This window comes from Marmota flaviventris, chromosome 3 (genome assembly GCF_047511675.1).
Source record: "Marmota flaviventris isolate mMarFla1 chromosome 3, mMarFla1.hap1, whole genome shotgun sequence".
NCBI lineage: Eukaryota > Metazoa > Chordata > Mammalia > Rodentia > Sciuridae > Marmota > Marmota flaviventris.
Genome location: NC_092500.1, coordinates 57,694,129 through 57,766,217, shown reverse-complemented (window position 1 = coordinate 57,766,217; position 72,089 = coordinate 57,694,129). Strand labels below are relative to the sequence as shown.

The window sequence follows — 72,089 nt, the reverse complement described above, 5'->3', positions numbered from 1 at the left end:
CTGTTCCTGGAAGTTTCTCGGGTGTCCTGCACTTCTCTGCCTCCCCCAGTCAGGCTCTCATTACCTCAGCCCAGGTAGTAGCAGTTAGCTGGTCTCCTGGATTTTCCCTTTCCTGTTTCCGTCTGTGTGCACTTTGCTGTATATTAGTATCATACTCTTCTCTGAAAGTCCAGGACTGAGTGAGCTCTCTTCGGTCCCATACCTCTTACTGGCTCCCTCTTTTCAGGTTGACTACCTTCTAAAAACCTCTGTTCTGGCCTTCTCTATACCTCACTAGATTTTTCAGTGATCACTCCCACTTAACAGATGCATATTCCTTCAGTTGAACTGAACTTACACCTATTTCTATAAGGAGGCTGTGAGATTTCCTTTGTCCCCAACTTCTGCTTACATAGTTTTCTTTGAAGGGAAGTCCTTCCCTTCAAACCCACCTGCTGTTCCAGACCCATCTCAGATGTTAGCTTCTCCATGAAATCTTCCCTGACCCCTGAACCGGAGAGGACCCCTGCCTTGAGCTCTGGAGGTGCTTATCCTGTGCCTTTCTATGGTGTTTGTCTGCTAGTCCCAAGGTATAGTTACTTGTGCTCACAGCACAGTGTCCCTTCTAGTTACAACTCCTATAGATCCAGAATTAAAGTTCATCCCCTTAGACTGGCCTCCTTCAAGGGTCCAGCCACTACCTAGCACTTTCCTTTTTTTCACCAGGATAAACTATATCCACACAAGAAGTAAAGGAATTAATAATAAGTAACAGATAAATAAGATGAATAGGAGAGAAAAAAAAAGATCAGGCACTTTTGATTGGGGTGGTCAGTAGAGGTGTTTTCATGGGTTCCGTGAAACAGAGGTGATTCTTGGAAAAAAATGTTGCTGGCCTATGTGGGCCTAGTTCGAATCAATGTGGGGAATGTGAGCACAGTTTTTATTGTATTGAACAGAGGTAAAGCCTGAGCTCTGTTATTTAGTAGTTTGATCTTATTAACTTATTAATTGGGAGATTATTAAGGGGATTAGGGAACATAGCATATGTAAATTAGCCAATGTCAGTTAACTTTGATTGAAGATTATGGTGAGCTCCTCAAATCCTCATAATGACTCAGTGAGATAATCGCCCTCCTTCTCAAATGTCAGTGTGACAAAAGACAATGCAGGTGTGGCTTTTGGCATTGTGAGAATTGTGGTCAGCTAAGGATGGCACTTATTTTCTGGTCCCTATTTAGTAAAAGGCAACCAGTAATTAACATACAAATGTTACCTTAAGGGGATTTACAGACATGACATTTCCCCTTCATTGCTACAATGAAGCTACAGAATAAATGTGGGATATTAACTTGTATGCATGTATGTAGGAATAAGTGGGGCAGGGTTAAGTTTAAATATCTGTTTTCTTAAATATTTTGGCCTTAGAATGTACAAGACAATCCAGTACATTCACTTTTCCTGTGTTGACCCATCTCATTCTGTCTTTACAACTCAAAGATCACATGGTTGGGAAAGTTGGTATATATAATACTTTTGTGTTACCAAAAAAAGTCTGGCTTTTAGAGAATTGGTTGAATAAAAATAAAGTAGACACTCTTTTTGGGAGAACATATGCAAATTTTATGGGTCCCAAGGGTTAGTGCAGACTTTTCAGAGCTGAAGGCTCCAGATCAGCCTCGGCAAACCCCATAGCTAGTCTTTGAAAAATGAGTTTTGTCACCTTATGAACAGGTGATTTTAAACTTCTAATTATTCAACATAAAATAAAACCCAGTGGCTCCTGCATATCAGTGTGGCTTCTTGTCACAATTGCACTGGATCAAATGTTTTGTTTATGCCTTGAGAAAAATGAAAAGGTAGCAACTTATTTTTTTCTAGATATAAGTAATTTGACATATTAAAGTTTCTTAAAATATGGAAATAGACACAACTATGTTATGGGCTAGAAAGTAAGATTCATATATATGTTTAAGGTTAAAAAAAGAAAACAAAATCTTCAATTAAACTTGGAACTTCATTCCATTTTATGCTGTTCTCCCAGGCCCTTGGGGGTTGAGTTTGCTCTTTTCTTTCCTCTTAAGTGAACTATTTTTAGAAATAATATATTTAGGTGTTAAGATATTATTAACCATTAATATCTCAGCTTACATTAGTTTATCAGTTTAATAGTTGATAGGAATAGAGAGGCACAGAGCTGGTGGGCTAGGATGGAGGGATGATGGAGAGTGGGAGGATCAGTTGGAAGTTTGGAGAAAAGAAGCATCAATAAGCAAATGTCCAGGACTCAAGACTTACTTTGCAGTGTGGCTACATACTCCTCATACTGTCTGCAGCTTCGAGGCGGGTGGGACTCATGTTTACCTCCCTCACTCTTCTTTTTTCCTCCTCATGTTACTCTCTTTCCACCACCATAATCTCAGGAGGTGGGTCGCTCCATGATCAGGTATTGGATTTAGGTCCTTGGTTAGACAGATTCTTATGGGATCTTAGGGACCATCTTATTTTCTACGTGTGATCAAACTAAGCCAAAGAGTGTGTGACCTAAGCAGGTTTGCAGGATCCCATATTTAGAAGGGCCCCATGTTTGGTGTTAATGTTCTGCTGTTGCCATCTTAAAATCATGTTTGAACAAGGGGCTCCACATTTTTACTTTTGCATTGGGTCCCACTAATTATGTCACTGCTCCTACAAACTGTGCTGATATGCTCAAGATTTAACTAATCATGAGAATTTAATTTTAAGACAGTCTTACGGAGTATGGAAGGACATGTGATTGAGAGCTCTCCAAAGACCAACCTGAGAGCTCATTTGGGAAGGCGGGAAGCAGGAGCTTTCCTGAGAATTTTCAAAATACCACAGGTGCCATGGTTTTGGGGTGCCTGTAAGTTACACCAGCTCTGTCTTTAGATAGTAATTCATTCCTTATCTCTACTGTGAATCTCCATGACCTAATTAAAATACACACCCTCTAATCCCGCCTTTAAAAAAAATTTCCCTGTAGTTGCCAACAAGTAGCCATTATCTCCTATGTACTTAGAGGCCATCGAATTGAAGTTGCCCCTCAACACTTTTCAGGGATAAGAGAGAGAGATCCTGATTCTTTTAACAGTCAGCTTGATTTTTTTTTTTTAATTGATGCTTCCTCAAAGACAGCTAACTTGTTCAGGTAGCATTGTTAAAATCAGGACACAATTAATTTCACATCTTGCGACAACATTGCCAAGGAAAGGAATAGACAAAGACAGAAATGACACTCATGAAAATAGCTTTTTGGAATTAAGCTAAAATTAGCTAAACATTTTGTAATTACAAAGTAATTTGAAAATCAAGCAGTTAGACTAAAACATTGATCAGGAGAAGGATGATGGGAAAGGAAAGAACAACAACAACAAAAATTCATTGAAAACATTTCCTGCAGACCAGAGGGAGTTTTTGAGAGAAAGCAGATTGCTGCTAATGGAAATACCAAAGCTCATTATTTAGACAAAGGCTTTGAGAGCAGAAAATGTGGCCTCACAAAGGCAAGAGCACTAGTTCTACCCATGAAGGCTGCACCTGCTTCTGTGTGTGAATGGTTTCCATGCACATATTCACAAGGAGATGTAAAGAGGCCTATTACATTTTGTGTTCCAATTATAATGTTCAAATATGGAATACAAACAGGCAACATGATTGGATAAACAAAGGTAAGAACCACAAAGCAGAAAGGAAAGGGGCTTGATTTAGTGTAATATCATGTATTGCCCAGTAATCCACTTCAGAGAGAATGATTTAATTTCCACAAAATGGTGGCCTTCAATGCCTTCAAAGTACAGGCGTCAGAAAGACTTTCCTTTTCCCCTTAAGGAAGAGCTACCTTTCTTTGTATCTCTTGGTTGAGCAGTTCAGTGTCAATTGAGCAGGAAGAAGGTTCCTGAATCAATATGGACAACGAGTGCCTCCTGGAGATGCCCAGGAAAATCCTGGTGTAGGCTGAGGATTGTGCACTCAAGGTGGGGGAGGTCACAGCCTGTTGCTCACAATCTTGGGCAAGCCATCTAACTCTTCTCTTTCTCACTTTTCCTGAGGACAAAAAGCACTGAAAACACTAACCTACCTGAGCATGGTCGTGAAAATAAAATCATTAAACAGATGAGAAAGTGCCTTGAAAAGTCCTGACATATTGCTTCCATGTATTTAAAATGGTCTGTTAATAATATGAAAATTACATGAAAAAAATCAGCCACTTTATTGGGCAGATGAGCATTTGCTATGGCTATTTGTGCTGTGCTGTGGGAAACACAAAGGGAAATAGGACTGGAGTTTGCCCTTGGGGAGCTCGTAGATAAGATGGGAAACAATAATAATATTGACAGTGGCAAACTCCTATCTTTTATGTGCCTAAAAATTGAACCAACAATACATATTCAAGAAGAGCATATCAAAAGCTCTGAAGTTCCATAGCCTGGATTTGAATCCTAGTTTGCAGGTAAGGAAACTGGTTCAGGAGAGGCAAAATATTTTGCCTTCATTTTCTTATCTGTTGTTTAGGATATGAATCATTCCTCATGGGTGACTGAGTGGGTGTGCAGTCTGGGACAACATACATGAACCTAATGGCTCCATGTGAGTTCACTCCTATATATCACACATCGCCAAAACTTGTCAGACTCACAAGGCCAGCTTTTCCTTCCCCTCCCTCCCTCCTTTTTTCTTTCTTTCTTTCTTCCTTCTCCTTTTTTTTTTTAATGAGGGAATGTCTTGTAGAACTATTGCTCCTTGGAACTCTCTTAGGAAATGAGTGTGTGGTTGTAGGCAAGAAATACAGAAGAAAACCAGAGCATGGAGTGAGAACTTGGGACTGCGATTATTAGGAAAGTCTTCATAGACATGAGGGGACTTGAACTGGTACTTTAAAAATTGTAGGATTTGGCTCAGTAAGAAGAATGATGGAAATGAGGTTGGGGAAACAGGGAGCAGACTAAGGAGTAGACTAAGGAGTACAGGAATGAAGTTGGAAAAGATAGAGGGAAACTGTTATTGGCAATTTTAGAAATAATAATCTTGTTTTTATATCACAATGAATGAACGTTTAAAAAGTGTTGAAAGGCCTGGGGGTGGGAACACTGGGTGGAAGTTATTTAGTGATATTCAAGGATAAGACTGGAATGGTGGGATAAAGGTGCAAACCAGGAGGGATATGAGGGATATGGAGGAAGAAGCCAAACTGTTTGGTGGATAAGTGTGGGATTTGAGAGGAGGGCCAACAGTGATTTTGAGGCTTCACATGTGATAATTTGAGGAAAAAATGATCCTTAACATTGCTTTTTTCTTTCAGTGATTCACTTAAAAGTAATTTTGGGGTGCTCACTATGTTTAGGGCACTGTTAAGATGCTGGGATTTTTTTTTCTTTTAAAGAGTGAGGCACAGTTTCCTTTTTCAAGGTGTTCACAATCTTGTTTTTGTTTGCTGGACTGCTAATTGTGTGTCTTGTGTCATAATGTAAGAACACACATACTCACATGAAATGGATGAAGGTGAACGCAGAAGGCTTATGGAGGAAGTGGCATTCGAGCAGGGTATTGCCTATGGTAAGGAATTCAGCGGAGGGTTGGAAAGTACCACTTCAGAAATAAAGAAGTCAGAAAGCACATTAGCGGAGGTTGGGGTGGGCATAAATTCTACTTCTGATTGACTAAGTACAAGCGATTGTGGAACACCAGAGAGAAGTGTCTATCAAGCAGCTAGAAAGAAGGAACCCTGGTTTTGGAGAACAGTCACTGATAGAGGTAAAAATCTGAGACTCACTGACTTTGTGGGAATTTGTGAACCTGTCAGAGGAAAGGAGAATTTGAAGGGAGATGATTGAATCAGGGGGTCTTAGATTTGGAAGGAACACTCACAAAACGACTTTCTGTGTTGCCACGCCATCTCAGTACAAGTTTGAACTTAAGTTAGTTACAAGCTACTCGAGGTGTTATAACAAAGGGTAGCCTAATCTAAAGGCTGTTGATTAAAGAAAGATTCTACAAATCCTATGCAGAATGGGTGTGAGAAGAGGAGAGCGAGCAGCTGGGACAGAAGCAGGGAGGACATTGCTAATATTTAAATGTTTTTGTAACTGCACTGACTCAAAGTCTCCACCACTGTTATTTTCACATATGGGTCTAGTTTAACCCAAAGGGAACAACACAGAATAAATATCCTCTTTCACAAGTGGCACTTTTTTTTCCTCTTTCCTTCTTAAAGAGAATCATGCTTTTTTTTTTTTTTTTTAATGCATCAGGTGAGACCATTTGTAAACTTTCATTATCCTGATCCATTTATTCAGATATTATGTTTTGAAGGCCTGGTTCTTTAGAAAGAAAAATCAGTGTCAAAACCTATGTGTAAACACTTCATTGGGGAGTAGGAGTGAGGAATGGAAAAGACAAACAGGGATAGTCAGTCAATAAAAATGCTCTTTAGGTTGGCCACCACTTGGGGTGAAAGTGCATTATCCATCCATGGCATGGTCAGAGAAGCCAATATAAAATGTCTCAGGACTGTCTGTCCAAGGGAAGCATTTGCCTCAAAGCTCCCCCATTGGTCAGAGGCTTTCCCAGTGGGGTTAAAAACTCTCCCTCACCTCCAGGTTGCATATGTGTGAACAGGGGAACTCCCACAACCTTGCCCGCTTCTCTATGGAGAAGCCATCAGGAGAAAGTGAAACACTGGCTGAGGCCAGTGTTGACAGAGATCTGAGGGAAGTCAATCTTGTCCTGTGGTAGTGGGTCAGATAAGAGACAAGTAGCCCCAAGAAAATCATAATCAGGCACTAGTGGTACTCCTTGCATCTGCTGCCCACCATTCTCTTTGCTGGGTTCTGGGTGTGCTCCAGCCTCTCCACATTTCTCTCAAGAGCTGGTGCTCAGAAATAAATAAGCTCACCTCTGTCCAGAGAAGATTCTAGGACAGACAGGAGAAGAACAAGGACTGTGTTAAACTAAATTAAGATGAACACAGCACAAATACTGACACATCCACCCTCCATTTTCCAAACATCATTGCCACTAGCCAAAATCAGCAACAATTCCCCAGGATTTGGTAGACATGGTGGTAGGAGCAGGAGGGTGGGGAACATGTCCTGATGAACAAGGTATCATCTTGATCTTAAGGAGGGCTCTTCTTAGTTGGGGATGCCGAAGACATAGCCAAATAATGACAGTGAAGTGATATGAGCTATGATAGAGAGAACTGGAGAATGGAAAATCGGTCCAGAGAAGAGCATAATTAATTTTTTCATAGGAGAGAGGTCAGAGAAACCTTGAGAGAGGATGTGGGACCTACAGAGGACTTTGAGGTGGCGCAGCTTCTCACCACGTGTGCTGGAGAGGCAGACCGCACGAGGGATCCACTGTACCCAGATTGAGGCCCAACCTGAATTGCCAGCAAAATTTAACAGTCCTTACATTTCTGACTATAAGTCAACTGTGAAACCACTAGATGCTTCTTATGTTAGAAGCTGCATTCAATGCATTTCATTTTAAACAAATATTCCTGGCTTTAAAATTGCAGCCTTTTACTGATGTGTGTACTTGAGTGTTTTAAGCCACTGTTCCATCTCTTAGGAATCATATCTTTCCCATATGAATCAGAGTCTCATATTTTTCTCGCGTTCTAAAAGAGACCTTGATTGTAAAAGGTTAAATTGAAGATGAAGTAGAGTATTTTTCCTTCTTCTTCCCTTGGCAAGAGTGCTGCAGAGACTTTGTAAACAAAAGCCTGAATGCAGACAGTCTAGGAATGGTTTCAGCTGAAAAAATATATACTTTTTAAAAAACATAGTGAATTGAAGAATAGTTCAGGAAAATAAGGAGCAGGTGGCTGCTGCTGCCTGCAGGGCAGAAGGCCTGGTATAAAGACAGAGAGGGCCTCCTAATCAGGGCGCTCTTGGCCCATCACGTGGTCCCAGTATCACTTTAGCCCTTGGACAGGGGGCAGCTCTGGGCCTCTGTGTCCTCTGCCCCCAAGGCTCAGGCCTCCCAACTAACATATGGAAAGGATTTAGAGACAAGGGAAATGCCCAGGAATCAAATACTCAGAGAAATTATGTGGCTAACAGCTGGAATTCATGAAGCTCCATATTAAATGAAGGATTGATAGCAAGAAATCTGAAACGCCCTTTCCCAAAAGAAAGATGAATTAATAGCTTGAAGACAAGAAAAAAGGTTTCCCAAGATTCTTGGCTTCTCTTTAAATATAACTTTAATGCTATGTTTATTTTTATAATGAATAGCAATGGTTCTATTTGTTATAAATTTGAAATTATTGAATTCAAGGGTGAATAGGGGAGATGCATTAACTAAGTGCCAGAAAATGAATCTAAAATTGGACCACATGCCTATTTTAATTTCAATTCTTTTGTATTGAGGCATGTTATTTTCAAATCAAAATAATTAATGAAGATTTTTCACCTAAGTTATCTTATTAGCCCTCCTCATACATACCAAGAAACAGGTATTTTATCGCTTCCCTTTGCTTAAGAAAAAAATGGATGCTCAAAGAGATTTATTTGCTCAGATCACACAGTGGCAGACAAGAACTTATATCTATCTCTTCTGCGTTCAATATGCACGAGCATACACACTGCACTGGGATTCCTAAACCTGGGTGAGCTTCCAAATTAGCCTTGGAGCTTTGAAGACATACCAATTCACTGGAATGGGCTCTAGAATCTATATGATTACAAAAATGAAGTGCGTCTGATGATCAACTTGGTTTGAGACCTAATATATTAAGATAAATGAAACATCACCTCTTACCAATCAGTACAAATTCTTTTTTGCCCTGGGGATGGAGACAAGTGGATATTTTGAAGGCTGACAGAGCCACACCTGGGAAGCATTAGAAGCCACCCAACCATGCAGCCTGCAATGATTTGAGATTAGCTGGTTTAGATTGATTACTAGCATCTGGGAGTGTATGGGAAACTAGATCATAATAGCATAGTGTTTCTCAACCTTTCCATGGACTATACCTGTAAAAGTGCTCACACACACTAGGCAGTTGCCAATGTAAAAGATGTAGAACCACAGATTAGGAACACTTGGACATATCATCATTTTTTACTTAATGATGGGGTTATGCTATTAGAAATGCATTATACTGTTTTTGTGCAAACATCTTACAGGGTATTTACACAGACTAAGATGGCTATGAAATCACTAGGTGATGTAATTCATATGTAACGGACCACCGTTACATATGCCCCCTGTTATTGACCAAAATGTCACAGTAAGTGCATGACTGTGTGTCCACCAGCGAGTGGACCCAAACCCAAACTGGAGGAGCCGGATAGACTATTATCAAACAAAATATGCTTACTCTTTTGGTTTCTGGATGAGTTCAGAGTGAGGTGACTATGGAAAATAGTCAAACTCCTATCTGAGAGTAGCTAGGCTAATTCTTCTTTGGTATTTGGAACATAAGGAGGTGATTTATATGCTTTGATGTTTGGGAGGACAAGTTCTGAGTCCCAGTGATATCACTCCGCAAACTTGGGAAAATCATTTGTCTTCTTTGAGCTTCAGTTTCCCTATCCACATATGGAGGGTAATGCTATATTCATCATAGAGTATTTAGAGGCTGAAAGAAAATAGTGCATATAAAGTGATTAGTCCAGTTCCTGTAAATAGCAAACACCATGTAAGTTGCAGTGTTCTATCTCTTATATCCAAGCGTTCTTCATATTTAATCAGTGAAGGGAATAAAAATCTTAATGATATCTTCAGTAAACCAGGTTTCACATGCATGAAAATTCACTTTAGCAAAAAGCAAGGAAAGTACATAATGCATGAGGGCCTATCTTAATCAAATCTTGCTGCCAGCTTTTAGATATGTGTAGACCAAGAAGCAGCTTATGGCAAGGGCAAGTATTTGAACATCAGAAACTCTTCACAGTGAGGTGTGAGGACAATGTGCTCAAGAATTTGGAAACCAGGAGAGTAAAAGTGCCCTCTACACCTAGCAGGCTAAGACAAAGACATGAAAGTCACTTTTGAGATTCACTTTAAATGGAGTCAGCAAGACTGGACTGTAACCTGATTAACCATATTAGCATATCTAAAGGAAGAACTTCTTCAGAACTGTAGTTGGCCAGCAGTGGAAGAACAGAAAATGGGAAGTCAGAGGTAAATGTTGGCAAGTGTCCTCCTGGAGCTATCTAGGGGAGAAGAGGCCTTTGCTAATGGATTAATGCTCCTTATCCATTAACAAGATTGTTCATTGCTGTGAGATGTTTCTAGGCCATCTTAGCTCAATATCATTATATATTCAGAGCATATAACCAATTTATTATGTAAATTTTATGAAATGCAATGATTATAATTTAGCTCCCTATAAGGTTTACTTTTAGAGGAAAAAGTGCATATCAGACAGAGAATGTTAACATTAGATCCTCTTTTCCCCACCCTCTTAGACTCCTTTGAGGATCCTTTGCATCCTCTCAGGGATGAAGAGGTACTTAAGAGAGTTTATGGCTCCTCCTTCCACTAGAGAAATTGGTCCAATTTTGTACTCTGGACATAGATGGAAGATTCCATCTTAAACAGTGAGTCATTTTGATTGGTATTTGTATTAAAATATATTTGACTTATTATTTTCAATTAAAATTTAGATTCATATATTGTAAGGTTCAAAAATGAATTATCCCTAACCCATTGCTAAACTGAGTGCACGTGAACCACCAAATATGTGGTCTTAAAATAACATCTAACTGAGTAATTTCTTTTTCAACTAAAAAAATAATTATCACAGAAGGAAGAGGTGATGGACAACAACGAACAAAAAACAACTTTAAGAGCCATTGTAGGACTGAAAAATGATTGAAAATATTTAGACCAGGTGACTTTTAAACTTCCCTTTATGACCATAGAACTTTTTTTTTTAAGGATTCTACTTTTGACCACTATTGAGTGCATCTTTTGATTATGTAGAGACACAAGCATATATTGGGTTACACTCATCTTGTGCTTTTCACTATGGTTACCCTGCTTTCATTCTCCACCAGTGATTCTCAACCACTAGTATGTGTCCTAGAACTATTTGTAGAGTACATTGAAAACTCATGGGGTTGGCCACAGTCCAGATCTCTGTCTACAGAGTCATTGGGAATTGGGCCTCAGGCATGAGCATTTTGATAAAGCTTTGCAATTGATTTTGGTGCTTATCAAAAGTTGAGAATCTTAGTTCAACCCTCTTCTGTTTGTTGAGGATTGGAAAAGAGAAGGAAAGTATTCCTTATACCCAGGAAGTCTTGGAGACAAGGTAGTTTTGATAGAAACAGTACCCTAGAACTTATATGATAGGAAACAAACAAAAAAGCTTTTAGGCTACAGGTGAATACATTATACATTATGCAATGGACTTTGGCTATGCCCACAGCTCCAAGGAGCAATTTGGTAAGCAGAGAGTTGCATTTGCTTTGCATTTCAGTGTAGGCGTCATATTTCCTAGAATGAGAAAACCAAAACTCAGATAATTCAAAAAAGTTGTGGTACAGGCAAAAAACTGGTAGGTGGCAGAGCCAGAATTTGAACCTAGGTCTACTGGTTCTAAAGTGCATGTTCTTTTCACATTGCTTGTGGTGGGCCAAGGTCAGATACTTATATTGCATTGTATAGAACACATGCCCACAGATTGGGTTTCCTAACGAGTCATTTAACTGAATACCTGTGATGCCTGATTGTTGTTTTATAACCTAGGACTTGTGCAATAATATGGTGTTGTGCATTGTTGCAAGAAATATTACCTTGTTCCAGATTTAGATTGTAGAGATATGGTTCATGATAAAGCAGTTTTTGTAAGCATATATGGAGTTTCAGGGAGAAGCTGCAGGTATGTGGCTTTCTATGGCATATCAGGCACCCCAACATAGAAAGGCTGATCAGTGCCACAGTGTGGGGAACTATAAGAGGTGCCAGAAGTCACTCACAGATTTCCTGATGCCATGATGCCTTCTCATATCTTTTCCAGAAATTGATATACTTCATGCTGAATATGGTCATACCATTTCTCGAACTCAGCCTTCTGTTGACCTCCCAGGAATGGGGAATTCATGACCAGAGTGTCTTCAACTGTCTGAAAGAGCAACGTGATAATTTTAAAAGGACCATTTTATTATCAAGGATTTTTATGTAAAGAAATTTCATAAATACTTTGAAATTATTATTTTGTTTAAGGCCAATGATTTGACTACATCTTAGACTGGTAAAACAGCATTAAACTGAAAACCAGGACACTTGAATTCTTTTTCTGATTTGACTACGATGTGGTTGTAAAAAAATTTTGCAAAATATTTTACTTTATAGGTTTTTTTTACTTTATGTTTAAAACAAGAGGGTAGAATGACTACTTATAGGATCCCTAAAATTCCCTCCACATTCACAATTCTTTAAAGTTTTATCTGTTTTGTTTACTGCTGTGTCTCCAGCATTCAAGAGCACATCCTGGAACATACCAGGTACAAAACATACATTTGAATGAAAGAATCAAAGCAGATTTGAGGCATAATTTGGATTTGAATGCAGGCCTCTCTGATTTCAAAGTCCACAGTCTTTGTATGTCATGTTCTGCTCGTTGTTACATTAAGTATAGGCATTTGGATCAGAATTCCCAAGACAATGAGAAGTGTAATTTTAGTTAGTTTATCTAAAGTCATTATAACCTTGAGATGTCTACTCAATTAGATCCCTGTCAAAATATTTTTGCTATCCCTGAACAATGATGAATCCTTATTAGTGGCATCTGAGGAATTAAGTCGAGGGTTGGGGGGATAGTACAGTTGGTAAACCACTGATATAAATAGGTATGTGTACAGGGTTTCCTTCTATTAGAAGGGATGAAGAAGTGGTATAGAGAGGGGGGCTGTAATCTACTTTTTGGCAAATGGGAGGGATCAGAGAAAACTTCAGAGTTATGGTGAGGCCTGGATAGGGTCCTGGGATGTTACACATTCCTTCCGATATTTCCAAAATCGGGAGACAGAGCACATAAGGGTTCTACCTGGGCAAAGCTATAATCTAAATTTTGGGCAGAATTAAGAAGACCCAGAATTTCTAGTTCCTAGTCAACCATGAAACCAATAGATATTCCCTCATGTTAGAAGCTATATTTAGTGTCATTAATTTAAAACATATATGCCTAGCTTAACCCTTGCAGCCTTTTACTTATGTATATATTTGAATATTTAAGTCATTATTCCTCTTGAGAATCATATTTTTCCATTAATTCTCTTTTTGCGTTGTTCTTGTATGCTAAAAGAGAACTTGATGTAAAAGGTTAAATTGAAAATGAAATAGGATAAATCAGCTAGGCTTTTTGCTTTGAGAACTCTGTGGAAGTGTTGAGTCAGCTGTCTGAACTGTCGAGTGGAACCCACAGAGCCTGTTGCTCTGCATTCCGAATTCATTCCCAGTGTCTTTGGTTCCATGTTGGTTTATGACCAATGACTAATGCTTCACCCATGAGTCATTAAACCCATTCTGTACTTTCCTGGTTCCCTAATCTTCTTGGAATTCATCCTTGTGTCCAATGGTCCAATGTTGTAGCTTGGTATTTGGATGACTGAGTGAACAGAAATGGCAATAAAAATGTATATGTGATATAACAGCTCAAAATGCAATTCCCTTTAGAGAAGCCTTCTGAGCAAATAAAATTCCTCCCAAGCCATTTCAAATCCTTGGAAATATTTGAAGATTTTCCGTTTCCTTTGCACCTTCATGAGAGGTCAACAAGTGCAATGAGAGTATCTCCAAGCTCTGCACACACTTACTTTGCCACAAAATTTACTATACAGGGTAGCTCTGCTTTTTAATGCTCCTGATTAACTGCACTAATGGTGGAAGGCAGAAGCATGGATAATCTAATATATAGATAGCAGCTGATGAATATGCATGTGTTTGATGTTCTAGAAAACTATTTTCAAGGAAAAAATGATGGCTAAACTTAGGATGAGAAAAACAAGATGTCCAGCTCCTTGATCACTGCCCAATTCCATGAAATCTGTATAATTTAAAGAACTCCTATTTACCTGGAATGAGCTGGTAAATAGCTTGTAATGGCTTGATGACTATGCCAAGCATGTGAAAGACCAAGTGGGAAGAAATAGCTTAGTGTGGGGAAGGAAGCAGGTATAAATAAGGCATAAATGGGATTGTCTTGCTCACAGAGGTGGGGTGGGAGCTGGGGATATAGATTTAGTTATTAGTTATGACTAGCATATAGCTTTATCCATCCAAATAAAAGATCCAAAGAATAAAGCCTAGTCAAAAGTCTACCTTGAACTCATGTAATTTATGAGCATTCTACAGGAAGACAGAGTGCAGGGATGAAAAATTCAAATAGATGTCATGTTTAGGAGTTCAGGTATTCAATGTCCAGTTGCTCTTTTCTAGATGGACAGTGTAGAGAGGATGCCGACTCATATCCCAAGGGCTGAGAATGGATAGAGTAGGATACTAGATCAGGAGGATAGTAAGTCAGATAAGGGGGTCCAGACAGAAGGGTGATATTTATGTATGCCTGAGACACAGAGGTTGTGTTCCAGGTGACTTTCCATGTGCTCTCTTTATCATGTGGGCTCTTCAGTCATAATGAGAGGGTAGGAAATAGGACAGACAAGTGATGGCTTGCTTAGAAAGAAAAAATTCTGTTTTTAGGTTGCAAGGCATTATTTACCACATCCAAATACTTCAGTTGTCTAAGCCGAAGTCCCAGAAGATATGAGATTTGGGTTGATTTTTTGGCTTGCTTAGAGAGGTCATGAACTGTGATCAGATAGATGTTATTTTGGTCTCATCCTATTTCTTCACTGTGAGGGGTGGGTGGGTAATGGTGGGGGTGGGGCTGGAAGAAACACTGCAGTGGAGAAACTGGTCAGGGTTCCTGAGAGTAACTGAGAGGACAATTGAGTAGCCACATTCTATCTGTATTTTTTCATGATTCAGATAAGAGATGCCGTAAGAAGTACTCCGCAGAAGAAATTCAATTGAGCTATTTAATAACCACATGTTTTATATTTCCTAAAATGTGTCGCTAGAAAAAATTTTGGTCCCATTTTCCATGCAGAAAACAAATAACAGAGTTTTATCCTTCATAAGTTCATTTCTGAAAGGGAGCTATATGTCACTCACTATTGGGTAATCATGGTTAAAAGAGGTTCTGTACCTTTAAGGATACTGGCATAAAAATTAATTGGTGGGATCCATTTCAAGAGGATGCTGACACTAATGCAAAAGAGTTTAACAACTAGTTACTGACACCCACCATGGGGAGAAGTTAGTTTCAGGGCTAGGGTAACATGTACTATTGAGGAGGAAGCATGTGAACTAACAGGTTGGATGCATCCGGATGGTCTCATTCCTGAAAAATTGAGGGTAAGCTTAAGAGTTGGGGAACTTAGGGATGTTGGTGTTTCTTGTAGGACTTCTAAAAGTCAGCTCACCTCTGTTGCATTGTGCTCAGTGATCTTGAGCTTCTGGGACTAAATTGCAAGGGAGCCAAGTTCACACATGGTGAAATCATTGATTCACTCTCTACCTAGAGTTCTCTTTATTTGTGATTTCTCACCAGTGCAATGCTGGTCACTAATCTCCTCCTGTCAAAATCTAGTTTCACAAGTGCTCAAGCAAATCAATTTGGGGTATTGATCATTCAGCAACTGCTAATTGCTGTAGTTTAGAATTTGGTTTAGTAGTGGAAAAAAAAAAGATCTATTTGTTCTATCTTTGGTATCTATTTGTCTATGAGTAAGCTTCTTTTTATTTTATTAAGGACTCATTTTTAATGCCAAAATCAGTGGGAGAAAACTTGTAAAATGGTATGATTTGTTTGCATTAAAGGGGAGGTTGCCTTCAGGCTGCATTAACTTATGTATCTTCTTTTACTTAATTCCTCTGTTTTGTTTTAATTTATTGGCTGCCTCTATGCAAGACAGGAGGCCTATTTTTCAAATAAGATTACCTTCTTTGATATTAGGCAACTCATCTTCTCTCCGGTGCACATTTTCATTGGAATAGAAGGATATATTTCTCTTACAAATCATCAACTGTGTCTCTGATCTCACAATGCTAAGGAAGTGTGCCAAGGCAGGAAACGGATTTGCTGATGCAAATTTTGATGACAAAAAATCTTTCCAATGTTGGCTAATCTACTAGCGGAAATCTGAAAATGATTTCATGGGTAGAAAAGATGAATTTTCCTTGTCAATTTACAGGATCAGTCTTTGTTGAATGCCTACTGAGACAAGGGATGACGGTTCAGTTGCAGTGATTTGCTCTTGGGAGCAGAAGCAACTTTGTCATCACATTATTCACATGAACCCAGAACTGCAATAAGGAAGGGGAAATTTTGCTCAGGAGAGACCACTCTTGAATGTGTAAGAGCTGTGGATTTTAAAATGTCAGTTTGCACATCCAGATTTTTGACATTCTGAAATAAAAGCTTTTTTTTTTTTTTGGCTTGACCCTAGGATGAAACCTATAATATGGGGGTAAATAGTGGCTATAGATAAGAACATCATCCCCTTCTCAAGACAACATCATCCTCAGCTATGTCCTTAGATTTCAGTTTACATCTTCTGCTGCTGTTGAGAGATATTTTCTGACACGCACAGATCTATGACATCCATGTTTCCTGCTGTCCCTCGGCTGTTAGGCATAGTTTAAGTCTATGTTGTCCAATGTCATAACCACTACCTGTATAGCTACTGAACACACAAATGTGTTCAGTCTGAACTGAGATGTGCTGTAGGTATAAAATACACACTGGATTTCAAAGACTGTATTAAAAAGAGAAATGTCAATAATTTTAACATTGCTTGCATGTTGAGATAGTAATGTATTAGATATACTAGGTTAAAATTAATTATGTCTATTTACTCTTATTCACTTGGCCTATAGAAGATTTACAAGTGTGAGTCATTTTTCTGTTGGGCAGTGCTGCTTTAGGAACATTGATTATGACAAATGATCATCTGACATTCCATAGTGAACTGTCAAAATTATGGAGACTCCAGTCGCCATGTTCTGACTTTCAGGGATCTGATCCTTGGTGGCTCCTTGAGCGGTGACTGCTGGCCGCAGCCACCCTCCTGCCTCCTTTGCTCTATAACTGGGCCACGGCCTTCGAGCTTTGGCTGCTGTTCTGATGTAGCTTCAGGACATGGCTGACTGCTGCTCTACTCTCATTAAAGCTCAGTGGAGAGGAGGGAGAGCCTTTTTCCTGAAGTGTTGCCAGCCCCTTTATTTACTTATTGCTGGAAGGAACCAAACAGTCTGTCTCTACTTCTTACAGATTGCCTGATGATAGAAGTTGCTCATTAAGAATACTCCTTAAGTTTATTATTTTGATAAATACTTGGTATTATTCTCTTGGTATTAAGTTGGAAAACAAGAGAGACATCTTCTCACAGTGGGCTATGTACAATCAGAGTGGTTTCTCTTTGCTTTTCCTTGACTCATGATGTGTAAATTTCTTTTCCACACCACATGTTGCCTGTATTTTGAGGCTCATCCACAGTTCTTCAGAGTCATAACCCCTCTTTGAGAAAGGGTCATGTCCTGACTTTATAGAATGTACCAATGATACCCAGCTTGGTTCCTGGTTCTGGGACTATGACTGTGTATGGTGCCCTCAATAAGTGATAATGAATACCAATAACCAAACACAGATTAAAGTACAGTATCGGCTTCATAGAAGGAAAGCTGATGTAGAGAATGGTGGCCTAACCTCTTACTTCACATCCCAGCTGAAACTTGCCTACTGGTCTTAATCAGAGAAAACACAGAATGTTGGATCTCCTGGGGGGAGGAAAGGTACCATTTGGGGAAGCAGATGGGAAGAACACACCACCAGGAAGAAATATGAGCCAAGAGAGCAAGATGGCTAGAGATGAATTGGTGGAAACTTGGATGCTGTGACCTTATTCAAGGTCCTAAGGGTTTCAGGTGCTCCTTGTGTCCCCCATCAGATAAGTTACTCCTCCACCTGGGAGGAGGAAGGGAGTGAAGGAATAGAGACAGCGACCCAAGTATTTGTTCCTGTACTCTCCTTTGTTGGTAGTAGAGAAATTTCTTCTCTCTATGGCATGTGAAGTGAGCAATCCTCATACACTCTAGAAGTTAAATACTAGTGTAGAGGGTCAAAGCTAACTGGAACATGAGATACTACATGATCAGACAGCATCATTATAGATAGGGAAAACAGCCCCACAAAATTGAATTAACAGAGACTGGAGGGAGCTCCCCTGTAGTATCTCCTGCATATTAACACCTCTGAAAATAGATAGAAGAAAGAAAAATTAGGCTATGTATTTAATGTAACTTGTGCCTCAGTAAAATGTTTGTATTCATGCTTTTGACTTTAAATAGTTGAAAATACTTCATTTTGAAAATATTTGAACAATTCTGAAAATATTTGAAAATATTTAAATACTATTAACAATAAGGTTGCAAGTCTGGCATAGGAAAGGCATTCTCATTTTGGTTTGGCCTATTTGGTGCAACAGCAGAACTAATCTATTTGAGGGATTTACTATTTTCGTTTCATTGCCACAAGTGTACACAGACCTTGAGCAACAGACCCCAGAAGGACTGGTGTCTGGGACTCAGATAGTGCTGTTCCTATATAGAGGGAATTGGGCCTACAGAATATTTATGCCAGACTCTGTATTGAGCAGGAGACCTCCTGGGATAAATATAAAAGTCACTAATATGCAATTTGCAATTGCACTAATATGCTAGTGAAAAGTCTGCTTTAAAGGATTAAAAATAATTGTCTGTAAACATGAGTCTTTGAGCTTTAAGTGTGGTCTACACAGTGACTAGAAAGTATGGTGGTTGGTGTCCTGCAGCAGTCTGTTTATTGGCTGTATAACAGTTTCACACTTAATCACAATTATAATTGTGCATCTTCTCTTCCTCACTGAACACATGTTGAATGTCTGCTAGGTGTCAGGTACCATGTTGGGCATTTGAGAAAATGAATGATTAACGTTTTGTCTCTTAGCCTAGATAAAGATTTTGGTCAAGCTGATTGAAATCTTTGCATTTTAGTTTTCTCAGGTGTCAAATAGAGGGTGGGGGATTAAAATCCCTCCAAGTTCTGAGCTACATATGAAATAAATGTTTTTGAAGTTTTGGAGGATGCTTGAAGAGTTTATCTTATCATGCTGTTTGAGGTCTTTCTTTGCTTAAGACACACACTGCTCCAAATCATAATGTCTTAAGGAAGAGAGGTGTATTTCTCATGCAAAGGAAATGTGTGCGGGTGTGGGGTGGGGGTAGGGAAGGGACAGATGGGTAAGCCATTGAAGTTTAATGGCAGTTCCACCAGGCTACAACAAGGGTCCCTAGCTTAGTCATCCCCCTTCTTAGCTATCCCGAGCATAGAACTTCCCTTCAAGATGACTGTGGGAGGAGCGAGGGCCACTTTCAGTTGCAGAGAAGGTTGAAACACATAGTCTTTTAGTTGGGAACATTGCTGCTTTTAATAAAATTAGGTTGTGAGAGTAAGGACAAAGGGGATGGTGGGTGATGCGATAGCCAACTACTGTCTGTAAAAGAAAAATTGTACCAGACCAGTCAACAGATAAGGTAGACTATTCTAGACTATTGCAAAAGGGGATTGAGAGGGAGCTCAACTCTGTTGCAATGGAAGGAAGGCTTCTCCAGCACTGGAGTGATGGAAAGATACTGCAGGATCATGGTGGGAGATTGATCACTCTGTGTGGTTAGGCCATCTGTGTTAGGCTCCTACTCTCCCACAGAGAGTGGAATATAGGAACTCTATCTCTCTTGATGTTTACGTTTCAAAGGGATGACTTCCAGGGCTTTGGGAAAGACATTTCCTGGTTATAGAAGATTTACATCTCAAAGGGTAGGAGAAAGAATTTACAATTGCAAGGTTTCTAAAGTGAATGTCATAGGGAGAGGGAGCTCAGGGTTTTACAGTCAGGAGGAAGTCTGCTTGAAGTTTGATCAACTTAGGGATAATGTTTATGCTGGTCACTTCTCTGCTATGGAACATTTTCACTTTTTTGCTGCAGTTTTGTTTATAATATTGATATTTTAGAAGTCTTTTCTTCATAGGTAAGATAAGCTTTAGCTCATGGTAACTTTCTGAAGCATCCAAAATTCTGAGTTGATAGTAGACCAGGCTGCATGCCATGTCGGGGTGGGAGGGCCAGAGATGGGGCTGCTGCAGCTTAATAACCACAAGCACAGCACTGTGTGACTCTCCAGAGTCTGGCGGTAGAAAGTTTCAAGTTCTTGGAGCAATTATAAGTTACTTTCATTGTGAACGAAAACCCCCATCCTGATCTGTGCCTAAGAACAGGCTGCCAAGGGCTCCTGTTTTCTGGTTATTCTCCATTGATGACTGAGCAATTCAGGTTGCTGCATGATTTGAGTCTGTTTTCTTCCCCCTAAAGGTGACAAGCTCTAATTTTATTTTATTCTTTGTAAACTTGAAAATGAAAGGTCCTGTGCAGGCTGTGTAAGAGATGCAGTGTGTGCCTTTGCATTCAAGGTGAGCAGCACATAAATGTTTTCTTAATGTGCTTCAGACACGTTCAGAGACATAAAGACGGGAACAGACCTAGCAGGTTACTGAGTCCATCTCCCTTCCTTTGGATTGATTGAAACTGCCTTACTCGAGCATGCCTTTTGGAATTTTGAGCAAACTAATTTTCTATGTCCCCAGGAGCTGATACTTGTCACAATTCCATTTCAGAAATTTTTTTTTTCTAACTTGGGAAACCTCATTGTCAAGATATTTCTCTGCATACATTCTATCTCATTTTTTCTTGGCTAGCCAGGTCAATGCATGAGATCAGACCCCATCACAGAGCTCAGGTGGGAATATGAAACCTGAAGAATAACTGGGTTATATTAGGATTTTAGTCAATGAAATTATATTTCAAGGTATGTGATTTAACACTTAATGTTTCCAAATCCATATAATTAAGAAATGAAATTATATTTTGACTGTATTTATTAATATTTTTATTTTTTCATGTCTAATATTCCTCACTAGAATATCTTGAACATTTCGATTACTTTCATTTATACACTCTATTCTTTCCTATGTTTAAAAAAGAAAACTTCAAAAAATACTAAGTCATTTCAGTTTAATTGAATTCATGTATAGATAAAAGATGCTTGGAATTCCTGCTTTCAGAGTTGATTATGGAAAAATATCCTAGGTTAATTTAATGGAGCCCAAGAAAGAACATATTATGGGATAAAATTTTACCAAAAGGCTGAAAAGTAGAATTAAAAAGCTCAAATATCAATACTTAAGTGGTTATTTAGCTTAGCTAGGCAGCTAAGTCATGGGGAGGGGGAATTTTATGGGTTTCAGAAAAAATGATATAGAGGCTCTATTTCTATTCAATAGGGGAACTTGTTTTCCATTCAGAAAATTACATTTCTACCCAAAACACCTGAATATAAAACTCTATACTATTGCTATGCCCTGAGAGCACACTCTATCCAGGGAGAGACAGAGGTAAAGATAGAGAAAGAGATAGAGAAAGGGAAAAAGAGAGAGTGCAAAAATATGTGAACCTAAGCATGAGCTAGGACAACAAGCCAACCCAGAGAAAAGCCATTCCTAGGGAAACAAATACAGGACACAGCTGGCATTTTGGAAATTAATTATTAAAAGATTCCTCTTTACAAGTGGCACTAAGAAAGACTGTAAGTTAGGCACACTGAGCAAGCACGTAAGTAGAAATCAATATTTTTTTTCTGTTATTGGTAACATAGGCTCTGAAATACTAAGGAGCAAATATTCCCAAGCAGAACATTGTGAGACATAGAGAAAAGGTCAGCAGAGATTGAGAAGGAGAGACAAGTAAAAGGGGGAATATCAGCCTCTTCTCATGAAGGCCATTGCCACTGGGTTCAATGTGAGGAGTTATGGATTAATTAACACTACAGTAAAGCATCCTTTGTTTCCACGTATGGTTGATTAAGTGGAAGATACATGGATTATGAAAATTTCCTTTTACTTTAATAAGCTATCCCTTTATTCACATATTTTATAGTTATATCACCCATTCATTCATTTGTTCATCCATTCAGTTATTTGTTTAATGAGTAAAAACTGGAGTGTGAATCCAGTCATTCTCTATTGTGTCATTGTTCTCATCGAAACACAGTATTTTTTTGTTTTTTGTTTTTTTAAATCTGTACTCAGCAGAACTCACTTGATTATTCTGGTGAAGACTCTGCTACTTACAAGTTATTGAACATGGAAGGCATCACCCCTTTTAGACATGGAAGTCAGTAAGGCATAACCCCTTCTGGACATGGAAGTCAGTACCCCTTCTGGACACATAAGATATTATCCCTTCAGGATGTGGAAGTTATTTACCCTTTTGAACATGGAGACATTAACCCTTCTAGATCTCTGGCTCTGTAAACAGATACCACAAAATATATAGGCAAGGTAACAAATAAGCATAGACTTCAAATAAACACATGTTTATTTATTTCTAATGATCATATCTACAGCCAATCAGAACCATGACAATGATGGCAGGTCCTGGCAGTAACTGTACACCATAATTTTTAACTATCAGTCACCATAAAATACAAGGAAAGGAAAGTTTTCATTGTAAGAAATTAAATTTAATATGTTATCATTCTTTCAACTCAAAAGAGACAATGGCAGAACAATTGATTCTGCTAAATTTAGTCAATTTAAAAAATTTATATGTAGCAGAATATTTTATAAATGGAATCTTCCACTTTTCCACCATATTTAATTTCACCATATTTAATTTGACTCTTTTGACTGCCAAAAGAATTGAATTTTGAGAGGGCAGAGAATTAAAAGTGTGGTACAAATGGAACTTTTCCCTAGCAAAGTAGTTCTAGCAAACTAGCAAACTTTCAAACTTTTCCCTAACAGTAGTTGGAAGTTTGCAAAAGGTAGACCTGGGGTGGTGGCAACCAGGATTTTGTTAACCATAGCCCAACTACTTTAGACTTTGCTTCATTATGTAGAAATCATCTGATTTCTATATTGGGCTGTTGACTATTCCTACCTGCCTGTAGGACCTCAGAAATGCTTGCTGGATTTGCACTTAAGTCCTCCATGTGACCAAATCCAGGAAAGTCTCTATGACACCAATGATGGATGTATGTCAAGAGGATACACTTCCCTGAAGAAGAGGCTTGAATGACTTTTCATTGCTTTTTTGATGATTTCTTACAGTTTTTTTTTCTTTCTTAAGATTGTTGCTTTAGGTCTTTGCTTAGGATTTTGAAAGTTGTTCAAAAACTTATTTTAATATTTTGTTGAAAAATCAACATAAGCTGATAAGTTTTTAAGCCTGGTGACAGTCTTGTCTAATTTTCGTGGCTGGACATTATCTATCCCTCTTTTTATTTTTTGGAAATTTAATTTGTGTTGTGTGAAGTATAAATACTTGTCTGATCAATCCTCTAAGCTCATGGGATGTGTTTTATTGCCGCAAAATAACTGGGGGGTGACGAGGAACTTGTGTAGATTGATACAGCAGGAGTGGGAGCCGTTTATTGTAGGACCGGAGGGGTATATATACATTACACACAGCTTATCTTAATTAACATAAACTAGATACAGCAGTCAACCAATAAGGAATCTCCACACTTAATGGCTTGCTGGCATTACTTCACAAACCACTCCCTCTGCAAAATGCCAGGCACCATCTTGACTTGTTTACAGACTCTAACATTTTATTAGGCTTTACTCTTTTGAAACTTGAATTTTGAAAGGTGTTTTCTTACCTCTCACCTGTATTTCCACAGCCACATACCTAATTTATTCTCTGTTATATTAATCAGCTGCCAACATGACTGCTATCTTCTATGAGATTGTGAATTCCCTGAATGGCAAGAACTGTGCATTATTTGCTTCTATATCACTGGACTAGCGTCTAGCATAGTACTTTGCTAAATTTAAGTATTTAAATATTTTCCCAATAAATTAAAATAACTTGCTAAATGATTCTTTTCTTATCTTGCTTTTTCTATGTAGAGTGGACATTTGCTTATTATATGAAAACCCTCCTTTCCTTCTTCCTACCAGTATTTCTGCTTTTATTATCTACCCTTCCCCTTGTATTCTGTATGCATCTGGAGAAGGTGATCCCATCCTTGGCTGGACTAGATCATCATTAATTTGGGTTAACCAACGCACCATATGACCTGGCTACAGCATTTGGTTAAAGACTGAATGGAAGATACAGTCTGAATCACTTGCAGTAAATTGTAGTGATGCCCTTTCTTTCATGTTAAATGTGGACAACCTGTAGGTTTGCAGGCAGCAATGCTGCAAAAGTAGAAGCAATGCATAGAGACTGAGGATATTTTTGTGCTTCCAGCTCAAACCAAACCTCAAACCTACATTACCTCTGAACTTTCCAGGGATGGGAACCAATGCATCTTTATATTGTTTTAGCTGGTTTGTGTTGGGCTTCTCTCTCTCTCTCTCTCTCTCTTTCTCGGCAGCCCAAATCCACATGATTGACACATTTTATTTTCAAGCTATTTGATCAAATAAGTATTTTGGTAACCTGCTTCATTGATTTTTTATCCTTGCTTAATTCCCTACCCTTTTTAGTTTCAATTTTTTCTTCAGGTTTTTAGTTTGTAAATGATAATAAATTGTTTTATAAACTCATCGAATTGCAAAATGACCCACAGATCAGTTCTTCCTATTCCTTCGTTTTTAGACAAAACTAAATGTTAACAAGGCTAAACGAGGCACCTAAGATCATACAGTCCTAGTTTTAACAGTTGATGCACCTAAGATAACACATAGTTTTCATAGTTTAATATTTTATTCATGACTTAGGAGCCTAATTTCAACATTAATTGGTGAGAGTTGTCCCGTGGAATGTAGAGGGGAGATTTCTAAGGGCAGACTATTTGCCTCTCACTAATGGAAGTGTTTTTCTAGGTGCTTCCCATCTGTCTTCTTTAGTTAGTTGCCACTTTTTGCTGCTGTCTTTGGGAGCTCTTTGATCATTTCTGTTGTCTCTCATCTAGTGTCTACTGTATGATAGGAAAGGAATGAAAGTCACTGAGGCTAATCATGCTTTATAAGCTGATAACCTCAACTTCGCACACAGCACTAAACCCAGTAGCCATGCCGGGGTGACTTAATAACTGGACAACATAGATGGCCACTGAAGTTTTTCTTATCTATGTGCATTAGTCTTTTGGGACCTGCTTCTGGCCATTTGAATGTCTGCAGTTGCTGACATATCAGGAAAGATGAAGCATTAAACAAAAAAAGAAAAAGGAACGAGGAGGAAGTGTTAGTTGTCTAGTAAATTTTGAAGGGTGGTTTTATGTGAAGTATTACTAAAGCTCATTTATAGAGTAAAAGAGATCAACTTGAGTTAGATGACATATTTGGGAAGTTGTGGTTCTGGTAAATCGAATTTTAGAGCTTACTGAAGAGAGATTCTGAAAATCCTTCTGGTTTCGAGATTGCTCCTCAATATAATAATCTGTTTAGATTTTCCCATGCACCTAATGTATGGAAGAAAATAATTTTTCTTCCCGACCCATTTCATCTTTCAATGCCTCCTTTTGAATGACACTAAGTGAAGACCTGAAGGGCAACAGTGTTGAACCATGCTGTCATTTTTGGCAACTACTGCTTGCCATGTATCCGGTACTATTCCTGCCCAGGGCTGTCTCTATTCCACTCTCTTTTGGAGCAGGTAGAAAGATTGTACTTTCTGCCGCCTTAAAAAATAAGCATGGTTATGTTATTTTCTCTGGTTGAGGAAATAGAAGCAAGTGGAGTGTGTCACTCTGGGTGCAAACTTTAACCTTTAGGCTCGAGTGCCTACTTCACTCTTCTCCTTCCATTGGTAATAACAGAAGCATGGGTCAAGACAAAGCTCTGCAGTCTGGTGGGAAAGACATCAGCTTTTGCCACTGAAATTTGGGGGTTTCTTGATTCCACAACATATCCCAGTCTTGTCTGGGTAGAAGCTTTGGAATTACCCTCTTCTGCCCCACCCCCTTAAAAAAAACTTGACTGCTTTAAAAAAAGATTTAAAACCCATGTAGGAGTTTGGCCTTAATGTGCATTGAACCCTAGGATTTAATGGATTTTATGGATTTTGAAACGTTTGCTCTTTGAGTTTTCTTCTGATTGGCCTCTCCCACAAAAGTAGAATGCAGAAAAAGTTTAATTAATTGAGGGTTTCAATATGTTCTACTTTTCCCTAATGGTACATGCAAGCTGTGCTATAAATTCACATGTCTAATAATTGTATGTGGTTTAGAAACGAGGCTCATTGGTTGATAATATATATTATAAAGCACAGCAGTGACCTATATTAAGTACCCAGTAGATAGTGCCATTGAGTGTTGGGCTATTTTGATAACTATAACTTATCATTCATACTATTTTATCATTAAAGACTTCAACCAGTGCTCTCATACTGCCTCCCATGTAAGGCTGGCATTCAGTATGCTGGTAGAATTTGGACTGGACAATGTTACTTGAGGTGATTGGTGATTCTTCAAGGATAGAGTGGGCAGACAGTCACATTTTTTACAAAACAGACCTTGTCAGGAAAGTACATCAGACTAGAATTAATTCATTATTGACAAATACTATTTGAGAGAGACTTTTCTCTCCATGATTTGAGCATAAAATTATCAAAACAGAATCTATTTATATGTCAACTGTTTATTTAAAAGTATACAAGCTTATTTTCAGATGCAGATGATTCTGACTACTCCATTGAAGGGGAAGAGACACAAGGATTATACCAAAGAGTAGATAATTCTCTAATTACTTATATAGTGACCAACAAAAATGCTGAAGGAACTCTTGATTAGTTAAATTTTTTTCTTAAGACATTAAAACAATAACTGCTTTTACTTTGAAAGTTTTAAAAATTCTTCTTGATTTAGCAAGTAGAGTTTTATGACAAATATTCTATCTTTTTTGGATACTAAATATCTTATCTCATGTTGGGTGTCATTAATCTGAACACGAATGGGCACTATAAGAGTCCAGAATGTGTAGAGCTGAAGTGCACAGTCACAGAATGCATTCCCTACGCATTGGTTTGAAAAACAAAATTCCTGCTATACTGACTGCCTTTGTGTTTAAAGTGTTGCTGGGGTGGACTGTGGGGTCAGGATGTGGAATGAAACTGGCAAGTGAGGGATCATCCGGTTGGATTTTTGTTAATTGAAATTTTATATTATCTGTCTCTGTGTTGCAGATGCGAACATCTCTCCATCCTCCTCAGTCCTAATCCCAAGAAGTGGTCAAGTTGTCCCTTATGCCTGGAGCTTGGACTGCGGAGTAGGGAGAGGGGAGTTAAGGAGCAATTATTTGGAAAGTAAATAATTTATGCTTTTGAATGCACGTGCTCTATTCTCTAGTCAAAATTCTCAGAGTCAGGAGAACCAACTGAGCTTGGCTAGTGCTGCGTAAGCAGGGTGGTTGGGAAGAGATGGCTCCCCCTTGTATGTTTTCAGGGCAACTTGTGTTGCCAGATCTAAGGTTTCAGCTCCCCAAAGAAAAACCTCAATGAATTAAATAATATGGGTTCTGAAATAAATAATAATTATTTTTTTTTCTGTTATGTTTCAGTTAAGACTCCTAGGCTTGTACTGCAATGTGGACTCTCTTCCATCACTATTATTGCTCCCAAGCATTTTGTTTTGAGCACCTGATGAGTTATCCTTCAGTCATGTCTCCTTATTAAACTGAGTGTAAACTGGATGTATGTACTTTCTGTTGGTTCTCTGTCATTGAGACTATTGTCCCAGCTTCCTGATCTTGCATATTACTAACATGATTCTTGAGTGAATCCATTGGTCCTGACAAGATCCATATTTTCAATCTATATGTGTCTGCATGACATTAATTCTAGCAGTGGGAAGTGTTACCATCACATTATAGTTATTTTATTGACAAGCAAATTTCCATGAGTAGTCAATCATGGAAATGGAGAGATTTTTAATTTTCTGAAATGCATGATGGTTATGAAGAGGGCAGTATAGGCTAATGGGAAGAGCTTGAGATGGATGATTAGAATTCTTATTATGACAGAAAACCATTAATTAAATGCCTTTTTTATATGCGTTACTGTGCTAATCTCCACACAGGGGGAAATACTTAGAATATTTTTTGTCCTTTGTAAATTTGCCAAGTATGATATACTGATACAGATATAAATATTTACAAATATTAGGTCCCAAAACACCATAATTGCAGAGAGCTCAAGGATTTTTTTGTGGGGAGGTATGAAAATGTCAAAGTAGGAAATGACAAGAAACAAGGTTGAAACCTATTTTAGAAGGGATAAAGAAAAGTAGATGTTGGGATTCTGTGTTCCTGCTTGGTGAGTTTTAGGTAACAGGAAGGCCTTTTCTAGTTAATGCAGAAGGCTTACATTTTTGAAACTAATGGTGAAATGGGATGTGTCAGGAAACAGGTACTTAGTCCATGTATTATGGCTTCACTTTTGTTCTGTTCAGCAACAGAAAATGTGTTTGTAATTTGTCAAACAGCAGAGTGTCAGTGCAGGGCTAAGGTAACCTTCTAAAGAATGGCTAACCACACATTGTTAGAAAATCAATGAAAGAACTCATTGGGTGGACTATGGGAAGAGTTGGAGGAGTTCTGCACATTTTTTTTTTTTTTTGGAATAGCCTCAGTGAACACAGAAGTGCCCCCACATTGATGTAAGACTCTATACTGACCTGAGCAAGGAACCGTGGTCTTCGTCCTTCAGAAAAGACAAAGCCAAGGCCAGATTGAAGTTCCACAGTGATTAAAATCAATTTATATTAATATGCTAAGCATATGAGCTAAACCCTTGGTTATTTGTTTCTTTAAACTTTCCTTCAAATGTTATGCTCTCCTGATGGTAGAGATAATTAGTTTTCTGTCAATATAGATTTATCATTAGATAATGAATTATACTTAAATTAGTAAAAACAGAAGAGTCTTGTAGCTGATCCTGGTGCCTGAAAATGGTTGTTTGGTCCTGTTCTTGTTGGGAGTGTGTGAGCTAGAGATTTGATACAAAGCCTCAAGTGCTGGAGGGGAAGAGAGGGAAAGGAGGCCCTGTGGTGCTGCTTGGGACTTGTTTCTAGAAAGAAGGGGTGGAATGAAATGGAGAGCACAGAACCTCTCAGCTTAAATGAAGATGTGAGATGTAAATTTTGGAGCTGTAATTTGGAGATATATAATTTGCAGATATAAATTTTGGGAGGGAGAAGAAGAGTTCCCCTCTTGCTTTTAAAACACCTAGAAAAAAACAAAAAACTGTTAAAAGTTCTTGCTAGCTGATCACCCTTCAAGCAGGCCTCAAGATGCTATTTCTGAAAAAAGTAGCTGTGTTCCTAGGAAAACAGAATTCAGAAATACTGATGAAAGAAGATTTCTTTTATCTTTCCCAGGTACAGGGGATTGTGATACATCTCTTGAGTGTAGCTTCGTGTCTTTGGCTGCCTTCCCTCTTTTCCTGTCCTTTGTGAAGCTATCTTCTCCATCCTCGAGGGGGCTTCGATGTCAAGGGGTTAATATTTTAATCACTGTGGAGAATTAATCTTCAGGTTGGAAACTCTGAGGGTAGAATTTGTTAAGGGCAGACCAGAGTGGGTCAGGTAAATAAGGGGCTGAGGTTGCCACTGACCACCTACTACCACCTCCCAACCCAAATCTTCCCCCTGGAAATGTTGGCCTTTATTCCTAGACTAATTTCACATTAAACTCTGGTGGGGGTTTAGACAAGCTTTAAGTGGTTATCCTTGAGCAGTATAGTGCCAGAAATTTGGGAATTGTTTCTCTTTACTAAACTCATTTCCTCATCCAAGGAATGGGACAAGACTTCACCACTTCCCTATTGCTTGGTTCCTTTACTCTCCTTTGTGTTTGACCCTGTGTTTCTCAGCAAGCTTATTTTTCAGCCCCTTGTTTCTCTCCCCATCATATGCATCCTTTCCTCATAGGATAAGGCAATCCTGATCCAAGTTCCTGTTTATGTCTTGCAAACTCTATTTCTTTAAGTCATACCTCCCTCAGGAGAGGTCAGCGGAGCACCTCAAAGCTCTGGGTGGGTTTAGGGAACAAGCAGCAGCCTAGGGACATCAGAGGCATCCATTTCCAGCAGGCTACAGGTGCTGAGTACCCCATCCACATACCTGGTTATCTCTGAGCCACAGGAGCTCATGAGGCGAGGACACACAGCTGTACAGGAAGCAGGTTGCACAGGGACTTGGCATGCAAATAAATTCATTTGATTCTGTTTTTATTGTTATCACAATTTTAGTACTTTTTGTTTTACAGAGAAAAGGGAGAAACTCTAGGCTTATAATTGAGATGCATAAGAAGTAGTTAATACTTTACCTCTAGTTAGCCCTTCACCCACGATATGGCAGGTCTTCTTTTACCTAAAGTTAAAGACATAGTATTGTGAAAATTAATCTTACATAGTCCAGTAGAAGATAAGGAATGCATATTCCTCCTGTGACTTTAATCCTGCTTGCAAAATAATAAATCTGATTTTATTAAATTAAAGCATATTTTCCCATTCCTGACCTAATTTTCATTAGAAAGACTCCCTGTGGGTTTTATAGACAATGTCCCAGCAGGAACATCCATGATGATGGTGCATCACACTTTGACAGTTTCTCCCAGATACAGAAGTTTCTCCTCTCTTCTCAGGGGTGGGAATTTTTATTCTATCCTACCATATAGAAAAAGCCCACAGCCTTCAGGAGTGATCAGATCTTTCTGACATGATCAAATTCCCTTTGGTTGACATTTAAGGGTACATTTTTAGGTTACTTTTTCTTTATTAACAAAGGGAAATTGAGACAATTTTAATGACACAGACTGTTGAGACCAAAGGAGGAAATTTGTATGAATGTCTCCAACTTGTCATTTATTTGTGGCTGTGTGTATATATATGTATATATACCCCACATGCAGGTGGGGTACTAGATGAGAGTTATACATTGAGTAATTAATTTTATAGCATGAGGTTGATACTCTGAATATACAGTCAGCAAAAATGTCAGAGAGTAAGACTAAGAAAAATGTGAACACAGCTTTGACTGGATTTTTAATAACCAACAGCCGGTGCTACAGTTTCCTTCTATCTTTGCATCTCTCTCATGCATGTTTCATTTCAAAGCTGACACCTTGTTCAGATCAACTCCACAGGATATAAGAGGCAAAAGTATGCATATACACACGTACACACAACCCTCTACTACCACCACAGGGTTGTATAACAGTGAGATGCTTTTCTCTGTATCTGAACTGCTTTCTTTCCTTTGAATTCTTATTTTGTACATTTCATCTTGCTTATGTAACCCAAAGGGAAATAGGCTATGTGTGAACAAATGAATGCCTGAAATGACTAAAATCTGACATCACTAATGTAGGCAAAGTGGTTTCTGATTTTGATGACTGCATTGGAGTTCCCACTGATGGGACTAAATGGACTTTAATTTTTGTGTGTTGAGTGAATCCTAAATTGGTCTACATAATCAATTTGGTTAAGTTCTATTACTTTAGTTAAATTTTCAAAGAGGAAAACTTAAGCATCCAGGTCACTCATGAGGCTTTGAATTTGTGTATAGACCAGAGGGTAGGAATTTATTTCTTTCTGCTTCTGTAGGGGAGCGAGAATTATCTTTACTCCTGGTGTATATTTATGAAATCGGAGTGCTGGTTACTAGCCATGGTTTCTTTTCAAAAACTGCAGAGAAGCCTTGTGATGAAAGCCAGAACCTTTTGAAAAGAGGTATTGGATATGCCTCTTTCTATGAATAAGAATAAAAGAAGATTTTCTCCTAAGCCTGTGTGACCAAAGATAACACATCTCATTCCAATAACAGGATTTCTTTTTTTTTTCTTGCTTTATTTTTTAGGTACCATATAAACAACAATAAAAATGATTTGGAGAGCTTAACTTCAAATATAATTAACACTTCAAACAGATTGATTTTATGCTTCTTGTTAATGTACTTAAATATGGGCTTTATAAAAAATGACCTTTAAAATATTTTCATTCAACAGCTTCCATTGATCATGGATAATGTATTCTCTGGATAACACATACACTGAGCGGTGATTGAGACATACAAGGTATTCAAGGAAAGGAGCTCATTGAAGAAGGATTAGTATGGCACAAAAATAATTCTGAGGAGGACATGGCAGTTTCTGTATTTGAGACATGGATAAGGTGTCATGGGGCCTCAGGAGGGAGGCCCAGGAAGTAGGTAGTATGGTAGAGAAGGTGTAGGTGTAGTACTGAAGTCAGTGGCCATGGGTGTGAATACCGGCTGTGTTCCTTATTAATCTTGAGAATTCGAGGCCCATTTCCCGCTTGGTGAGTGGAGAGTCAATGCCTACATTTGGGAGTTGGCAAGATTACTCAAAGTGTGCTTGGTTTTCCTAAAATAGTTCCTGGCACATAACAGGTATTCAATAAACAGAAGTGTCATCATCATATCATAATCAATAGGTGATGTGTGGTTCACAGAGGGAAGCTATTTTGGCAGTTATCATCACCAATATTATTGATAGTTTTGTAGAGAAGCTGACTTTTAAGTAGAAATTGTTGCATACTAAGTTCTGTACAGACAGCACTTAGATGCAAGGTCATTTTTCATGCAGAGATCAAGTAGGTAAAAGCAGTTTAAGGAAAATGTGAAGACTATTTGTGGACAATAAACAGATCAAATGGAAGCTGGGGACTCATGAGGAATCTTATTTCATTTATTTTTGGGTTTGATCCAATGTAGTTTTGTAATATATATGACCATATAACATCAAGCTACAACACAATCACTCAGAATTCTGCTTCCAACTGAAACTATTTGCCACTACATTTTACAAAGCCTCTAGCATTACTGGCTTGACTTTTCCTTTTGTTTGAAATACTCCCTCTCTAAATTCTATTTATTCTATGAGGCACATGGTAAATTACCAAGGCTTCTATAATCCTTTTAGGAAATGAATCTTTTCTTTCTTTCATTCCCACAGTGGCATGGCTGCCCCTTCTCTCTGACCCCACATTTATTCAGGACCATTGATGTATTAGGTCCACTGCTAAGCATTGGGTAATCCCAATGGAACAAGTCCCTGAACTCAAAGCCTACCCAGAGTCAAAAATAAGTGAACAGATAACTGGAACACAGTGTGATATAAAAGAGGGAAATGCAAGTGCCATGAGATCCTTAAACACTGAGCTCAGTCAGGGACAGCTTCTTGGAGGAGTGTTGACCAATTTCAGACCTGAATGGGGAATAGGAGTCAAGGAGTCCAAAATAGGTGATGCGTGGTTCACAGAGGGAAGCTATTTTGGCAGAAGGTAAGAGTGTAATGAGAAGAACAGCTCCTCTAATTCAGACTCTTCCATAAGTTAGGCATTCAAAGACATTTGTCAAATGAATGGGTTCTTATGAAACGTGAAACCAAGGTTGGCCCTTGTTTCTTTGATGTAAGGAGATGATTGTTGAAAGGATGGAAAGTAATTGTACAGGGAATAAAACTTATGATTAACTCCAGTTACTTCATAGACTCTTGCAGCAACATAACCAAAGTGAATTCATAGCTCTGTATAAAACTTGCCCTAGAAGAAGTAATGAATAAATGAATACTGTATTCATTTTTAAACATGACTTCAATGTTTAAAAACTTTATTTTGCAGCTCATTATCAGCTGAACATAATTTCTCTGAAAAAAGGGAATAAAATTATCTTTTGGTTCTAGATTTGGATATCCTAGGCCTAACCCTGTGAAACTGCTAGGAAATAAAGAAAGAAAGAGGGACGAAGAAAGAAAATGTTAAAGTTAGGAAAGGAAATAGTTTAAGATAACTTAGGCAAGTAAAAAATTGGAAGAAATTCAATGCCATACTTACAAACACAAAGAAGATGCAAAAATTCTATTTATTTTAAGAATATGCTTAGAATTAAAAATGCTAACTTTAAGATGATAAAGATATCTTAAGCATATAATGCTAATTATTTGATGTAATTATTTTTAGTTGGCAGTTAAATAAATATTACAAACCAAGTATTTTTTCCCCCAAATTAAACTATCTACATATTTTCTGTATCTGCAAAAAAAAAAAAAAAACAACAACAACAACATAAAATTCAGAAATGTTACATGTAGGAACATCTGCAGGGGAAAAGGCAATTAAGAGAGTTTTTGTTAGTATATGACAAGGATAGAAACAAAGAACAATGTAATATGTTTGACAAAATGTTTAGCTGTATCTTTCATATTCTTTTTAAAAAATATCTTTATTTCATTTTTATGTGGTGCTGAGAATCGAACCCAGTGCCTTACATACGCTAGGTGAGTGCTTTAACTCTGAGCCACTAAGTACCAGCAACCATTTAAACAATTCTCTTATGCCCTGAAGAGCTGGCATTCTAACTGATAATATCTAAAGTCAAAGCAAAAAGAACATCAAAATAGCTTTTCCTCTCAAATAACATGAAGACTTAGCTGTTTCTGAATGGGAACAGAAGGCCTAAGACATGACTTCCACTGAGTGATAAGGAAGGATTCTTGGGATCCTCTTTGTCTTTGTCCTCTTGAACCAAGTTTATGGGGAACAACTGAATAATTATTTGTACGACTTAAAAATACAGTTGAAATAGAATTACTTAATTAGCATAGATACCACTTTTTACATATTATTCATCAGTGGAGAGAATTCTCACTTTAGTTTACATCCAGTGCTTTGTCAGTCACTCTTTTATATTCTCTGCAAAATGCATGCACATGATTGGTTATTTTTCATAAAACAAATGTTTCTGTACCTATGCAATTTCACTATCACTAATTTGTCCAATTAAGTGATTTTCTCAGTGACAGCATGATAAAAATGGAGAAGAAAAATAGTTGGATTTATTCATGTTTGGAGATTTGTCAGGTTTTTTCTATGGAATAAGTTTTTGGGAAATATTGGCAAGAAATTGGGTGATGTTTTGGGCTATGGATTCTGAGTTGAATATGGAAGGTGTATGCTTGGATGAAGTTAATATGTAGATAAGAAGAAGGAGAGTCAGGGTCTGGGAAATTCTATAAAGTCAAGTAACTAAGACAGAGGCGAAAGAATGGGAGGTTTCAGTGTGAGGTGCCTGGGTTGAAGATATCAGAGGAAAACATGTGTAGTAGTGTTCTCTTGTGGTGTAACAAATTAACCATAAACACAGTGGTTTAAAATAACACACATTTATTACCAGGGTCAGGAGTTGGGCGAGCCTCATCTAGGCCCACCTCTTAGGGTCCTCCTAAAGCTATAATCAAGATGTCAGTTGGACTGTCTTTTCATAGGGAAGAATGACAGGGAATAAACCATTTCCGAACTCCCTCATGTTGTTGACAGAATTCATTTTCTCATAGTTGCAGAACTGAGGGCCCCTGCTTCTTGATGGATATCAACTGGAGGCCATTCTCTGTTCCTAGAGGCAATGCATTTCCTAGAGGCTACAGTGGTTCCTGGAGGTCATTGCTGCATGAGCTTTGTCCATATGCCCACTTACTTCATCAAGCTAATGAGACATCTCTTGAGTGAGTCTTCTGGTGAGATGAAGCCTTACATGATTTAATTCAGTCAGGGGCATAGGCTCCCATCATCCTTGTCGTATTCTATTACTTAGAAGAAAGTCATGGTTTCTGTCCATACTTGAGAAAAGAGAGTACAAAATAGCACGAACACCAGGAGGCAGGACTCTTGGGTATTCATTTTAGAGCCTATCTGCTACAATATATAAATGCCAAAAGAGTAACTGATTTCTTTGCACTTGTTCAGAGGCAAGAAATTATTGATCCTTATGGACTTAAGTACTATGTTAATTATTAATTCTCAGAAATTAATAAGATTTCAGGGAGTAGAGGGGCAAGAATGGGGGAGAGCTATAGAATTAGGGGACAGGAATGCTAATGATTTGGAAGTCCATTAGAAATTAGTGCTGCTGACAAGCTAGTTTTTGACAAAGGAGCTAAGAATTCACATTGGAGAAGAACAGTCTAACACACATTGGAGAAAAAGCAGTCTTTTCAATAAATGGTACTGGAAAGTTTGGTATCCACATGCAGAAGAATGAAACTAGATCCCATATCTCTCACAAATTATAAAAATCAACTCAAAATAAACTTAATGGGTTTACATGTAAGATGTGAGATAATGAATATTAAAAGAGGAAAAAGCTTCAGGACATTCAAATGAGCAAGTTTTTTTTTTTTAACAAGACCCCAAAGAATAGGAAATTTAAAAAATGGATTTTCATCAAACTGAAAAGCTTCTGCAGAGCAGCAGAAATAATCATGAGAGTCTAGAAATAATCTACAGAATGGGAGAAAATATTTGCAATCTGACAAAGGGTAAACAGCCAGGATATATAAGGAATGCCAGAACTCAACAGAAACAAAACAAAACAAAACAAAACACCAAAACCAATTTTAAAAATAGGTAACAGGGGCTGGGGATATGGTTCAAGTAGTAGTGCACTCACCTGGCATGTGTGAGGCACTGGGTTCGATCCTCAGCACCACATAAAAAAATAAAATAAAGATATTGTGTCCACCAAAAGCTAAAAAACAAACAAACAAAAATAGGTAATAGACGTAATTAAATATTTCTCAAAAGAGGACATATAAATGGCCAAGTGATATATAAAAAGTGTATCATATTACTAGTCACCAGGGAAATGCAAATAAAAACCACAATGAGATATCACTTTATTCCAGTAAGAATGCCTAGTATAAAAGTGCTGGGGAGGATGTTGAGAAAAGGGAACACTTGCACACTGTTGGTGTGAGTGTAAATTAGTATAGCCATTATGGAAAACTAAAAGCGAAACACTCATATGATCAGCAATTCCACTGATGTGGATATATATATATATATATATATATATATATATATATATATATATATATATTCAAAGGCAATGAAATTACCCATGTCCATTGCAGCACTGCTCACAATTGCCAATATAGGGATCAACCTAAGTGTCCATCAATTGATGAAGGGTAAAGAAAATGTGGTATATATACATCATGGAATACTACTCACTCATAAAAAGGATAAAATTCTGTCATTCATGACAACATTGATGAAATTGAGATCATTAAGGTAAGTGGAACAAGCCAGACGCAGAAAAGGCAAGTACTGCATGACTTATATGTAGAATACAAAAATATGTGGAATATAAAAAATTTGATCTCACAGGAGTTGGGACTGGAATGATGGTTACCAGTGGCTGGGGAGAGTAGGGGTAGGGAGGGATCAGGAAATGTTAATCCCAATGGGAGCTAGGTGAGAGTTAGCTAGGAGTAAGAAGCTCTGGTGTGGTATTTCACAGTAGGATGAATATAGGTAAAAATTATGTACTGTATATATCAAAAACCTAGAAGAATGGATATTGAGCTCTTACCATAAAACATAAAGATGATTGGGGATTTAGATATGTTTAATCCAGCTTACGCATTACACAATGTACACATGTCAAAATAGCACATGGTACTCTATTATTATGCACAATCTTTTTAATAGTTAAAAAGTTAAAATGAAATTAGTGCTGCTGAAGTGGAGTTATTCTAATTTTTGTTGAAAAAATATAAATTTATAAGTTCTTAATTTGCTTTAATTTTAGATAGTCTTCATTATAAAAACAGGTTATGTGTGTTTATGCAGTTTCCTCCTCTTTTAGTGATAGTATTGTTAGAAATTTGATTTGAAATAGAACATAAAATGTTTATTTTTATCATCTTGTTTGTAACTGCATAATAAAATATATGCATAGCAATATGTCAAGCTTTTAGAATCTAACTCTATAAACTAAATTTTATGGTTGAAAGGAGTGATACAGATTTGAAAAAGCACATAAGAAAGTTTCAAATGCAGGCCCTCTACCTATTACAATTTTTTATTCCCAAGGACTGAAATACTCTCAAATCTATTTACGAGCTATTTGCCCCCCAAAGTGGTTGTCTCTAAGAAGAGTGGAGCACTTAATTTCTAGCCACCCCTTCTGTTTTTGTACAGTATTAAGTTTCAACATCAGATCAATCGTCGGTGTGGCAGAACTTGAAACACCAAGCTTTAATTCATGTTAGTACATTTATTAAATATTTAAGTAAATCCGGTAAAATCTCTCAGAGTTTATTCTTCTCCTGGTTCCCTCTATTATGTTTCCAGTTATTACTTTTCCACTCTGTGTTACAATCCTAGCTCCTCCTTACATGAGAGGAGATATTGAATTATGGTTAAAAGCAATGACTCTGGTCAGGCTTACTGACCAGTTGACTGACCCATGAGTTCAAGTCCTAACATCACCTCTCACTATCTGGGTGATACTGAACAAGTTGCTTAAACTCTTGGGGCATCAGGCTCCTCACCTATAAAGTAGGCTGTTGTATATTTCAAACATGACTATACACATTGAGAGAGCTGTGTATATAATGAACGCTCACTGTTAGCCATTACAACCTAATCTTTTACTTGCCATCCACTTATTCCCCTCTTATTCCCCTGTATGTAGTGGAAATGTTGGTGCTTGGTTAATTTCTCTGTTTCATATCATGCAATTGTATTATAATTTTGGGGGGATACTAGGAATTGAACCCAGAGGTATTTGACCACTAAGCCACATCCCTAGCCCTTTTTTTCTTTATTTTGAGACAGAGACTTACTAGGTTGCTTAGGGCCTTACTAAGTTTCTGAGGCTGGCCTTGTACATGTCATCCTCCTGCCTCAGCCTCCTGTCACTGGGATTATAGGACATATTAATAATAATATGTCCCTGTGCCTGACTATCTTTTATAAATTTGATGTTCTATGTGTAAAAATTAGTGGCATAGCCTCAGAATTATTGCTGTCTTTAGCTCTATGAACATCAAGCATCATCAAAAATTCAGATACAGGCAATGTGGCCATACCATTAAACCTTGTGGCATTTACATTCATCAAGGAATTTACATCCATCAAGAGTCCTTAAGCTTTAATATGTCACTTGTAGATCGAAACCTCCATCCTCCCAACTTTGTCTTTGTTCCTAGTCAACCCCTGAGTGAATCTCAATCTTTGAATTTATCAGTTTTATTTATTGATATTTCCTTCCTAATACTTAATTGGAACTCCACCAATTAGCTAAATAACTTTTTTTTTTTTATGGACACACACTACATTTATTTTATTTGTTTTTTTTTTTAAACTTTTTATTGTTGGCTGTTCAAAACATTACATAGTTCTTGATATATCATATTTCACACTTTGATTCAAGTGGGTTATGAGCTCCCATTTTTACCCCATATACAGATTGCAGAATCACATCAGTTACACATCCATTGATTTATATATTGCCATACTAGTGTCTGTTGTGTTCTGCTGCCTTTCCTATCCTCTACTATCCCCCCTCCCCTCCCCTCCCCTCTTCTCTCTCTGCCCCCTCTACTGACATTCATTTGTCCCCCTTGTATTATTTTTCCCTTTCCCCTCACTTCCTCTTGTATGTACTTTTGTATAACTCTGAGGGTCTCCTTCCATTTCGATGCAATTTCCCTTCTCTCTCCCTTTCCCTCCCACCTCTCATCCCTGTTTAATGTTAAACTTCTTCTCATGCTCTTCGACCCTACTCTGTTCTTAGTTACTCTCCTTATATCAAAGAAGACATTTGGCATTTGTTTTTTAGGGATTGGCTAGCTTCACTTAGCATAATCTGCTCTAATGCCATCCATTTCCCTGTAAATTCTATGATTTTGTCATTTTTTAATGCAGAGTAATACTCCATTGTGTATAAATGCCACATTTTTTTTATCCATTCATCTATTGAAGGGCATCTAGGTTGGTTCCACAGTCTTGCTATTGTGAATTTTGCTGCTATGAACATCGATGTAGCAGTGTCCCTGTAGCATGCTCTTTTTAGGTCTTTAGGGAATAGACCGAGAAGGGGAATAGCTGGGTCAAATGGTGGCTCCATTCCCAGCTTTCCAAGAAATCTCCATACTGCTTTCCAAATTGGCTGCACCAATTTGCAGTCCCACCAGCAATGTACAAGTGTACCCTTTTCCCCACATCCTCGCCAGCACTTGTTGTTGTTTGACTTCATAATGGCTGCCAATCTAACTGGAGTGAGATGGTATCTTAGGGTGGTTTTGATTTGCATTTCTCTGACTGCTAGAGATGGTGAGCATTTTTTCATGTACTTGTTGATTGATTGTATGTCCTCCTCTGAGAAGTGTCTGTTCAGGTCCTTGGCCCATTTGTTGATTGGGTTGTTTGTTCTCTTATTGTCTAATTTTTTGAGTTCTTTGTATACTCTGGATATTAGGGCTCTATCTGAAGTGTGAGGAGTAAAGATTTGTTCCCAGGATGTAGGCTCTCTATTTACCTCTCTTATTGTTTGTTTTGCTGAGAAAAAACTTTTTAGTTTGAGTAAGTCCCATTTGTTGATTCTAGTTATTAACTTTTGTGCTATGGGTGTCCTATTGAGGAATTTGGAGCCTGACCCCACAGTATGTAGATCGTAGCCAACTTTTTCTTCTATCAGACGGCGTGTCTCTGATTTGATATCAAGCTCCTTGATCCATTTTGAATTAACTTTTGTGCATGGCAAGAGAAAGGGATTCAGTTTCATTTTGTTGCATATGGATTTCCAGTTTTCCCAGCACCATTTGTTGAAGATGCTATCCTTCCTCCATTGCATGCTTTTAGCCCCTTTATCAAATATAAGGTAGTTGTAGTTTTGTGGATTGGTTTCTGTGTCCTCTATTCTATACCATTGGTCCACCCGCCTGTTTTGGTACCAGTACCATGCTGTTTTTGTTACTATTGCTCTGTAGTATAATTTGAAGTCTGGTATCGCTATACCGCCTGATTCACACTTCCTGCTTAGAGTTGTTTTTGCTATTCTGGGTCTTTTATTTTTCCATATGAATTTCATGATTGCTTTCTCTATTTCTACAAGAAATGCCGTTGGGATTTTGATTGGCATTGCATTAAACCTATAGAGAACTTTGGGTAATATTGCCATTTTGATGATGTTAGTTCTGCCTATCCATGAACAGGGTATATTTTTCCATCTTCTAAGATCTTCTTCTATTTCTCTCTTTAGGGTTCTGTAGTTTTCATTGTATAAGTCCTTCACCTCTTTTGTTAGGTTGATTCCCAAGTATTTTATTTTTTTTGAAGATATTGTGAATGGAGTGGTTGTCCTCATTTCCATTTCAGAGGATTTGTCGCTGATATACAGGAATGCCTTTGATTTATGCGTGTTGATTTTATATCCTGCCACTTTGCTGAATTCATTTATTAGCTCTAATAGTTTCTTTGTAGACCCTTTTGGGTCTGCTAGGTATAGAATCATGTCATCTGCAAATAGTGATAATTTAAGTTCTTCTTTTCCTATTTTGATGCCTTTAATTTCTTTCGTCTGTCTAATTGCTCTGGCCAGTGTTTCGAGAACTATGTTGAACAGAAGTGGTGAGAGAGGGCATCCCTGTCTTGTTCCAGATTTTAGAGGGAATGCCTTCAATTTTTCTCCATTCAGAATGATGCTAGCCTGAGGCTTAGCATAGATTGCTTTTACAATATTGAGGTATGTTCCTGTTATCCCTAGTTTTTCTAGAGTTTTGAACATAAAGGGATGCTGTACTTTGTTGAATGCTTTTTCCGCATCTATCGAGATGATCATATGGTTCTTATTTTTAAGTCTATTGATGTGGTGAATAACATTTATTGATTTCTGTATATTGAACCAGCCTTGCATCCCAGGGATGAATCCTACTTGATCATGGTGCACAATTTTTTTGATATGTTTTTGTATCCGATTCGCCAGAATTTTATTGAGGATTTTTGCATCTAGGTTCATTAGAGATATTGGTCTGTAGTTTTCTTTCTTTGAAGTGTCTTTGTCTGGTTTAGGTATCAGGGTGATGTTGGCCTCGTAGAATGAATTTGGAAGTTCTCCCTCTTTTTCTATTTCCCGAAGTAGCTTGAAAAGTATTGGTATTAGTTCCTCTTTAAAGGTTTTGTAAAACTCTGCTTTATACCCATCCGGTCCTGGGCTTTTCTTAGTTGGTAGTCTTTTGATGGTTTCTTCTATTTCCTCAATTGATATTGGTCTGTTTAGGTTGTCTATATCCTCCTGACTCAATCTGGGCAGATCATATGACTTAAGAAATTTATCAATGCCTTCACTATCTTCTAATTTATTGGAGTATAAGGATTCAAAATAATTTTTGATTATCTTCTGTATATCTGAAGTGTCTGTTGTGATATTGCCTTTTTCATCCCGTATGCTAGTAATTTGAGTTCTCTCTCTTCTTCTCTTCGCTAGCATGGCTAAGGGTCTGTCGATTTTGTTTATTTTTTCAAAGAACCAACTTTTAGTTTTGTCAATTTTTTCAATTGTTTCTTTTGTTTCGATTCCATTGATTTCAGCTCTGATTTTAATTATTTCTTGCCTTCTACTTCTTTTGCTGTTGTTTTGCTCTTCTTTTTCTAGGATTTTGAGATGAAGTATGAGATCATTTATTTGTTGGTTTTTTCTTTTTTTAAGGAATGAACTCCAAGCAATGAATTTTCCTCTTAGAACTGCTTTCAATGTGTCCCATAGATTCCAATATGTTGTGTCAGTGTTTTTATTAATCTCTAAGAATTTTTTAATTTCCTCCTTGATGTCTTCTATAACCCATTGATCATTCAGTAACCTATTGTTCATCCTCCAAGTGATGTATTCTTTTTCCTTCCTTCTTTTATCGTTGATTTTCAGTTCCATTCCATTATGATCAGATAGGATGCATGGTATTATCTCTACTCCTTTGTATTGTCTAGGAGTTTCCCTGTGACATAATATATGATCTATTTTTGAGAAGGATCCATGTGCTGCTGAGAAAAAAGTGTAACTGCTTGATGTTGGGTGGTATATTCTATATATGTCAATTAAGTCTAGGTTATTAATTGTGTTATTGAGTTCTATAGTTTCCTTATTCAACTTTTGTTTGGAAGATCTGTCCAGTGGCGAGAGAGGTGTGTTGAAGTCTCCCATGATTATTGTATGATGGTCTATTAGACTCTTGAACTTGAGAAGAGTTTGTTTGATGAACATAGCTGCACCATTGTTTGGGGCATATATATTTATGATTGTTATGTCTTGTTGGTGTATGGTTCCCTTAAGCAGTATGTAGTGTCCCTCTTTATCCCTTTTGATTAACTTTGGCTTGAAATCTATTTTATTTGATATGAGTATGGACACTCCTGCTTGTTTCCGAAGTCCATATGAGTGATATGATTTTTCCCAACCTTTCACCTTCAGCCTATGTATGTCTTTTCCTATCAAATGCGTCTCCTGTAGGCAGCATATTGTTGGGTCTTGTTTTGTGATCCATTCTACTAGCCTGTGTCTCTTGATTGGTGAGTTTAAGCCATTAACATTTAGGGTTATTATTGAGATATGGGTTGTTCTTCCAGCCATATTTGTTTATTTATGTTACTAAACATGGTTTGTTTTCCTCTTTGATTATTTTCCCCCCTTTAGTGTCCTACCTCCCACTGTTGGTTTTCATTGTTATTTTCCATTTCCTCTTCCTGTAATGTTTTGCCAAGGATGTTTTGAAGAGATGGTTTTCTAGCTGCAAATTCTTTTAACTTTTGTTTATCGTGGAAGGTTTTAATTTCATCTTCCATCCTGAAGCTTAATTTCGCTGGAAACACAATTCTTGGTTGGAACCCATTTTCTTTCAGTGTTTGAAATATGTTATTCCAGGATCTTCTAGCTTTCAGAGTCTGTGTTGAAAGATCAGCTGTTATCCCGATTGGCTTACCCCTAAATGTGATCTGCTTCCTTTCTCTTGTAGCTTTTAAAATTCTCTCCTTATTCTGTATGTTGGGCATCTTCATTATAATGTGTCTAGGTGTGGGTCTCTTATGATTTTGCACATTCGGCGTCCTGTAGGCTTCTAGGATTTGGGATTCTGTCTCATTCTTCAAGTCTGGGAAGTTTTCTCGTATTATTTCATTGAATAGATTGCTCATTCCTTTGGTTTGAAACTCTGTCCCTTCCTGTATCCCAATGACTCTTAAATTTGGTCTCTTGATGTTATCCCATATTTCTTGGATGTTCTGCTCATGGTTTCTTAACAGTCTTGCTGAGCTGTCTATGTTCTTTTCAAGTTGATATACTTTATCTTCATTGTCTGATGTTCTATCTTCTAAGTGTTATACTCTGCTGGTAGTATTCTCAATTGAGTTTTTAAGTTGGTTTATTGCTTCCTGCATTTCTAGGATTTCTGTTTGTTTGTTTTTTATAACCTCTATCTCCCTGTATAGTTGATCTTTTGCTTCTTGGAATTGTTTATGTAATTCATCTTTGAAGTGATCTTTCATTGTCTGATTTTGCTGTCTGATGTCTTCCTTGAGACTCCAGATCATCTGAAGCATGTATATCCTGAATTCTTTATCTGACATTCCATCTGCTGCAGCTATTTCCTCTTCTAACGTTGAGTTGACCTGCATTGCTTGCGGTCCTTTCTTTCCTTGTCTCTTCATACTGTTCGCTTTCCTTTCTACTTGGTGAAACTGTTGTGCTATTGAATTTTCCCCCTATATATTTATATTGGTCTTGTATAGTTGCAAAGTCTCCCTTGCAGGGGCAGGCGGCGGCTGTGCCCCTCCTCCAATTGGGGCAATGTGCCTACCACGCCGGCAGGCCACTAGGCCTGCTCTGCCGGTCGGTAGCAGGTCCGCCTACCTTGCAGGTGCGGGCGGCGGCTCTGTCCCTCTGCGGGCCGCTAGGCTTGTTCTGTCGGTGGTCGCAGTTCTGCCTACTTTGCAGGCGCAGGCAGCGGCACTGCCCCTCTGCAGGCCTCTGGGGCTGTTCTGCCAGTGGGTCGCAGGTCCACCTACCTTGCAGGCGCGGGGGGCGGGGCAGCTCTACCCTTCCTCAGGCCACTGGGCCTGTTCTGTCTGTTGGTTGCAGGTCTGGCCTGTTCTGATGGTGGTCACAGTTCCGTCTACCTTGCAGGAGCGGGGGGAGGGGGCGGCTCTGCCTCTCAGCAGGCCGCTGCTCCTCTTCTGCCGGTTCGTTGCAGGCCCGCCTACCTTGCAGGAGTGATTGGAAGCTCTGCCCCTCCGCGGGCCACTGGGCCTTTTCTGTCGGTGGTCACAGTTCCGCCTACCTGGCAGGCGCGGGGGGTGGGGGGCGGCTCTGCCCCTCAGCAGGCCGCTGGGCCTGTTCTGTGGGTGGTCACAGTTCCCTCTACCTTGCCGGTGCAGGGTGCAGGGTAGGGGGCGGCTCTGCTAAATAACTTTTTTACTAATACATGTAACATCTTGTTTCCTGTATTTTTGTAGTTGTGGATTTGGGCTCAATGCCACAATCCACCTTCCCTGCTTCTTCAACAGTGCGGCTCCATGTTGCCAAAGACAATCCTATGAACTCATAGCTGGTATCTGGATGAGCCCTTGGACTCCGACCTCATTTGGATCCTGATGCTTCCTCAGTGCCCTCTTCCATGTTCCTCTTCAGCCCATAAAAATTATTGCTAAATGTTTTAAGTCCTATATCCATCCATATCTCCCAACTCTGCAAATTATGTCTTCTGACATATTAGCAAGAAAATCAAGGCAATCAGTTGTGAAATACTTGCCATCTTCACCTGCCATGAGCAAAATTGTTTCGATTTGCATCTATCTTTTTTCTTGTCAGTCTCAGAGAATATTGCATCTTTCTTTCAGTGTATGATTCACAGTGCCATTTCCTTCCACTCCCAAGTATAAGCTTGTGCAAACCGTGCACCCAAGCCTGCTTGAACCTACTTCCTTTTAATCACATCCCTTTCCTTTTCCCCAGAAGATTGCTTTTTCTATTTTTCTCCTTCTCATAATCCATCTTAGACAGTAGAATTCTCCAAGCATTTAGCAGCAATACAATATAATTAGAAGGAGAGGCTTTACTGGGAAGAAAAAGGTCCAAGCCAGAAGGACAATTCAAAGCTCCAAGGCAGAAGGTGAGGTGAATAGAATATAGAACATGAGTTCTGAGGACAAATACTGGGAGGATAGTACAGAGATGGGCCACAGCTTGGCTGATATGCCACCTCAATTTAAGCACATGCAGATGATAAGAAGCTTATGATTATAATTGATAACAGGAAAAGTCACTGAATTCTTCCATCAGTGCTGCAAGAATAATTAAAAGTCACAGGTTTTGAGCTCTTTCTTTTGAGGACTATTTGGTTGACATCTACCTGATCCATAAGTTCACAGTGTGGCCATACCAGAAACCTTGTTGATACCAGGAACTTAGATCCAGCAAAAGTTCTTAAAAGTATTTCATTTGCAGATTACTGCCTCACACTCTTCCAGATTTCTCAAGTTCTTACCCTTAGGCAACCCATGAGTTGAACCCTAAGTTCAACCTCTTAAGTGAAAACTACCAGAATCTTATCTTTCTTCCTTTATTTTCTTTACAATGATGGGTATGGAACCCAGGACTTTGCACATGCTAGACAAGTGTCCTACCACGGAGCTACGTCCCTAAACCTTTTCATTTCATTTTGAGACAGGTTCTCGCTAAGTTTCTTAGGTGGACCTCAAACTTGCACCCCTCCTGCCACAGTCTCCAAAGTCACTAGGATTACAGGGCTATGCCATCATGCGCAGCCCAAACGTGTTTCATGCATGAAGTTACCGGAAAAATGATCTCTACGTGATTATTTATGGAATATCAGAATCTTGCTCAGCATTATATGACTGCATATACCCCATATTCAATATAATACGTAATAATGTGTTGAGATGGAATGGAATATTGTGAAGAGAGTGGGGAAAGGAAAATTATGAAGTAACTCTCCCATGTACATCATTTTTTTTTCTGAACCCAATAATTTTACAAGTGTTTTTGAGAGCTTTGAGAAATCATTTTTTTTTTGTTATACAAACTTTATGTAACTCTGGTTTAAATGAAATATCTTGGACAAATTAAGCTTAAAAGAATTTAATTAAGTGAAAACAATTTATGGATCAGGTAGACCTTGGAACCAGAACAAGTTCTAAGAACTCTGGCCTGCAATGTGGTCAGGAGCATTTAGGAAAGCAACGTGGCGATATTACCCAAAGTTCTCTATAGGTTTAATGCAATGCCAATCAAAATCCCAACGGCATTTCTTGTAGAAATAGAGAAAGCAATCATGAAATTCATATGGAAAAATAAAAGACCCAGAATAGCAAAAACAATGCTAAGCAGGAAGTGTGAATCAGGCGGTATAGCGATACCAGACTTCAAACTATACTACAGAGCAATAGTACCAAAAACAGCATAGTACTGGTACCAAAACAGGCGGGTGGACCAATGGTACAGAATAGAGGACACAGAAACCAATCCACAAAACTACAACTATCTTATATTTGATAAAGGGGCTAAAAGCATGCAATGGAGGAAGGATAGCATCTTCAACAAATGGTGCTGGGAAAACTGGAAATCCATATGCAACAAAATGAAACTGAATCCCTTTCTCTCGCCATGCACAAAAGTTAATTCAAAATGGATCAAGGAGCCTGATAGCAAATCAGAGACACGCCGTCTGATAGAAGAAAAAGTTGGCTACGATCTACATACTGTGGGGTCGGGCTCCAAATTCCTCAATAGGACACCCATAGCACAAAATTTAATAACTAGAATCAACAAGTGGGACTTACTCAAACTAAAAAGTTTTTTTCTCAGCAAAAGAAACAATAAGAGAGGTAAATAGAGAGCCTACACCCTGGGAACAAATCTTTACTCCTCACACTTCAGTGTTTTGCCTTTTTAAAAATTGTTTGACCACCTGCAATTGACAGAAGCTCAACCACTTGTAAGAGTGAGCCAGTTATTTGTTACAAGGGTATACTCCACAATCAGGCTTTTACTTAGTTTATTTACTAAGTTAGGCAACAGTTCACTGTAAAAGGAGAAAGGGCTTAGTATGGAGGCATCCTCGGGCCACATTTAAATTGGTTAATAGTTTGAAGATCCTCATTTGCACGACACTTTGAAAGCAGAGTGCAAAGGAGTAGCAAGTGGATTGGTATAAATTGGTTTCAGGGCCCATTTTCTTGTCATGGAAGGTATATTATCAGTGGAGTGTGGTTTTCTAAGTGTGGTTCCCAGACCGGGAGGATCAGCATTACTTGGGAAAATTTTGGAAATATAATTTGTTGCATCTCACACTAGATCTCACTGACTCCGGTATGGGGATGCAGTCCCATTGATTTACATTTGAACAAGTTCTCTCGGATGGTCTGATGCATTCTCAAGTTTGAGAAGTATTGGCTTTAGAGGAGTTGAGTAGCAGTGTACATGGGTGAATTTGCAAAGGCATGTTAGACAATGGTATATGACTTTGTGAATAGGACTTAAAGGAAACTGATCTAATCCTGATAATATTCACAAATAATGAATAATGGAGCTAGATAATTCCAAATGATAGAATATCATGCTGAATGATATTTAAAAATAAAAGAATCTTAAGAGCTTGAGATTTCAGACTAAAATTAACAAGCTGAGATTTGATAGGAATAGAGATAAATTCTCATACTGAGCTACAAAACCTGAAAAATACAAATATCAAATGGGAGAAAAAGGCTTAGATGTATTAGTTGACCACATACTCTCCATATATAACTACAATAAATTTTCATAGTATATTATTATTCACTTATTCATTTATTCAATACTTATTTATTGAGCCTGCCATGAGGCTGGCACTATACTGGGCACTAAGAACAAAAAGCTGAATCCATCAGATTTTTTTTTTGTTGTTGTTAAAAGGGTCTACATTCTAGTGCAGGAGAAAAAAACCCCATCAAACAAATCTGCAAAATATTTCTTTTCCTTTTTGTAAGTTTTATTATTTAATCAATGGAAATTTTAAAATCTGTTCTAATTAGTTATATATGACAGGAGAATGCATCATGATACATCACACATAAAGGAGTATAACTTCTAGTTCTTCTGGTTGTACATGATGTAGAATCACACCAGTCGTGTAGTCATATATGTACATAGGGTAATAATGTCCAATTCATTCTATTATCCTTCCAACCCATGTACCCCGTTCCCTCCCTTCACTCCTCTCTGCCTAATCCAAAGTAACTCTATTCTTCCCTACTCCTCCCCCCAATTAGCATTTGCATATCAGAGAAAACATTTGGCCTTTGTTTTTTGGGGGGATTATGGTAAGTGCTTATCATAGTTTAAAAAGAGTGTCTCCCAAAGATACATGTGTTACAGGCTTGGGCTTGATCCCAGGATGATGTTATTGGGAGAAGGTATGAACATTTAGGAGGTGGGGGCTTATGGGAAGTCTTTAGATCATTGCGGGCATGCCTTTGAAGTGAATTGTGAGACTCTGGATTTCTTCTTCCTCTTCGCTTTCTGGCTCATGAAGTGAGCGGTTTGCTCTGCCATGTACTCTTGTCATAATGTACTGCCTCATCAGAGGCCCAAAACAAAGGAGTCATTTGATATTGGACTGGATCCTCTAGAACCATGAGCCAAAATTCTCTTAGTTATTTTGTTATAGTAATGGGAAGTGAATACTGTGTGAAAAGGATATCCAGGGTCATAGGGATCATATTGTTCTTTGGGTCAGTTACCCAACCCTACAATTTTAGTATTACACTCATCTCAGGGTGAGTCATTCTTGAGAATTAGACAGATAAAGGTGTAGTGCAGTGATTCTTACACTTGAGATGCATGAGAAACACTTAGAGGACTTGTTAAAACCCAGAGTTTCTGATTCATGTGGTTTGCTTTGGGACCCAAGAATTTGATTTTCTAATGAGCAAGTGATATTGATGCTATTAATCTGGTAGCCACAATTTGATAATTATTGGTTTAGATGTGAAAATGCTGAGAGGACTATGGCCTGGGGATGCTTTGCTTAGGGAAGAGAACACTTAAATGAGACATGATAATTATCTTGGAGTATTTGCAGGAGTGACATCTGTAAAATAGATTAAATTTATTCTATGTACTTTCTGAAACGAACATGGATTATTTGGTATATGAAACAAGAAGGCAGAGTATGGGGTAAACCTAAATAACTTTCAGTCTTAAAACTGACTTAATGTGATGGATATCTCAGAAAGAAGTGAATTCTACTGGAGATACTGAAGCAAAAGACTCATTGGGTGTGCTATGTGGACAAAAGAGGCAGAGAGAGATAATCTACAGAGACAGGGCAATAGAAGGCAGAGGCAGAGAAAAACTTTCACAGGTTTCTCTGATTCTAGTTTTTTCTGAAGTCTAGGTGGTGTTGTCTTTGAATTTTGTGAAGTCATTTCTATAACCTTAGAATAAGTTCTCCATTTATTAAGTTAGTTTCTTGCTTTTATTTCTTAACCATGGGGCCCTAATGAGCAAAAATCAAACACAATGGAATCTAGCAATGAGGGTACTTATTGGAATTGTCAATATGGCAACCATTGGTCATGTTTGCTAGTGTCATGTCAGTGTTACACTGGAATAGAAGCTAGATTATGGTGAAGTGTAAATTATCAGTAAAGAAATCAAGAGTGGTTTAGAAGTATTGATTTCTCAAAGCAAAAGTTATAGAGGAAATTTTAGAGTTAAAATACATTTTTTAAAAAGGAGCAGAATGGCTAGCGTCATAGTTCAGTTTGTATAGTTTGAAGGGAAAGAGCTAATAGAATGTGAGAACAGAGAATACTCAGAGTAAATTTTGGTAGAAATGTCATATGATGAGATTAAAACCCACAGGAAGGAGTTGTGTCTAATCCTAGGAGGAATATCTTGTCATTTGAGGAGACAAAGAGAAAAAGATGCTTAGTCTTACATGAAGATTGTGCTAAGAGAGAAGACAGAAAAGTGAAATTTGCATAAAATTGGGAGTGAGAGAGTCCCTGGAGAGAGCTGGGATTGTAGAGGGCTGGGCAGAAAGCTTAAAGACCTGATGATGGAGATTCCATGTCACTTCAGGGAGTAATGAGAGATGAACAAAGGCAGAACAACGGATGAGGGAAGCCAGGAGACCACAGATGAGACTCTCCATGTAGGGTGGAAGCAATTGGAAAACTGCGTGATATCCTCCAAACTATGATCACTGGCTCAGGAAAGAGCTTGCTGTGGGGACAAATTCTAGGGAATGTGAAGGAAGATAGTGGTGCAAAAAAGTTGAGAGTAGTGATAAAAACAGCAACAAAAAAATAGTTCAAATGATAAAACGTGGTGTCCAGCCAGGTGAAATGGCTCACACCCATGATCCCAGGCCCTGGGAACCTGAGGCAGGAGGATTGCAAGTTCAAAGCCAGCCTCAACAACTTAGCATGGCTCTAAGCAACTTAGCAAGACCCTGTCTAAAAAATGAATAAATAAAAAGGGCTGGGGATGGGTCCAATGGTTAAGCACCCCTGGGTTCGATCCTTGGTACCAAACAAACAAAACCTTGGTGCCCAGAGGGCTAGGAAAGTAAAGTTAGGACAGGGAAATGGAGACAGGGGACAGATGGGGAAAAGGATAGAAACATTCCCTTATTTTTAGAGAATTGAAGTGACATATTCAAGATCACATAAAGACTTAGTTCAGCATTTTTCAACTTTTTTTGATAATAAGTGAATTGTTTTATATAAAGCATGTAAAAAAGTACCTGGATCATTTAGTAAATACAAATTTGCTGTCTTCATCATTTTTTTTTAAATAGTACTGGGGATTGAACCCAGAGGTGCTCTACCCCTGAGCTATGTCTCTAGCCCTTTTTATTTCTTATTTTGAGACGGGGTCTTGCTAAGATGCCCAGGCTGCTCTTGAACTTATGATCCTCCTGCCTCAGTCTTCTGAGTTTCTGGGATTATGGGCATGTGCCATCGCCTCTGGCCATCATCATAACTTTATCCTATAGGGTGCCTTCTGTAGTTCCTAAAGGCTCAGTTTGGCTTTGCAAACTAGAGTTGACTGGTTTTCTTTCCTTGGAGCTCTTGAATGGAAGTGATAATGGATACATGTTGGTCAGCCATGCAGAAAATGGGATTAACAAATTTATCTTCTTTCAACCACCCACATTTTCACTATATCCCCAATACTTTAATCATCAGATTGAAACTTTCAGCAATTTATCACTGTCGTAGAGTCCAGAGTATCTTTGTTTTAGTCATATACCAATCCATTTATCTGTGATTTCAGCCAGTCTCCCCTAGCCCTTCTGGCTGCTGAAGAATTGCACTTCAAAATAGATTTCTCCTTTGTCACAGCGGTTGCACTGAAGCTGTAATCATCACATAGTTACTCCTTCAAAAATTGCTTGTAAACTTACCTTTTCATCACCAAGAGAAATACGAGTCTTCCTGGTTGTGGCTGGGCAGTTTCTAAATGGCAGCCAGAGGCAGCCTGGCCATTCCACCCAGGACACCAGCTGCCCTGTATACGGGGAGTCCTTAGGTCTGTTTAAGACATGGAATGGAAAGAAATTTTAATTTAGTAGCAGAGGAAGTTCTAGTGGGTCAATGAGGTCACTGAAAAGGTGTACAAATGTGCTAGGTTCCTTTCATTGCAGTGACAAATTACTACAAAGGTGGGAACTTAAAACAACACTTATCTCAATTTCCATATGTAATCACCAGGAACATTTTGGGATATATCATTATCATCTTTTGTTTTAAAATGGAAATAGCATTTTTGGATATGCAATTATAGTCTTTTTTCACGGAAATATATTCTCTCATTTGCTAACATTTTTATCATTGCAGTTTCATGTACTTTTAGAATTTGACTAAATTTTGAGCATTATCCTATGTCATCAAATATTAAAAACAAAACATAACCATACTTTGGCCTGGGGATGTGGTTCTGTGGTAGAGTGCTTGCCTAGCATGCACAAGGCCCTTGGATTGATCCCCAGCACAACAACACACATGACATAATTTAAATAATTGTAGAGTATTACAGTTCATGGATGTGCATAATTGATTCCTCATATCAAGATGTTGTCTATTAGGAAATCTTTGTAGGTATGTTTAATACTGTTGAATGAATCTAAAAGCTGAACAAAATTTCTAGAAAGGGGAATGGATATTTTAAAGCACACGATAATACTGTAAATTGTCATGTGGAAGCCCTGCCTGTGTTCATGCTTCCTCTGTGGTTTATGGGAATGCTTGAGTCCACATATCCTCACCAATATCAGATGATTTAATATCCTTAAAATAGTTTCCAATTAGATCTGTAGAAATTGGCTTCTCAGTGTCCTTCTTAAAGACCGTAAAGTGTGTTTTGTCTGTTTCTTGGCCATTTTTATTTCTTCTCCATTGAGTAAAGCAAAATAATAAAGTTTTATTGTACAAAAATATACCTTTATGGTTTCTGTTTTTATCACTTTGCTTTAAAAACCTATTAATCCTAATATTAGGTAATTCCCGATGTATTTCCTTACAGTTCATTTATGATTTTACTTTTTATATTCAACTCATTAAACCATTTCACATTTATTTTGTGTGCTACCTGAGATAGGGACCTAATTTTATTTTTCTTTCCTGAAAGGTAAGTCAATTATCTTAGTAGGAGCTATTAAATTATCTATCTATCATTTAGGAATGCCTTCTATTATCAGTATCACAAAGCGGAAGATGGGATTTGCTATTTTTTTTTAATAAAATGATAATTTCTTTTAATTAGTGTATGTATGTAATTACCAGTATAATTCTTAACTTTTTTTGTTGGAAGCCGTAGATGAATTATGGGTTTGGCAGGAAAGCTGCTTTTCTGGGAACTTCTCGTTGAAATTCCCTGGTTCAAGAAAGGCCAGGTCATGTCAGCATCCTGTCTCAGCTCACAGCCTCTGGGAGGTGCGAGTAACCTGCCATGCACTGAAACAAAACCCCTCCCACACTGAAACCTTCTGCCTGTTTGATGATGAACTTCCTCTTAAATAAAAAATTGGGGCCTTTTTCAGTCATTCAGTTCCAGTTTCTATCAGGGCTGGAATATCCATCAAACGCCATGTTTCCCAAATCTAATTTCCGGTTTTGTTTTTATTTCTTATTAATTTGCTGAGAGCCACGGCTGAGTCTGTAGACTGCGGCATTAATTATTTTAGACCTTTTAATTTTTCCAGGCAGCTTACACCTCCTAGCAAGAACTTCTTCTTCTGGGACACTAGCTACCCCATCACTTGGTAAACAATAGAGTTTTATACATATGTAAAGTTGTGCACCTTCCAAGCTATCACTCACAAAGACATTTATTCAACTAAAACAAAACGTCTTTAAAATATTTTAACAATGTACAGATACAATTCACAACGTAATCTATTGATTAAAAGACTCCAACAAGGGCTGGGGATGTGGCTCAAATGGTAGCGTGTTCACCTGGCATGCTTGCAGCCCGGGTTCGATCCTCAGCACCACATACAAACAAAGATGTTGTGTCTGCTGAAAACTAAAAAATAAATATTAAAACTAACTCTCTCTCTCTCTCTTAAAAAAAAGGCCATTTTATGAAAAAAAAAAAAAAAAAAAAAAGACTCCAACAAGCCGGGAGGGCGTAGTGGCGTACACCTGTAATCCCAGCAGCTTGGGAGGCTGAGGCAAGAAGATCCTGAGTTCAAAGCCAGCCTCAGCAAAAGCAAGGTGCTAAGCACCTCAGTGAGACCCTGTCTCTAAATAAAATACAAAAATAGGGCTGGGGATGTGGTTGAGTGCTCCTCCCCCACTCCCCCACCAAAAAAGATACCAACAAAGTTTATAGTACCTACAACAGAATTTACAGGTGCCTACAACAGTTTGTAGATTGTTTTAATTTGCATTATATATATTGCCCTTTTAAAGAAACATTATTAATACAAATGTATTATTTATAATATCCCCATTATAGCAAGAAAAATTAGATTCATAAAATGTCTTTTAGGCATTTATTATGCCAATTATTTAAATGATTATTCTTACTATGATATAAGAATAATATTCATTTAGTAATATAAGATTTTTAGTAGCCAAAAGAGCACTGAAGAATTTCTAGGAAGTTCCAAAATAAAATCTGGCTATCCTTTCCATGAAATAAATAGAATAGCAGCAATCCTTGTGTAGCCCTTAAATATAAACTAAGAAGATTCCATTTATATTATTTATTCCTTAAGTAAATGAGTTGCTGCAGTATAAAGATAAAAGAAAAGTTTAGAAACAGTTAATACTACTAGCCTAACTCATACCCAAGCCAAGTGCTCACTGTTAACAATGGGATCAACTTATTTCTGAAAATAACCTACAGAAATAATGTATAAACACATAGACCTTTGACATAGACTAGAAACATCCTATGTTCTATGGATCAAAATGCAAATATCTCTGTAACACATGTAAATGAATCCATTAATTTGGGATATACTGATACATTACTATTTGCTTACATACGTACACCATAAAATAAATTCTGACAATGTTTATAGAGACAGCATACTTCCCAGCCCCAACTACAAGAGAAAGAAAATTAAAACATTATTAAAAAAAACGAAGCAAACCAGTTTTCATACTACTTTTTAAGTGAAAAAAGCAAACCAAACAAACCAACCCAATACTCCTCATTATAACTGGACTGAGCTCCAAACAATTCATAAACAAGAATATCATCAGTTATTCCCCAATGTCACGGAGTTCATAAGCTTGCTTTCTATTCAAGAATTCTGACCAACTCTGGTGTTTTGTTTTAAAAACTGCTTTCCAAGATACAGGGTAGCCATACTTGTTCAATTCTTATGGCTACCCACTTTGCACCTGATGTAATCATACAGGTTGGCACCTTGTTATACCACAACCATGGTAACCACAGCCATCCACTTCACTCTGAAAAGGAAGAAAGCACTATAGGCAAATACCCACCACAGCACTGGACAGGCAGCCAGTCCTAACCAAAAGGTTCTTGATTCAGTTTTATTTTCTTGAGGAGATGACTTCCTTAGCTCAAACACCCAATGACTCTTTCCATACTAATCAGTATGATTCCACCACCAAAGGAAAACCATCAGTCTACCTGTGACATTCTTCATTGCCCAAAAGTCACAAGACAATGAGAAAATTGTCACTGTACAGGCAATAAAGCTGCTGCTGAGCCATTCACAGAGAGGATAGACTATAATGTCACTGACTCGGAAGAACACATGGAAAAATGGTGCCACTGGATGTCTGACTTTGGACTTTCTTAGTCTATTAGTTGTCTCTTCTTCTGCATCAAACAATGAAATATCTTCAGTGTTATCATTGCTGTTCCTGTAGGAAGGACCCCCAGCTTCATCCTCTCTCCATACCTACAGTCCCTCGCCTCTTAACATTTTTTTCTACTTGTTTTCTATTTGTCTCATTTCTTCATGCTCCTTTTATGTTCTTTGTTTTATATTAGTCAATTTTTAGTATGTCAACTATTGGTTTATTAGCTATTCTCCTATTTTAAGTGGTTACTCTCTGGTTTATAGTACCTAGTTTTAAACTTATAAGTATCTACCATTAAATAATATTACATGACTTCATATGAAATGTAAGACAGCAGGAAAATTTCATTATCCCTTTTCCATCCTTTGGGCTCTAATGGGCCTATTTTATTTCTACATAGATCCCAAACCTTACAGTACATTATTGTTACTTTGCTTTAAGCACTAAAAAATTAATAAATGAGAAAACAATTTTATTGTGATTTGCATATTTACCACTTCTGGAACTCTCCATTCTTTTGTGTAGAATTTCAATCTGGCATCATTTTCCTGATACTTGTAGAACTTCCTTTAATATTCCTTTTTAGTGTGGGTGTGCTGCTGACAAATTCTTTGATATTCTCTTATGAAGTTCTTATTTTGTCTTTTTTTTTTTTGAAGAATTTTTTTTTTACTGGATACAGAATCTAGGTTGACTCTGATTCCCCTCTTCTCATTTAAACATGTCATTCCATTGTCTTCTAGATTTCATGAATTCCTACAAGAAATCTTAGAGAGGTTTTGTTGTTGTTCCTTTGTAGGAATGTCATGCACCCCATCTGGGTGTTTTTAAGACTTAGAGACTGGGGATTGAACCCAGGGGAGCTTAACCACTGAGCAACATTCCCACATTCCCTCGCCTTTTTTTTTTTTTTAAAGCATTTTATTTTGAGTCATGGTTTCACTGAGTTGTTTAGGGCCTTGCTAAATTCTGAGGCTGGCTTTGAACTTGCAGTCCCCCTGGCTTAGCCTCCCTAGTTGCTGGGATTGCAGGCACGTGCCTCTGCACCTGTCAAGACTTATGTTTCTTAATCACTGGATTTTTAGCAACTTAATTATAATGTAGTTTGGTTTAATGCTGTGACTGTGATTAACATTCTTTGCTTATTTATTTTATTTTTTTTTATACTGGAAATTTAACCTAGTGGTGCTTAACCACTGAGCCACATCCCCAGCCCTTTTTATTTATTTATTTATTTATTTTTGAGAAAGGATCTCACTAAGTTGCTGAGGCTGGCTTTAAACTTGATGTCCTCCTACCTCAGCATCCCACGTTGCTGGGATTATGGGTGTGTGCCACAATGCCTGGCTGGACATTTTTTTTAAACATGTTTTGTTTATTTCAGATTCATTGTACTAGGTATATGAAGTTATATCTGGAAATGCTTTGGCTTATATTTGCTTTAAATAATTACTAATTTAAACCAGTCAATCAGTTGGTCAGTATCACATAGTTACCACAGCCAATACAAGAGTCTGAATATTTTGAATCTTAAAAATCTTGGTTCATTTTTCTTTCTTTGAAATCTCTTCTTGTAGTTCATCAGTTGGATTTTTCCTCTTTGTTTATCCTCAGAGTGAGAGCTGTTTAATCTTAAATTCTTCCAACTGATCATGTGGGTGGGGGACATTGTCCTTAACTGGCTAATTTGGCTGATACTCAAATTATTCCAAGTGCTACCATGTGCATAGTTACCATCACAATTCTCAGTATCTAGAAGACATTCTTCCAGTAGAGTACTCTCCTATGAAGAAAATAAAACTTTTTTTCTCACTACCTAATTCTTTTGAGTCTTTGATCTATAAAGTACCTCCAAATACCAAAATCCTCGAGTACACTGTTGTCAAGGCTTCTCTGCATTTGGTTCCACATACAAATCTCCACACATGGGGTCTATGCTTCTCAGAAAATATGTGTCCCTGTAGGCTTTTCTGTCCTCTCAGCTAATTTGCAGGAATCAAAGGAAGGTAGTTTGGGCTGGGAGTGAGGCAGTAATGGGTCTCACTACAATCCAGAGATACAACTTGTCTGTGAGAAAGATGGATACATTCTCATTAGCACTGCTGATTTGAAAATTCTGTTTCTAGATTTTACACATTCTGTCATTGCAATTGGATATCATCATCCAAAACTAATCAATTGTTGGGGTCTTCAAATTGCTCTATACCTCCATCCTACTTATTATCTTAACTTCTATTTGTTTGAAAAAGAGGCTGAAAATTTGATTATCTCACATAATGAGACTTATAATCTGAAAAATGATGCTCAGAAAAGTAATTGGCTTTTAATGATGTTCCTCATGATCCCCAAGGCTCTATTTGGAGTCAATGGAAATGCAAGGAACTTGGGAAATTTATGTCTTTGATAATGACGGGCTTGATTGAGAAAAATCATTCATTAATGTTCACTCCATTCCCAATGATGAATATTGAAACATGAGGTTATTTCCTCTTAGTAACATAGCAAACTGGGCCACACATGCCTGTTTCAGGCATAGAAGCCTGTTCTGCAGGATCAAGTAGCTCTTAGTGAAATTGAATAAACATGGAGTATTCATACCACCACAGATTACACCTAAATCATATACCTTAAAATTTACATGAGTTTGCAGCATCATTTATTTAAAATAATATACCAGGAAGACTTTCTTCTTCAATATCCTCCAAGTTAACATTTTTGAATCTCATGACACAGGGCTGACTAGCTTCTGAAAAGAAAAGAAAGAATATACCTGTGATAGTAATTTATCATTCTTGACATTTTCCTTTCAGTTTAATTACTGCTGAGCAGCAGAAGTGACACTTAATAAACCTAAGAAGTGTTTTGAAGATTCTCATAGAAAATCCCCACCTTACAGGAGAATTGGAAAGCTGTAAGGTACACCTGACCATACCCATCATTTGATTTTGTTGATGAATGTCACAGTAACCATTACAAAGTGTTACGGACATGAGGAAGAGTAATGTGCCGATTGCCAGTAAGACTCCTGGTTCAGAGACTCCAGACGACCTTAACTTTTAAAGATTTTAGGTTTTTTTATCTTGTTTTCTTCTCTTCTCATCAGGGTGATGTGGAACCCAGTGTCAAAGTTCAGAGGGCTACACTGTTCCCAAGTGACTCAGCTAATTTCAAATATTCTGAAAAACTCAACGTTTTGTTCTCTTTTTGTTTGGTTGTTAAGAATAAGCCCAGAAGACAAATTTTTGGATGAATTCAGAAACCACAGCCCAATGCAATGCTGTCTGATGGGACCATGTGATACTTCTGGTCCCTGAATTCTTCCCTACCACTTCTCTTCTTGCACCCAATTTATTTTCTTTGAATATTACTTTTTTTCCAGGCCTTCAAAGTCTCCTTCTAAAAGAACTCTATTAAAGTACTATTAATTAGTCTGATGGCAAGGTCCTTAGGGTATATAGACTAGAAAGAGAAAGGAGATTTTCTGGGAAGATGATTAAGTAAGATACTGGACCCTTATTTAACCCTCTATTCTGCAGCAGACAAATTCCTAGAACATTTTCAATCATTTTTTTTTTTTTACATAAATTTTCCTACAACCCTGTAACTCAGGGACAGATGAGGGAACTGAAGCTCAGAGAGGTCTAGTGGTTTGCCTAAGGTTACACAGCTAGTTAATAGCAGGTAAGAGTGAATAAAAGTAAGCATAAGTAAGTTATCTGCCCATAGACTAGTACTAAACCTATTTTACATGATGAAAGTTTTTTAGATCATTGCAATAAATGCTAAAAGTGAAAATTCCAAACTTCTATAAGAATGGAATGTAACTATTGATTGCCCCTAGAAAGATAACAAAGCAATATTCTTCAAATATAAGAAATAAAAGCTTCATTTACAAACCTAACACCAGAAATGACTGCATCAGAAACCGTATGAGCTTAGCAACAAAGGATGTGGGTTAGATGTGGGAAGAAAATGACACCTAGGAGAAAGAAATCAATTTCCATTAGTCAAATTTCATGGATTAAAAGAATAAGCATGCTAGATAAAAAGCAAAAGTTAATGGAATTTTGAAGCAATTCAATAAGTATTTAAAAACACTCAAGCTACAGTGACAAAACTGGCACAAGATTGTGGGGGGAAATAATGAAATGCACACACTGTTGATTTCATGGAATTTAACATCAATTAGACAATCAAAAATATTTAGTGAACTCTAATTAAATGTTCAACATTCCAATCCTCTTTGACACTGCTTTCCCCCACCACCAAAAGATAAGATCAAGACACACATACATGAAATGTACCAGTGGCCTGGTGTTATGGACACAGGTAGAAGGAAACGGTCCCATTTCAGGCTCTAGGAGTTCACAATTATTTGAAGGGACAGATGTCTTTAATGCCAAGTGGAGTGTGGTAACTAATTTAAGAGAGTTTTAGACCCAGGGTGAAGGCAGGCTTCTGAGAGACAATCGGAACATTGAATGGTGCTGTTCATGGTGTTATTTGAAGGAGAGAGAGGAATGTTCCCATTACCTGTAGCTTGGTTGGAATGACAAAGCAAACACAGTGGAGCATAGATTTTAATTCAGCCAGACTGGTTCTGCCTGTGGGGAAACAGCCTCAAATCTAAAGAAAAAGGGCTTATTTCATGCTTTTCCCTATTACTTCTCCCTGTGGCTTGTTGAGGTTCTCCCAACATTATAGTATCTACTTTGATTTTAATGACAAAGGGCTGTGATGATTTGTCTGGGGACCACATTCATTTTGGTATGTTCATCCCTCTTTAAAGTCATGGTGGTGGTTGAATTTTTACAAGATGTTTAAAATTGCCCTGGACAAAACCAGCTGTAACTGATCAGAGGGAGAAAATAATATGGGAATACTTATAAACAAAAGAAAACAAGTCAAAACAATCTTTCCCTAAACCTATAAAAAATGCATACAGACACATCAATCAACAATATCCAATGTGATGCTTCTGACCTTTCACCAGTTGAGCTATTAGTGGATCATCCTCCTGGTTGTGGTGCTACACCATGAATAATACACATCCTATTTCCTTCATCTGCATATTCTTAGCAGCAACATAAATCCAGATTTCTGAGATGAAGAAACTTCTGGCCAGTGAATTCTGAGTGAGAACATAAAGTTACCTGTCTGACCTGCTTTTAGATACCTCTCTCATTCATTCAGCAAATGTTTACTGAGTGCCTTATATATGCCAATCACAGTCAAAGGCACAGGGAATGCACCTGTGGGCAAGGCAGATGCAGCTGCTGCCCTCATGGAGCTTTCTGTTGGGGTTAGGGGGAAGGATGGTACCAGGGGGTGAGAGTTATATTATAGTGATGTATGTGTCAAGTGCTTGATGAGGGAAATGGAATGGAGGCAAAGAGGTGATATCTTTAATCTGGAGGTGATATTCTAGCAGCATCCTAAGGAATAAGTAGGGGTTAGGCAGGTGAAGGACAGGAGCAAGATGGAGGCATATTCCCAGCTGGAGAGCGTAAAGAAGTCAGGGAGAGGGTGGTCGTGTGGACACTGAAAGGAGAGTTCAAGGTAGGAGCAGCAGGAGGTGAGGCCAGAGAGGTAAATGGAACCAGATCGTGAAGAGCCCAGTTTTCTTCACTGAATTCTTCGCTCCCCATTCTGGGAACACAGCTGGAAACAAAGCTCAAGGCCTCTGGGCTGTATTTCCTTTAGTATAAATATAGTATCCATCTCTACTGGCCTTAGGGATCAGCTTGAAATTTGGAATGGGAGGGGTTCTGAACTGAGGGTGTTCTTTTGTGCCTGGTTAAATACAGAGAAAGAAGAAATTATGCTTTGGGGGATTAAGAATTCATAGTCTGTGCATTTGGAAATTTTCACTTAGGATGGAATCATTGCCTAACTTTTTAGAGAGCTGGGAAGATTGGCAGGGGTTAGATTTCAGTTTCCCACTGCAAGTGATTACTTGAGGCCCATGTTCTGCCTCTTTGGTTCTTGTGAGATTAGAGTGGCTGCGCTAGGGGTATTTCCAGATTGACCTGAGGATATTGGTGCTCTATGAGTTAATTTTTTCATAGCCACAAAGGTTAGGTATATGCTTTTGGGGGTGTTCAAAGCTCAGTGCAGGAGAGTCTTTAATTTGCTGGAAAACAAGGTGGGTGTGGTGAAGCTTCCTTAGGTAGATGCTATGTGCAGAAGGCAAAAGCTCAATTACCTTCTTGATATGTAAGCTAATGAAAAAGATATGGATCCAGCTTATTCTTTTGTTAGGAGATGCCTTCTTATGAGGGGAGAAAAGCAGCCTTTCTTGGCTGGGGATGAGATGGACCTTACTGTCATATAAACATCATCGTTCTCCAAGGTGAACAGCTGCCACTGACCCGATAGCAGGGGTAGCTCTCCAATGCAAGAGACTAAAGGACAATTGAATTTTAGACAGTCGTCGAAAGATTTCATATTTTCTAACAGTTTGGTTGAGGCTGTGATTAAAAATGAAGATCTCCATTAGAATCTATTCGCTCCAGTCTCCAGTCAATGCTAAGCAGAGTGTGCTGGTTCCTTCCCTATGTCCACTTCCCATTTTTCTATGGTCACTGTTCTCTGTAGTTGTTTTGTTTCATTCCATGTCTGCACATTTCCAAATCTCTCTTATATCTGTGGGAGTGTGATAAAAATTTTGACCAATGATGCATAAACTGAAGCGTAAGATTTCTTGGAAACACTTTTGTTTTCTTGATATACATACTATACTCTATGGCTTTTCCTTTCTCTTCATTCCTTCTTCATGCCTGAAATATGATAATGATATTTGCATGCTGGGACTCTGAGGAAAAGGCTGAAGGGCTCACAGAGACATTGGCCCTGAAATCTTTGAGCTGCTTAGCCTATGACAGTAGCTGCTACGCTCAGATTTCTCATTAATTGACGATAACAAAGTATTACATGTTTAAACCATGGTAAACAGATTTCTGTTACTTGCAGATGAACCCAATTCTTAACTGACACAAATGGCTTCTGGGGTGAGGGAGACAACTGGCAGAGGGAGTCCCAGCACCTTTCTCCTGCACCTGTAGCAGAAGTCTGCATGCTCACCTGGTGAGCCTTTGTTGGGTAAGTACTGGATCAGGGGGAGCACATTTCACAGGCCAATTATCAGTCTGTCCACATGTCCAAAGTACTCCTGGAGCATTGTTCTTTTCCCAAATTTAACCTTATCATATACGCCCTGAGAACTTTTTTTAAAAAAATTATGGCTGACCTCTCCTGGTGTACTAGATAGTGATACTGTGCCTAATGGAACTTTGGGTTTATGATGTTGTTGTTGTTGAGGTTGTTGTTATTATTATTATTAGGGACTAGGTGGGAAAAGAAGAAGGCTAAATACACCCTGCCTTTCATTACTTAGTTAATTAATCAAATAGTTTTTTAGTGCCTACCATGTACCAAATACTATGTTAAGATTTGAGCCTGACAGGTATATAAGACAGAAGACCCTTCTGTCTTAGGGTCTAGACTTGGTACCATATTATTACTCTACTAAATGCTCGCTATGAGACAAGTATGTTTTAAATGCCTCATACACATCATCTTTTATAATCTTTATGAAAAATATCTGTGAGACAGCTATTACTAGCATTTTAGAGATTTAAAGGAAAATGAGTATCAGGGAAATTTTATAAATATATTACCATGGCTAGAAGGCAAAAAAGTTGGTATTCTATCTGACTTCAAGGTAACCAACTTGAAAATCTCCAATAACTCTGTTTGTATTAGGGAATACATGAACTCCACATGCCCCAATACTGACTTAATGAGTGATGGGAATAGAAGTGGAGAGGGAGCCCTGAAGGGGAAGTAGATGGAAAGAGACTTTTTTCTTTCTTTTTTTTTTTTAAACAAGATTTTCTTTTTTATTTATTTGTTCTAACTAGGTATATATGCCAGCACAATGCATTTTGATTCATTGTACACAAATGGAACACAACTTTTCATTCCTCTGGTGTCACACCATATGTGCAGTCATTCATGTACTTAGGGTAATGATGTCCACCTCATTCTACCATCTTTCCTGCCCCGATGCTCCTCCCCTCCTCACCCTCCCCTTTGCCCAAAGTTCCTCCATTCCCAACCCCCATTTTGGTTCAGTATCCACCTTTGCATTCGCAGGTAAATGGATGGAGTTGGAGAATATTATGCTAAACCAAGTAAGCCAATCCCCAAGAAGCAAAGGCCAAATTTTCTCTCTGATAAGTGAAAAGAGACTTTTTTTTGAATAGAAGACATCATGAAGGAAAATACTAGGTAGGGTATTCAAGGGCATGCTGTGTCCAAGTAATGGCAAAGCAGGAAGCTGTGTGGAGAGAAATGTGATGGCTTTCTACTCTCCATATTGCACAGAGCAAAGTTTAGCTGTCTTCAGCTGTCCTCTTTGGCTAGTTGGAGCAAAAGGTCATTTTGTTTTTGTGGTTGTTGCTAGTTCCTGCAGGAGATATGAGCTGACAAGATCGGGTTGAAGAGAACATGGCATTGGGAAGCCTAAGAAACAAAGATCAGGATGAAATGTTGGGTAAAGCCAAAGCAAGAATGGATCAGGTAGATAGATCATCAATGGATGGAGGAATAGATATCAGGGAAAGATATGTGTTCCAGACTAGTGCAGGCCTGATAATCAGACAGATGTCAGATATGGTCAGACAAAGCAGAATCTAGGCCAGTGTTCCACAGGAACATACAGAAGACTTTTATTGTCTAATATAGGACAGCACAAGTCTTTCCCAGCCTGTCCCATTTATGAGGCATCTATTCTAGATCTTAAAGAGTTGGGTCTCTTAGGGCCAATGATGCTTTCCTAGAATGACTCTGTATTCTTTATATATTCTCAGTGACTCTCATTTTACATGTCCTATAATACCCTTAAACTTTAGGGAAAAATGGGGTTCAGCTGCCTGGCTCATCTTCCAGGTTGGTGGAGACTCATTTGCCAGAGTCCTTAGATACATTTAAAAAAATAAATCTAAAAAGCAAAGTATAGTTCCTACTCTGCTCAGGGATATTGATCCAGATTCTGCTACAAATGACATTAATTTTTGAGCCTGATAACCATTACAGACACCCTTCTGTGACTCTGGTACAGTTTTCCCCTGAGCACAGCTTGCTGGCTGAGAAGAGGTTACCTATGCTCTCAGGGGACACTGTTTCAGTTGAGCAGTTCTATTTAGCATGGGCACCATAGCAGAATCATGGTACAGGGTTAGAGGATGTTGCCAGTCACCTGTGCACAAACGTACTCTCTATCTTACTTATGACAGGCTCAGAAGGAGTGGTGATGTTTTCCTTTGTCTTTTTCTAAGAAAGAGCCTGTCCACCATCAGGTTTTGGTGACATGAGTTGGCCTTAGGAGAAGCAGCTACTTTACTCCAGAAGGGCTATTTGAAAAAAACGATTATACATTTCTTGTGATTCTTTGAACATGAGGGAGGGCATATTTTTTTTTTAAAAAATAGAGCTGAACTTTGAAAAAAAAACTCAAATTGGAAAATCGGTTGTAAGATCCTTTCTCCCACAGAGACCCTAAAGAACATTCTCTTAGGAAACAGCCCATTACATCTTTATGTGTTTGTCATCTGTCTTCTATTTTACAGAAAATCTCTGTCAGTGACAAAGAAAAACCTCCTGGCTTTTTTTCCTCTATGCATACTATCACTGAGATAATATTTCTTCTAGGTTATCATCCTATTTGGAAATGATTATAATTCATCTCCAGAGGTTTTGAGATAATGTCCTTCCTTTTCTTATTTTTTATTCTTTCAATAAGTATTTCCTCTTATTCTTGCATAATTTAACAAATTAAATCACATCTTTCCTTATACTTCCTTTTCCAGTGTAAGTCTTTGCCATCTCTTTTCAAAATCTCTTTTCAGTACCTTCTTAATGATACTGAAATTTTAGAGGCAATTCACATTACATTCTCTTATAACATTGAAGCATACACAAATAGTTCAGGACACAGGAAGTTCTTGTGATCTGTTTTTAAATATTCCTTAACTTTCTTTATTTTTACTTGAAAAATTTTAGGATATAATCTCCCATTTTTCTTAAGTCTTAGGAGATAAAAATTCCATACTACTTAAATAAAATTGGGAGTAAATGGTTGAGTTATTTATTTTCAATTTTACGGTGTCCATCTACTTCTTATATTTTCAACTCAAGTCTATTTGGTTATCGACTATCTTATTCTATAATATTAGAGGTACTATATTAATGCTTATTGGAAAAAAAGATTGCATTTCTAATCTGTGGATATATTGCTTTTCTTACAAAATGCTAATAGTTTTGGTGGGGAAAAAAAAAGCTTCTCAGAGAGAAGATTTTATTAAATTCATCAAACATTTATTAGGCACAGACTATGTTTCTGGCTTTCAGTAGGAGAATCAAAGATGAGTAGACTATTCCTCAAGCTAAGCCCTGAAGGAAGAGTGGGTGTTTTGGGGCAGATAAAGGAGGGGTGCAATGGCTTGAATGTGTTCCTCAAAAGTTCATGTGTTGGAAACTCAATCCCCACATTTATATAGTAGTAGTATTTGGAGGTGGGTGTTTGGGAGGTAATTAGGATTAGATGAAGTCTAGGATAGGATACCAATGGTGGCATTAGTAGCTTTATAAGAGGAGAAAGAGAGGCCTGAGTTAGTACATTTGCTGTATCTCACCCATGTCATACCCTCAGCAAGAAGACCTTCACCAGATGTCAGTGCCAGTCTCCATAACCATGAGTCAAATAAACCTCTATTCTTTATAAATTACCTAATCTCAGATATTTTGTCACAGAAACAGAAAACAAACTAAGAAAAAGGGTGAGAGCCAATTTTCCAATTAGAGGGAATGGTATGCATAAAGACACAGTTCTGTGTGGGGTGAGGTGGAAGACCAGGCAGGAACCAGATTGCAGAGTATGCCATAGTACAGCATATTCTACCTGAGGAATCTTACCTGTCAGGAAAACTTAAATCTACCTGTGAATGAAAGTGAGGAGAGGAGGGGGCAGCCTTTTCCCACCACATTAGCTAGTAGTAAGGTAGTCACTTCTTCCCAAGAAAAAGTTTATGAAGTAAGGCTTAGAAAAAGAACTCTCTGTGAAGGCCAGGTTAGAAGGCTGACCCCAGTGGGCTATCAGGGGCAGAGGCTGCAGAGGGTCAGACCCCACAGAAACTGACGCTCTTTAGATGTTGCCAATGGGGAAACTTTGTTAGATGAAGACTCAGCATGTATGAGTGTTCTGAATGTTGCCTTGAATGGTTATATTTAAAAAAAAAAAAAAAAACACTTAAAATGAGTGTGACTTACAAGGTTTTAACAGAGTGGGGTACTTTAGAAGTAGGAAAGATGCCCAGAAGAGAATCAAGTACTGGTGGGTCTAGAGGGTCAAGGGGAGAAGTCAGCCTTGGAGAACTGTCCTGCAGCTTTTATAAATCTCGCTTTGGTTTGCAACAATAATGAAAACAATATCAGCTTCACTGAGTTGTCCTGAAGGTTAAATATAGGAAAGGTTAAATAAAGGAAAGTACTTTACAAACCACTCAGTACCTTATTACTTTTTTTAAATAAAAAAGTCATATAATGAATTATTATTATTATTTTTTTTAAGTTACATAGCCTTGTAATGATCAGAGAACTCATTAGTACCATCCAATTTAATGATAAAAATAACTAACAGCACTAGTGAAGGCTGTTACATTAAACTTTCTGTGGTCAGCTAATAATGTCACCCTAAAGATATCCATATCCAAAGCCCCCAAAACTTATGAATATGACAAAAGAAGTGAATATCACTTTCTATGACAAAAGATATAATCAAGGATTTTGGGACAGAGAGATTATCCTTGATTAGCCATATGGCCCTAAATGTAATCTCATGTCCTTCTAAGAGGTAGAGGGTAATTTGATGAAGAGGAGAAGGTCATTTAACAGAAGCAGAAAGAGATCTGAAGATGCTACTTGCTGAACTTGGAGATGGAGGAGGGGGCCATGAGCCAAGGATGTGGATCTAGAAATGGATAAAGGGAAGGAGTGGATTCTCTGCTAGAGCCACCAGAGTACAGAGCTGCCAACACCTTGACATTAACTTGGTGAAACTAATTTCAGACTCTGGCTTCCTGTAAGAGAATAAATTTGTGTTGTTTAAGCCACTAAATTTATGGTACTTTGTTATACAATAGCCCTAGGAAACTGATACACTCACTAATTACATACTGAGGACCTTCAATTTTTAAGACACTGTACTGGTCTGGCTGGGGCTACAACAATGAGTAAAGATAATCAGTCTTTTTCCTTTTGCTGTTTATCCTTTTGTAGGGTGTCAGAAATCAAGAAATACCAATAAAGGCAAAATGCTAGAGCTATTAGAGACATAATTATGCATTACGTTATTTCAGTGGAAGAACAGATTCTTGAGCCAGTTGGTAGATCAAGGAAGACCATGTGGAAGAGGTGACAATTAAAATGAGGCTAAAAGGAAGTAAGAATAATGGTAGGTAGAGTGGGATAGAATGGGTTCTGCCAGGCAGAGAGAAGAGAGGGGGGCCTAGTTATGAAAATGGGGAAGTACAAAGTATGTTTGAAGAATAAGAAAAAGTCCATTTTTTCCTGTAGCATGAGATACATAGCCAGAAAGGAATATTGTGGCCATGTGATGGAAAGCTTTGGATGCCAATCTAAGGGATTTGTATTTTCCTGTAGGCAACAGAGACCCATTAAAGGTATTTGTATTAAGGCATCTTTATTTTATATTCAAAATATCTAATTAATCACAGACTTTTGGAGAAAATTGTAAATATATATTAAAATAACTTGCAACTAAAAGAATTTATGGTCAATTTTTCTACAGTACAAAGTTCTCTCATGTATTATGATGACTATGGTTATATTTTGAATTCTTGAAATGTGCTTCTATAAGCTGAAGATAGAATAAAAAATATCTATCAAAAGGGAAACGGCTTTTGCTGGAATGAAGAAACAAACTACTGATATTGTACTTCTTAAGACAGAGTCTAATTGAAATGTGATGAGTGGTAAGTAATGAATTAGCTCATGGGTTGTATAGCTTTTCTTAATATGATTAACAGAAAAGTTGCTAATGTCATAAAGATGTTAAGAGTGATATTATAATTAGAAGAAAGAAATGATTGGCAGGTGTATAGGTAAAATAGCAGAACTAATTGGAAGAAATAGAATTAAAATAAAGCAGAAATGATTGGAGTGAAGCATAAGGCAGACCTTAACTACTGCAATGATAAAATATTAAAAAGTATGACTTAAGAAGATTTTTCTTCTGATCTTTCTTTGAGAAAAGAAGCCCTCACTATTTTATCATGTAATTTTTTTTTGCAGCAGGCAAGATTTAGCAAATAGTTTTTGAACATTTACTTGGTGCCAGGCACTAGACTAGATGCAAGAGACTTCAGTAAAGAAGAGAGATACTTTCTTAGAGCTTGTGGAGGATGGTCCTTTAAGTAGAACATGGTGCTCTCAAGTGGCAAAATCTTACATTATAAATAACCTGAACACACTTTTAAGGCAGTATTACATTCACTGGCTCATTGACTACATGTTGGAGCTCCTCTAGTGAATCTTGCCAGCAAACGTGGAGAAGAACCAGGAAGATACGCTGATTTACAGAGCTAGACAGGATGTGAACCTTTCCAACACTCAGTATTTTACTTCTCATGTTTTATAAAATCGGGCATTTTGTGAGTTTGATTGCATAAAGGAGAAGCTCAAAATGAACAGACATACACTATCCACCATCAAATAGACAAATAATCAGATATTGTTCTGTGAATAGCTCTAATAGAAAATAGAAGAGGTATTTCAAAAGCATTCATTACAAAATCCTGTACTGCCTTGGAAACCACATGAAAGGAATTAGTGACAAAAAATGAACAAACAAAAAAAGTGGAAAAAGACAAAAGCATAAATCAAAGTTTTGGAAGATTCACCTTTAAGGATGGAGTTCAAGACAAAAGAAGAAGCAAGCAGGCATTAAATAAAAAATACTTCTATTTCCCAAGGTAACTGCACATTGAAGATTTATCCAAATAACACTGAACATTCATTTGTGTTATTGAATAATTTTAAGAAAGGAAGTCTTTCACTAGGAACCAAGTTCCCTCCAACATAGATTCATATCTGCATCTAAATGTTCCTCAGGGTAGTCCCCTTTACTGTGAGAGACACCTGGTCTGCTCCTGATTCATGCAAGATCTCTCAATGATACTTTAACATTTTTCTCCAAGGGCAAACAGTCCAGTTAAAGACTGTCTCAATGCATACACAGTAGTAGCAAAGATATTATGATTCCTTAATCTGAGTTTATTCATAATATACATTAAAAGTTCTTGATTTCTAATTGCCCCTTTTCTCTTCCTTAGAATGTCACTGCAGATCCAGTAAACCCAGGAAAGGATTATAAAACCTTTCAGCATCAAAAGCCCCAGATCCAAGATTCACTTATTCATTGTGAACTTGCCTTCATCCCTGTTGTAGATGTACTTCATTTACATAGACATTATATCAGCGTAGACTCTACTGCCCTATTTATTTGTTTGTTTGTTTAGTACCCGACATTGAACTTGGGCACTTAACCACTGAGCCACATCCCCAGCCCTTTTGTATATTTTATTTAGAGACAGGGTCTTGCTGAGTTGCTTAGGGCTTCTCTAAGTTACTGAGGCTGGCTTTGAACTTTCAATCTTTTTGCCTCAGCCTCCCAAACTGCTGAAACTACAGGCACGTGCCACTGCACCTGGCTCTCCTGCCTTATTGACAGGACATCTTGTATGTTTGTATGTGCAGAATTGAGATCATTTCAAACACTAAAAATGTCAAATGAGAGGCCAGGAGTTAGAGTATCCTAAAAATAGACAGCATGATCACCGCAGCTGTGTATTAGGTGTTGATTTGACTATAAAAGAGACAAAATAATAGTGGCTTAAATAAGGCAGATGTTTCTGTCCCAAATCATGCTCTGGGCAGGCCAGAGGTCAGAGCTAATAGGCAGGACAATTAGCAGCCTTTTATAAAGGCTGAAATGGTCATTTATACTTCGCTTACAGTAGATGTTCATTATTGTGCTTTATCAACATGACCTAGTGTACAACACAGGCCTGGGTTCTCTGTGTTAAGGGAGGTGCAGCCTACTTAAAAAAATGCAAACAAATAGCAAATAAATCAACACATACTGGCCTCAGTAAGTTTGTTTCCTGCTGCTTATCTGTTTTCCTACCGGTCTAGATAAATTGTGAACTTATTAAATACACGGTGACAAGTTAATTAATGAAGCTCAACAAGACACGGGCCAAATTAACACTCTTAAGCTAAATGGGGTTCAAAGCGCTAATTACTAGGAATTTTTGAGCTGTGATGAAACTACTGACATGAGTAAACCTTTAAATTGTGTTGTTAATCATATCACATGATAATTCTAGGATTCTACACATTCTTTTCTATCACAAGTAGAGCAAAATATCTGAAACATTTTCTTAATTTTTGATGGCTAAATGGCTTATTTGGAAAATACACACATTTCAGGATTAGTTTTTCAAGATGTAATTAAGTTTGTAAATAGCAATTTAAAACTTAGAAGTTTTACTTGTTTTACAGGTTTTGTTGTGTCTTTACTTATGGTACTTAAATACCATTTATGGCCAATCATTCCTGTCATCAGGATGGGCAAACAAAAATTCAAGGGTGCTACCCCTGGAAATTCTAATATTTGTGAGGCTGTGGTGAGGTTAGGAACTTGCATTTTAAAAAAGCTTTTCAGATCCTAGGCATCTCTGATTTAGGTAAATTATTCAGGAGCTCAGGTTTATGTAAGTAAGAATAACA

The 72,089-nt window shown here is 37.9% G+C and overlaps 1 pseudogene; it reads right to left on the bottom strand.

Moving 5' to 3' along the window:
- Positions 1-55,684: 55,684 nt before the first annotated feature.
- On the bottom strand, positions 55,685-63,396 carry LOC114086184 (Golgi apparatus membrane protein TVP23 homolog B-like; annotated as a pseudogene).
- Between the last annotated feature and the right edge of the window lie 8,693 nt (positions 63,397-72,089).